This window comes from Salvia splendens, chromosome 5 (genome assembly GCF_004379255.2).
Source record: "Salvia splendens isolate huo1 chromosome 5, SspV2, whole genome shotgun sequence".
In the NCBI taxonomy this organism is placed as follows: Eukaryota; Viridiplantae; Streptophyta; class Magnoliopsida; order Lamiales; family Lamiaceae; genus Salvia; species Salvia splendens.
Window position 1 is genome coordinate 20,478,008 of NC_056036.1, and position 72,089 is coordinate 20,550,096.

Here is a 72,089-nt window from a genome sequence, read left to right on the forward strand (position 1 = left end):
TGATTGCCACAAGAGTAGCCACATGTTGGAGGGTTTGCATTGATTATAGGATGTTAAATGCAGCCACTAGAAAAGATCACTTTCCTTTGCCTTTTATTGATCAAATGCTTGATAGATTAGGGGGTTATGATTACTACTGTTTCTTAGATGGTTATTCTGGTTATAATCAAATTGCAATTGCCCCTGAGGATCAACATAAGTCTGCTATTACTAGCCCTTATGGGATATATGCTTATAGGAAGATGTCTTTTAGCTTATATAATGCTCCTGCTACTTTCCAAAGATGCATGATGGCAAATTTTCATAATTTGATTGAGAATGTGATGGAGGTCTTTATGGATGACTTTTCTGTTTTTGGGAAATCCTATGATCATTGTCTTGATAATTTGGCTAAGGTTTTGCAGAGATGTGTAGAAACTAACCTTGTACTTAATTGGGAAAAATGTCACTTTATGGTGAAAGAAGGTATAGTTCTAGGTCACAAAGTGTCTTTTGTAGGGATAGAAGTTGATAGAGCCAAGATTGCAGCCATTGAGAAATTGCCACCCCCATAAAACGAGAAGACCGTAGAAACTTTTTGGGACATGCAGGGTTCTATAGAAGATTTATCAAGGACTTTTTGAAAATCTCTAAGCCTCTTTGCAAATTACTTGAAAAAGATGTGATATTTTATTTACTTCTAATTGTTTACAGGCTTTTGAAGATTTGAAGAAGACTTTAGTGAGTGCTCACATTCTCATCACCCCTGATTGGAACCAACCATTTGAAATCATGTGTGATGCAAGTGACATTGTCATTGGTTCCGCATTGGGGCAGAAGAGAGATAAAATTTTTAGAGTCATTTATTATGCTTGTAGAACCTTAGATTCTGCACAAGCTAACTATACGACCATAGAAAGAGAGATGCTTGCTATAGTTTATTCTTTTGATAAATTTAGAGCTTTTCTTGTTGGGACTAAAACCATTGTTTACACTGATCATGCAACTATTAGGCACTTATTTGCAAAGAAGGACGCAAAACCAAGACTCATCCGGTGGATCCTACTACTCCAAGAATTTGATGTTGACATAAGAGATAGAAAAGGGTGTGAGAATGTAGTGGCGGATCACTTGTCTCGGTTGGAGCACCCGGTGGAAGGAGAAGATCTATCACGAGAAATTAATGAGGACTTCTCCGACGAGCATCTATTCTTCACTCAAGCCACTTTTCCATGGTATACCGACATTGTTAATTATTTAGCAGCCAAGGTACACCCTCCCGATCTTACTCCTTATCAAAGGAAGAAATTTTATAGAGATGTTAGATCTTATTTTTGGGATGAGCCTTACTTGTTTAAGAGATGTGTAGATACTATAATTAGGAGGTGTGTACCGTAAGAAGATTGGGTAGCCATAGTAGAAAGATGCCACTCCTCGCCAACTGGAGGACACTTTGGTGTGCAAAGGACCGCCATCAAAATCCTACAAAGTGGGTTCTATTGGTCAACCATCTACCGTGACTCCGCCAGTTTTATGCTCCAATGCAACGAATGCCAGTGCACGGGGGGAATATCAAAGAAGAAGGAGATTCCTATGAACACCATCATTGAGGTAGAATTATTTGATGTATGGGGATAGACTTTATGGGACCATTCCCAAAATCAGGGGAGTACTAATACATTTTACTTGTAGTTGAATATGTGTCTAGATGGGTGGAATCAATTCCTACCAAAACTAATGATTCTAAAGTTGTGACTGCTTTTGTGAGGAAAAATATTTTTAGTAGGTTTGGTACACCCCGCGCTCTCATAAGCGATGAAGGATCTCACTTCAACAATAGGTGGCTAGACAATGTATTGGAAAAATATGGAGTTAAGCACAAAGTCACCTTGCCATATCACCCCCAAGCAAATGGGCAGACCGAGCTTGCAAATAGGGAAATCAAGTCCGTCCTACAGAAAACTGTAAGCACTAATAGAAAGGATTGGGCACTCAGTTTGGATGATGCGTTGTGGGCATACCATACCGCATACAAATCACCTATAGGCATGTCTCCTTAACAATTAGTTTTTGGAAAATCATGTCATTTGCCTTTTGAGATGAAGTATAGCTCTTATTGGGCTATAAAGAAGTTGAATCAAGATTTCCAAAAGGCCGGGGATGAAAGGCGTCTCTTTCTCAATGAGATGGATGAATTTCGAATGGAAGCCTATGATAGCTCGTCTACTTACAAAGGCTTACCATGATAGGATGATTAGTCCACGAGAGCTCACCTTGGGGATGTAATTTTGTTGCATAATTCGAGACTCTATATTTTCCTAGGAAAGTTGAAGTCCAAATGGACCGGTCCGTACATGATCAAGAAAATCTATGATAGTGGGACGGTCGAGTTGCTAGCTCCGGATGTGACGTTTCAAGCCAATGGCCACCGTGTGAAGAAATACTATAGTTCGAACAAGGTGGTGGAAGATGAAGTAGCACTAGAAGAACCACACAAGGAGTAAAATGGGTAAAGTCAAGCTAATGACTATAAAAGAGCGTTTGTTGGGAGGCAACCCAGCCATTTATTTCAATTTTTGCTTAAGTTTTTTAGTACCTTTTTGGTTTAATTTTTGATTTTATGTTGTTAAAAATTTTCCGCAGGTTTCTGGACTTTCGCCAGCCACCGCTGCAGTGTCTGCAGCCACTCTCTGGAACGATTCTGATCCGTCGCATCGACCGCTGGAGGGCCCCCAGTGACCGCTGCCCAATTGCAGTTTCCAGCGTGATTTTTTAAATTTTTTGAATTTTTGCCCCGTCCAGCCACTACGCGAAATTTTTCAAGGTACATTTTCTTTTTAGTAGTTAACTCACGTCCCTACCGACTCTACAAACTTATTTTACACTTTGTTGTAAATAAGTTTAGGGGGATGAAGTGGTGGACCGTGAGTTTAGGTTTTTGTTTTTAGGGTTTTAGTTTAAGTTTTTGTTTGAAAAAAAAAACTCGAAGGTGAATCCATGTCATGAACTTAGCATGAAGAACTTAGAAACACGCATGCTTAGGGACACATTAGACCGAGTTTCCAATGATATTTAATTCCATCAATGTTTAAGTATGGCTTGCCGTCTTGATTTGATGGTTTGGTGAAAATGTGCATAATTAGTGAATTGCTTGTTCGCTTTGAATCATGCTTATACCTTGTGAGATTTGGCCTAAATTATTACTTGTGTGTTTTATTTGCATTCATGTATATGTTTCTAGAACTAGCTTTTAGTCTGCCTAAGTTTACATAGTGTTTAAGTTGATTTAGGAGGATGTTATGCCATCTTTTCGTAGCTACTTTTGTACCCAAAATTTTTTCGACCCTCTAAAAAATTTTCTCTTTGGAGCCAACTTTTTGAGCCTTTAAACCTATTCTTTGGAAGCCAAATAAATGGGGACAATTCCCTAGGTTAGTTAGCTTTTGATATCTTTTGTAAAAGAATTGGAGAGATAAGGAGGAAGGTATAAAAAGTAGTGTGTTTATTGTAGAAAAGTGTGAGTTGTGAAATAGAAAAATTCAAAATATGTGCTTGATCTAGAAAGGATGTTTATGAGAAGAAAAGAAAGGCTGTGAATAAAAGAAAAGAAAAATTAAAGGATTGGAAAAGTGAGTTGAAGGAGAAAAATAAACTATTAAAACTGTTTTGGGTTTTTAGAAAAGTGAAGTCATTTTTACTCTACTTGGGATATTTTTATTTTTGAGTCACTTTTTAGCCAAATACTTCTCACCTACCAAAGAGTCTACATTACAACAAAAAATAAAGACCTTTTAGACTTTTGATGCTTAATAACATCTAGTAGATGAGGGATTAGACTTTGAGCAAGACTATGGTAAACTTTGCATGATGCATGATTTGAGTGCTTATAAACTTTACCTTTATACACTTTGAGAATGAGAGAAAAAATCACTTCCCATCTTTGGAAGTGAAGGAAGCATATTTAACCGAAGATTCGTGTGTATTTTTATGCTGGGTCGAGCCCTCAGGTCCAGAGAATCCTAGAAGTCTCGGTCGTCGGACACACAAACCCCCCGCGCTTTCAAAAACCCTCAACCAGCTATACTATGGATTAGTATAGGGAAGCAGGGGTCGATCCCACGAAGATGAACGCGTAAGAAATCATTTAGGAGACTCTGGGCAAGTTGTTGGATGCTGCCACGCAATTTTAGGTTGAGGTTTAACTACTACTAGACCTAAGAACGAAAATCAGACATTGGACCTAGGAAACTGAAAGCATCATGCTGACGCCGAACATCCTTATAACCACTAGATCTTAAACTAATTTCCTAGACCCAGTAAAAAAACTTCCTAATATAGCTAGACAGAAAGCGAGTAAACAGTGGGGACCATTTTCCAGAAACAGAAAGTACGGAAGAAAAGCTGCAACTAACAAACTAAGTTAACTAACAATGACGTGCATCTCATTGCCTGAATCAAGCGTGAACATGAAGAAAACAGAGCACAAATCTAGATTCAAACAAAATGTAAAAGTTCGGACGTCGGAAAATTGCAATTAGCCGGAAATAGAACAGATCTACATATACTAGACGGAATGAAACGAAAACACGAAAACTAGGCATCAAACTTTAACTACTCTGTTTCAGATCCACGTGTCGGATGCTCAATCCACTCCGGATCCAAGCATTCCGAACCAAACAACCAACAAAATCAACTCCATAACTTCCGATTCAACAGATCTGCCCCGATCTACACAAGCTTCCAACAATTCTACTCAAACTCGATAAACCAACGTGAGAAACAAACATCCAGTTCAGCAACTACGTCAAACTCAAAACAATTTGCATCCATAATCGAAATCAACAGCAGTAAAGTAAATACGGAAACAGAAAATGCATAGATAACGAGAATTCAACAGAAAACAGGGCCGAGCTTCGAACAACGAAGCTCGGTGAAATTCACGATGACAAATTAAATGAAAGCAAATAATTGTATCTTCGCCCTACACAAGGACGGTGTTACCCAACATCAAACAGCAAATGAAATGACCCGCACCCCTACAAAATCCCAAACAGTCCCCCCAAATGTGTGGAAGTGAGTGAGCTAAGAGAGCCAAGAGCAAAGTGCCCAAAAAAGGTTGTCCTCCAGATTGTATGCTCTCTTCCTTATATAGGTGCGGGTTTGACCTTCTAGAAGCCTTCGCAGAAATCTCCATTCTGCCATTCAGCTTCGTGATCACCTCCATCTAGTCATTTTTCTCCACTATGCTCACTTGTTCGCGAAATTCCTTGGGTCATGCAATTGTCCTCTCTTCTTCTTGGACCTGGCGAACTTTCTACACACCTAGCTTAAAAAGTTGTGTTAGACCCCGTAAATGCACGAATTCAACCCTTTAATCAATGCATGAAATTAGCCTTATCAACTCTACAGACACACTAACAGATTAACAAGAAGAAAATAACACTTAAAGAAAACAACACACAAATGCATGAACTAGTTTCCATTTTTAGGCAGCCGTCCCCACAAGCTTAAGGTCTATCCGATTCGTCTACAGACTCCAAATCCTCCTTTTTTCTTCTTCTACCTAATCGGTCTGTCAGTTCGTCAAGATAGCCTATTGACTTCCCACTTGTTGGATTCACTTGATCACTCATTCCTCACCAGGGATGTTAGAATCGAATCACTCTTAAGTCAACGTTATACCACTGATGCGTCGGGTTATGAGAGTTTTTCCTTCCTAGATTCCTTTTTTTTTTCTTTCTGGGTCAGGGTACTATTGCTTCCTGCCCTTAGGAAATTTTCTTTTGCTACTCCTTTTCTTTATATATTTTCCCTGGACTACGTCCAGCTTATAGCTCCGATTTTTTTTATTTTACTCCTCCCCTGGACTTCGTCCAGCTTATACCTCCTCTTTTTTTTTTATATATTTTACTCCTCCCCTGGACTTCGTCCAGCTTATACCTCCATTTCCTGGACTTCGTCCAGCTTATACCTCCAGAACCAGGCTCTACTCCCTAAGCATCAAGTGGCCCCTTTCTTACAAGTTAGCTCTAGGTGTATAGGCTTATAACTCATATTTATAGTGGGGCTTCACAGCTAGGTTATTTAAGGCATCTTCTATCGTCCTTACTTCATTCATACCGATGTCAGTTTATTAAGGAAACATGCCTCAAAGTTGACATGCATCCTATCTTCAATAGCTCTAACTAAGGGAATCTTGCCTTATTATATTCACTAGCTCATGTGACACACATAAAGAAACTAAACCTAAAGACACCTAATCACATTAAAACACAACTGTACGACTCCCTCCCCCTCCCCCTCCCCCTCCCCCTCCCACTTCACTCAAGCTTGTCCCCAAGATATCCTAGTGAAGTGGGGAAACAGGGAACTACAAAACACACTACCACGAAACACATAACAACAAACATTCACAAACAAAACAAATGTCTCACACTTAGACCGAGCAACGGGCTAAGTGGGAGAAAGCACAACAGACATAAACCAAAACATGACTAAAAGAAACTCAAACTTCTCACACTTAGACCAAAAATTGGGCTAAGTGGGAGAAGACACATATAGGCGCAGACAAATATATACAACACGCGGCATGCTGGAAAAAACAAACACATAACACAAACAGAAAGCAAACAAACATAATAATAAAATTGAAAGAAGATAAAAGAAAACTAAAAGTAAAGTCACTTGGTCAAGGGGGGTTTCAATTCGGGGTTTGGCCCCCTCGGGAGCAAAACTGGGGTGGTACATAGGGTCGGGTCACTTTTACTTTCTTCCTGGCCGGCGACTCCGGCTTATCCTCCTCTTTCTCACTCGGTCTAGACACTGGCTTCTTAACTGTCACGGGTTTCGATGCAGACGGGCTATCAGGGGCTTGGAAACTGGTGGGGGCTGCTGGAGAGAAGAACTTCCCTGCCCTGGCGGCTTGGACACATTGCTGGGTCCAGCGGGTAATTTCTTCGGGGACTCGGGAAATTTCTCCTTCAGCCACTTCGTCATCATCATCATCAAGGTTACGGCCTCTGCCATTCGATCATTCTGGGTGGATGACCTCCCCGCCAGCTCTATAAAACTACCCCTAAGGGTCTTAATCTCGCCCCTGACATCTCCAAGCTCCTTCCACATCAATCCCACTTCCTTCTCATCTCGTCATACTCTACACTGGCCACCGTTTCGACAACATCCTGTTCTGGCTTCACCTGGGGTTCCATTCTGCCGGCCTCATAAAAGCAAACATCCTTCCCATGCATGTAGAGCAAGCCATTGTTGAAGAAGTAGTCCACACTGAAGATCTCGGGTGGCTCGCACATCACTACCTCCGGCGCAGATTTTGCTATCTTCATGATTGAGTTTCGCTGAAGGTAAGCACTGAGAAGGTGGCATGTGTACATGTGGCGGGAAGGATTTGCAGCCATCTGGTGACACGCCTGGGCCAACCAATAGCCTAAGTGTACTTTCACGCCCTTGGCCATGCACCATGTGAAATAAAGGTCTGTCGTGGTCAAGGCAGAATTGGCAGTTCCCATCAAATTATAGCTTATGAAAGTTTGAGCAAAACGCAGGATTCGGTTGTCGATATGGAAGGCCTTCGAGTAGCTGGTCTTAAACTTTCCCACTTTCGGATGTGTGATAAACTCCCAAGCAGACTACGATTTGAATCCTGGAGTGTACTTCGGTGGTCCCACCACGCGCTCATTCCAAATACCTTCGTCGTCTTCTGCGTGGGTAAACAAACGCAGTCGGAGGGACCAGTCCCTGATGCTCATTTCATGTTCCTCTGTAAAGAGTCGGAAAGTAATTGAGTCCTCATCCAAATCAGTGGTGGTCTTCAGTCGGAAGGTGGAGAAAAATTCCCGGGCCAATGCTGCTGGTACCTCAGTGTCACTGTGCTTTAACAGCCAATCAAACCGTATTGCGCCGATGAACTGACGAAACTCCTCGTCGGAGTTTATCTCCTCCAACTCCTCCCGAACATATCGTTTCCCGGACTTTGCTAGCTTTCCAGAACCACATCTCTCTTTGTACGTTGCCATTCTCTTGGGATCCTCGAACTTCCCCATTGCTTCCAGTAATCCCTTCGTTATCCAGACTTCAGCTGGCTCAAAATTCAGCACCTCCTCTGGTTCATCCAACGCTTCCTCTTCAGACTCGCTTCCTGGGCGAATGGAACTTGAGTAGGGGATAAGAGTGTTGCTTCAACAGATTTGCCCTCTATAGTCTGCGTGGACTTCTTGACCCGGGAAGTAGCAGCATGTTTGCCCTCCCTTTTACGCTCTGCCGCCAGGCGACGCTCTTCTATTTCGTCCTCATCCCTGCTAGACCCAGGGACTATCCCCGCTCGTTCGCCCTCCATTCCCGGGGCTAGACATTCCCCCTCCGTGGGTAGAGTCAGATCTTCAATCTCATCACTCAAGTTTTGTCGGGCCCTACGCCTGGCCGCTCTCTTGTCCACCGGTGAATATGCGTTCGCCGGATTCTCCTCCAGATCAACTATCAACTTTAGCCCGCTTTCCATGGGCTCTGAAACTTCATCAGTAATGGGGGCCTCCCCCCCTTCAGACAAAATAGGGGTCACCCCCCAGCAACTGTCTGATCATAAATTAAGGCTTCACTGCCCACGAGCCTTTCTGGGGTTTCCCCCTGAACAACTTTCTCAGAAATAACAGGGGTTTCCCCCTCGAAAACACCGACAGAGGTCTCCCCCACAGCAACTTCAACAGAAACAACAGGGGTTTCCTCCTCAATCACACCGTCAACAGAAACAGGGGTTTCCCCCTCACCCATACTCGCAGAAATAACAGGGGTTTCCCCCTCAACGACATGTGCTAACCTTTGATCACCAACCGTGTAACATCCCAAAATTTTTGCGACCTTTATTTAATATATGTCGATTGGAAATTTCATTTATGAAATTTAAATTGTTGCTACGTGATTGAGTTTGGTTATGTGGAATAATTCGTCATGGGGGAATTGGAATGAAGTGCTATTTATTTTTTTAAAATGTGGGGAAAATCAATTTAAATAAGATCATGCATCTTGTTATAGCCAAATAAAGTGGCTATTGTCGGCCCCCCAATTATTGGAAATTTTATTCTTTCTTGGATTTAATTAATTGTTTTGGGATATTCATCCAAGTTCAATCCAAATCAAATTATCCCTAGTTTGTACTACATGAAATTCGAACTCTAGCCTATTATTTTTGTGAGTTTCAAAAATCCCCTATTTTAATTAGGAGGATGGATTATTTTCTTTGAATTAATTGGTGCCTTGTTGACTCCCTTCTTTTATTTTAAATCCAATTAAATCATGCCACATTTTGTTTCCTCACCATAATTAAATGAAGATTTGAATTATTTCCTTGTGGCAATTAAAGCCAATTTTTGGCCCCTTTCTTATTGTAGATGAAATTATAACTGTTTCCTATGTTGTGGAACCCTTTTTATTCAAATAAATGCCAAATTAATACCTATGTCTAATTAATTGGGGATGTGAATATTTTCCTTCTATTGTGTCTCCATCCCACACGCCCCATATGCTTTTATTTTCCTTGTGGAAATTTATTTACTTGTTACCTATTTTATGGGAGTTTTTTTTCCTATAAAAAATTACCAAATTTAAATCCTATTCCCTTTTAATTGAGGATTTAAATATTATTCCTTCCATGCCTTCAAAATACACGCCCCCTCCCCTTTTATTTCCTACTTGGAGATTTAATTTATTTTGTTCCCTTATTTATGAAATACTCATTGTCTTGTTACCTAATTTGTGGATATATTTCTCTCCAAGTAATTACCAAATCAATTCTTTGCCAATTAAATTGCAATTTTTGAAATTCCACCCCTCAAAACACACGCCTACCTTGTATTTTAATTGTGGGAATTTATTTTATTCTCCCACAATTTAATTATTTTATTTGGGTGTGAATTAAACCTAATACATAAAATAAACTAAACCCTAACCCTAGCCACTATTTTTCACACGCCTCTCTCTCCCTCATTCTCTCCTCACACGCCTTCTCCCCCTCTCTTCATTCTCTCCAAAAATCCTCCATTCATCCTTGTTCTTGCTTCAATTGGAGTGGAAACTTCAAGATTCACCGAAGAACCGCCTCAATCTTTGTTTCTACCGTTTCTTTTGATCAAGAAAGGTATATTTGATTCACTTTTCCTCACTCTTCCCATTGAAACTTTGATTTGGATTCCTTCAAGCATATAGTGAGTGTAGAGATCGTAGATCTAAGAATTAATCGGGTGGAATGGATTGGTTGCATGAGAAAAGATGTGCGTATGCGTTTATGGTTGTATATGAATGAAATTGTGGATGAATTGTGGTAAATGCTATGTGAATTTATGAAAAACATGATTGTGAGATCTTTTGAAGCATGATTGTGTGCGGGAAGCATGAAAAATTGTGTTTGGATAAATGAGGAAGAAACCCTAATTTTCGAAATTGTGAAACCTGAAAACTGTGGTGTTCGGACAGTGGATTCCGACGTGTGTTTGACTCACCAAACGATCTTATTTTGGTGTGACTTTTTAACTGAGTAAACTTCAAGGTGTTTTCTGTGTTGTGTGTAAATTTCAGCCCCTCTTGACGAAAGATGAATGTTTAATAAATTTTTGAAGTTGACTGCGCAATTCTGCCAGAAACTTGTATTCTCGCCCAAAAAGTTTCGTTTTCTATTTGACCGACCAAATGGACTCTTTTTGATGTGAATTTCGAACTGGATGAAATTTGAAGTGTCTTATGTGTTTTGTGAAAATTTTAGCCTCATTGGACATCGGATGAATGTTTGACAAATTTTTCAATTGAACTGCGCAGTACTGCCAGAGTTTTTATGTTCCGACCAGAGAGTTGCACTTTTGTTTTGACTGGACAAATGACATGATTTTGGTGTGAAATTTTAACGGGATGAACTTGAATGTGTCTACTGTGTTGTGACCAAATTTTAGCTTAATATGAGGTCGGATGGAGTTTTGGTGATTTTTACAAACCAACTGCACCGTTCTGCCAGATTTGTTATTATGTTGAAATATCACTTGTTGCCAAGTTTGGGTGAATTATATGATGCATGTATGATTAAGGAATGTATCCTATTACGTGATTATGTGTGACACGTTGAGAAATATTATGGCATATTTTCCTTATGTTGACGAATGGTTGGGATGGGTAATTTAAGAGAACGATGAAAGGAACGATAGGACATGCATGATAATGTGAATTGATGGAAGGCTGATTTGTGTTGTGATGTTGGCAAGGGTTATTGTGTGTACGTGAGCACGAGGAACAAGGGTTGCCTTAAGTTGGATATTGAATTGTTTAAGCAAACGAGGTGAGCTTTCTTTTACAATTCTTTTATTTTCTGAAAATATGATGTGGTGTTATAAGGGTGGTTTAACTCGTTATGTCATGCCATGATGTTTTGTTTATGCGATTGTTGCCTGATGCCTAGTTCGTCCGAGCTTGCTCCGTTAGGCTATATGGCTGTGTTGTGAAACGAATTCGGGTCTGAGTAAGGCCGCAAACCCTATCAGGCTGTGTACACTGGTGGGATCGTGAGCCGTCCTTGCTAGTCGGCCGGTCTCGTGGGCGAATAGTGTGGCCACACTTTCGTCGCACATGGAATGATGATTGTGATTGATGGATTATTGAGAAAGTGGGGAGATTATTTGACTGGCCAGTCTATGAAATGTTTTTGTGTTCTCGATGATATTTCTTAACTACATGTAAAACTCGAGATCACTGGTATGAATGACATAACTATATAAAATGTTTTCGGCATGAGCCCATTGAGTACAACAAGTACTCAGCCCTGCATATGTTTTCCCTATGTGCAGGTTGAGCGGGTTGTTGCGATGGATGTTGAGTCGGCCTAGGGAATTTGGATGCGTTGTGTCTTCATACATAGGCGTCATCCTTGACTCTCTTTACAACCTTATTTCCGCTGCTATATTTTTGAACTATGCCTCAAGACTTTATTTTACTTCGTACTACTTTTGGCATGTCAAATACTTTTAGACGTTAATACAATGTTTACTTCATTACTCTAAAACGGTTTTTCGTAAACTAAAACCTTTGTTCTTTCGGAAATTAATTGGATTTTGATATTTATTTTTCCCCGCCGCATCCTTTGAAAAATCATTTATTATAAGTCTTTGCTAATTAATAATGAATTTATGACATTAATTTTCTTTAAACTAAAATATTATTCTTTTAAGCTAATGAAGTCTTTCTTATAAACTGTTATCCTTAAATGCTATTCTTAATGTTTGTCCCTTGGTCACGATCGCCTCCTTTGTAGTATCCCTAGTATGGGCGGTCGTGACAAACCGCCATCTGCTCCAACCCCGCAGCCAGATCCACCTCCTGTCCCTGTTCTTCGCCTAACGCGGAGTCTTTCTTCGGTGCGTTGGCGGACGGTTCGGCTACTGTATGTACAATAGCGGGCTGGGCCTTAGAAACTTCCAGAAATTGCGGTGGTGGTGGTGCGGTAGGTGCTGCTTTCTCCATCATCGTCGTGAACAGGGCGAAAGCTTTCATCGCCTCTTCTGCACCGCCGAATTTCTGCATTAATTCTGCCATGAACGTTGCCGCACTTGAATCGGCAGATGTGGTGGGGTTCCCTGCATTTGGTGCGTTCTCCATGATCTGAATCTAAAAATTACACAAAATTCTTGGGAGAAAAATTCCGATTAGGGTTAGAGAAAGGTGGGTATTGCGAGAGAGAATTTGGGGATTTTTTAGAGTGAGAGAGAGTTTAGTTTGGGAAATAAAGAATAAAGAAGGAAAAGAAGTAATTTAGGTAGGGATGGGAACGGTTTGCAGGCGGTTGCAGGCATGATGTATGCAACCGTACGCCTTCCCGTAAAGTGAAAATTTGAATTTCGAAACTTTACCACTTCCCTCCCAAACTAAAATCTCTCTGCCCCATGTAAACGCTACCTTCCCGCAATACCACACTTAGGCAAAAACAACAAAAATGAAACGCCAGACTCCTAGGTCAAGGATTCAAAGGTGACAAAACAATTTCCCTAAAGAAATCTGGCATTCCGAAAATATTTTTGGAAGATTAAATTTTTTTCTTTGTTTGGATTTTTCTTTACTTTTATAAAACAACAAAATATTTACACTTTCAATTTAGTACTCCCGAGATCCCCTGGTTCAGTATATAGATTAAAAATGCATTCCTATTTACCTGACCCAGGAATTCGTCGAGAGCACTCATCACTAGACCAATCAGGTGATAATAGAGAGTGCACGTAGTGGCACTTCCTCCACCACACACGACTCAGAATTATCCCTAAAAACCTTCACCCGATGACCATTAACAAGGAAAGGAGTAGAGTTCAAGGCACTTCCCTGGATTTCCACAGCTCCGTTTGCTCGAAGACCGACAACAGTGTACGGCCATATCCACTTGGACTTCAGGTTCCCAGGCATCAGCTTGAGCCGGGATTGGAAAAGGAGGACCTTCTGACCCACTTGTAGTTCCTTGACCCGGAGGTTCTTGTCATGCCAGAATCTTGTCTTCTCCTTGTACCACATTGCAGACTCATATGACTCCAGTCTTAGCTCCTCAGCTCTTGAAGTTGCAATTTCCGCTCTTCCTCGCAGGATTGGGGTCTCATGTTGATCTCCTTGACTGCCCAATATGCTCGTTGTTCTATTCCCACGGGCAAATGGCACATCTTTCCAAAGACGAACCTGTAGGGCGACATCCTAATAGGCGTTTTGTACGCTGTCCTGTAAGCCCATAATGCATCTCCAAGCCTCTTACTCCAATCCTTCCTTGACGGATTCACCGTCTTCTCCAGTATCGCCTTTATCTCCCTGTTGGAGATCTCTGCCTGCCCATTAGACTGAGGATGGTACGGGGTGGAAAGTCTGTGGTGGACTCGGTACTTCCTCATCAAAGCTTCTATGGCTCGGTTACGGAAATGCGTCCCTTGGTCAGATATAATCGCTCGGAGCACGTCGTATCTGTTAAAAATGTTAGCCCTAAGAAACTTAGCCACCTTCTTGGCTTCACAAGACGTGGTAGCCTTGGCTTCTATCCATTTTGAAACATAATCTACAGCCACAAGTATGTATGTATTCCCGTATGAAGATGGAAATGGACCCATGAAATCCATCCCCCAGACATCGAAGATCTCACAGACAATCACTGGGACTTGCGGCATTTCATCTCTTTTAGAAATTCCCCCTGTTTGTGGCATCTCTCACAGTTCTGACAGAATTCAAAAGCGTCCTTGTGTAACGTAGGCCAATAAAATCCACTGTCTAGGACTTTTCTCGCTGTCTTCCTCGATCCAAAATGACCTCCACACGCCAATGCATGGCAATGATTAAGCACGTCCCTCTGTTTCCATTCGGGGATACATCTCCTATTCACCTGGTCAGCTCCCATTCTCCACAAGTAAGGATCGTCCCATAAGTAATACTTGGCCTCGCTCTTGAGTTTCATCTTCTGGGCCCGGAAAATTTCTTGTGAACCAGACACCTCTCTTGTGACCAAATAATTTGCCAGGTCTGCGAACCATGGCTCAGTGTTCAGATGACATTTCCCTTTCTCAGAATCTCCTGGACCTGTTACCGTCATTATCATATCCCAATTGATAGGTCTAGGAAAGTTTCCTAAATGGTACAAATGCTCCTCCGGGAATGCATCAGGTATAGCTTCGTCCGTTTCCCCCTGAAAAATCCGACTCAGATGGTCAGCCACTTTATTCTCTGTCCCTTTTTTTGTCTCTGACTTCCCAATCGAATTCCTGCAAAAGCAACACCCAACGGATTAACCTTGGCTTGGATTCTTTCTTCGCCAGCAAGTACTTGATAGCTGCATGGTCGGTGAAAACTATCACGCTCGCATCACACATATATCTCAAACGGCTGACTCCAGTCGGGTGCCCTAATGATAGGGGCAGATACTAGCTTATCCTTCAATAGCTGAAAAGCTTTCTTACACTCTTCGTCGAAGATGAAATCAACATCATTATGCAAAAGATGGGTAAGTGGCTGAGCAATCTTTGCGAAGTCCTTTATGAATCTCCTATAAAACCCTGCATGCCCTAGGAATCCCCTGACTTCTTTCTGATTCGTAGGGTAAGGTAATTTTGAAATCACATCGACCTTTGCTTAGTCCACCTGTATGCCCTTCTCTGAGACTACATGCCCTAGGACAATTCCTTCGGGTACCATGAAGTGATATTTTTCGAAGTTAAGGACCAAATTCTTCTCCTGGCACCTCCTCAATACTACGTCTAGGCTAGCTAAACAGGAATCGAACAAGTCCCCATATACGGTGAAATAATCCATGAAAATCTCGATACAATCCTCTAGTAGATCTGAGAAGATACTCATCATGCAACGTTGAAAAGTGTCTGGCGCATTGCACAGTCCAAACGGCATTCTTCTGTAAGCATACGTGCCAAAAGGGCAAGTAAACGTAGTCTTCTCTTGATCCTCGGGGTCTACATAGATCTGAAAGTATCCACTATACCCGTCAAGAAAACAAAAATATTGCTTCCCAGCCAACCTCTCTAGCATCTGATCAATGAAGGGTAAAGGAAAATGATCTTTCTTGGTTGCTTCATTCAGTTTCTTGTAATCGATGCACATCCTCCATCCAGTGACAAGTCGGGTAGGCACCAATTCATTCTTATCATTCTTAACTACCTGAATTCCTGACTTTTTAGGTACCATGTGAACCGGGCTGACCCATTCACTATCTGGAATAGAGTAGATGATTCCCAGCGAAAGCAGCTTCAAAACTTCCTTCAAACTTCCTCTCTCATATTTGGATTCAGCTTGCGTTGCGGGTCTCTACAGGCCTTCGCACCTTCCTCCAGCCTGATGTGGTGCATGCAAAGATCTGGACTGATCCCGACTAGGTCTGAGAGAGTCCATCCTATTGCCTTCTTGTTCGTTCTGATTACCTCCAGTAGGTCTCTTTCTTGTTCCTCGGTCAAGTTATTGTTGACGATTACCGGGAAAGTCTCATTTTCTTCTAGATAGGCATACTTAAGTCCTGGTGGAAGCATTTTCAACTCCTTCTTGGGGGTACTTGTTTCCTGTGGCAAGGGATCTTTTTCCTTCACATCAGCTATCATTCCCTTTCCAGACCTGGAAGAATTTTGCATACTAGCTACATGAGCTAATCCCCTTGACCTGGCTGACTCTGGATTCGTATAAAATTCTGAAATAGCTTCGGCTAGCTCTTCATCTGATAATTCCCTTGTATTCATTGCCTCGCACCATCCAGCTACTTCTCTGTCAATAGAGTGACTTAATTCTGAATTATCAATTTGCTCCTGCATCAACTCAGTCTCAAGATATTCCTGGACCAGGGGGTTAATAACATCGATAGCATGCATATTCTCAACATCTAATGGTTTCTTCATTGCTTTATCTATGCTAAATGTATATTTTTCCCCATTATAATCCAGGCATATGGTTCCATCAAAAACATCAATTATGGTCTTGGCAGTACGGAGAAAATGTCTCCCTAAAAGTACTCCGCTAGACTCAGCAGATTCATTGTCACTCATTTTGATAACATAGAAATCGGCAGGATATAGAAAATCATGCACTTTGACGATAACATTTTCTAAGACTCCCTCTGGACAAATGCACGACCTATCTGCCAATTGGATTACCACCTTTGTATCTACCATCCCTACTCCTACCAGCTTCTTGTAAATGGAAAACGGTAAAACATTTATCGATGCTCCTAAATCACACATAGCATGCTCAATTCTGACATCACCGATTGAAATGGGTAAGGTGAACATACCTGGGTCAGTGCATTTCGAGGGCATCCTTCACTTCTGAATCACCGCGGAAACATTTTCTCCAATCAGAATCATCCCACTGGGCCTTGTCTTCCCAACTATAAACTCCTTGATGAATTTGCTGAAGACCGATAGTTTCAAAGATTGTAAGAATGGTAAGTTGATCTCCAACTTTCCAAAGATATCCATAAAATCCACTGGTTCATCCTTCTTCCTCTTTGCCTCTCCTCGGTGCGGGAACGGTTTCAATTGTTTCTCCGCACTTGTAGATCCTTCAGCTGAAAACTCACCCGTTTCTTTCCTCACTACCTCATTTTCCACTTCTGGCTCTGGGTCTAGGAAAAATGGTTCAGCCATACTCGGTAATGGTTTCCTCAAATCACCTTCCCGAAGGTCATCTCTTCTCTCGGAACTTCCTGCTCCAAAATTTTCAGACTCAGGAACTAGATCATTCCCTTCCTTGTCCTTCACTGGAGTTGTTTCATCATCCTTCCTCATCGCTGGACCTTCATATCCTCGCCCAGATCTCAAAGTGATTTGACTGATATTTGCCCTATCCGGCGACCTTACTGAGGCAGGAATCTTTCCTTCGTTTCCTCGTATCTCGCTCAAGGAAGTTGCGATCTGAGACAATTGCTTTGCCAACATATCCATTGCTGCCTTCTGCTCCAACTGAGCGTCCTAAAGCTTATGCACCATGTCATTGTTGGACTGCAAGTTGTTCTGCATATGCTGTTGAGAACTAACTAGATCATGCACCATGTCATCTAGATTCCTTGGTATCTTAGAACTAGACTGGCCGGAACTTGGTCCTGGACCCAGATGTGGTCCACTTCCTTGATTCTGGTGAAAGTTCCCCTGACCTCTTGAACTGTTGGTGTACTGATTTCCTGGCCTTGGTTTCCCTGGTAAATGGGTTGGGTATTCTGATAATTTCCGGGGTAGTTCCTTTGGTGTGGTGGTACATAAGAGTTCCCTTGGTGGTTTTGATTCATGTTTCCCCAATTAGAGTGATCTCCCTGGTTCCGGTTGTTCCAATTGTTCTGCCCCTCCTGACTTCTCTCAGACCAGTTAGTCTGCCTTTCTGGTTGATGCGTCAACTGGGCGTCAACTGGGCGTTCTGTTTTGATTCCTGTTTCCCTTGGGATGGTTTCTCCATGGTGCATCCCTCTGTCTCCCTGGATTCCAACTTCCATCTGGGTTCCAAGTCCCCATCGCATTAACTTGGGCCTGGTAATCTCCTTCTTGAGGACCATAATATTGCTGGGGTAAAATTTCTCCTGGCCCTGGAGGCTTTTCTTTTTCTTGTGAGCCTGGTGGATTAGTCTTCTCGATTGCATTCAAGAGTGCTTTCTCAAGCCTATCTATTCTCGCCTCGACCCTCTCGTCATCTAGCTCTCTCAGAGCGTTTGCCGTCCCTCTGCTCATAACATTCCTCGGACTGTCGTACACCTTCTTAGCCTCTATCAGCTTTCCCAAAATTTCTCTTACTTCACTTCCCTTTTTCTTTGTAAAATTTCCCCCGCTCGAGGAGTTCATCAAATCCTTTGACTCAGGGTTTGCTCCTTCATAGAACAGATAGTAAATCTCTGCCTCGATCATTCTATGATTTGGGCAGGCATCTAACAATCCTTTAAACCGCGACCAATACTGACTAAGAGACTCATCATACTCCTACTTACACTCCACGATTTCTTTCTTGAGAGCGTTGGTCTTGTTTGAAGGGAAAAAGTAATCTAGAAATTCCAACTTGAAATCCCTCCATGTTCGAATGGAATCCGGAGGTAGCCTCAGTAGCCATGTGTTAGCCTTTCCCTTCAGGGCGAATGGAATTGAACGTAGGCGGTAATCTTCCTCCGTCGCATCGTTAGGCCTTTTCTGAATACTGCACAGCTTGCTAAACTCATTTTGAAACTCGTATGGACACTCGTTCCTACGTCTAGAGAACGTCGGTAGAATGCCTAACACATTTGTCTTAATATCGATGGCCCTCTGACGTGGGTTCATAACTATAGTCTGGGCTGGCTCACCATCTAGATGGGCAATGAGCGAACCGATCTCCGAATCTGGATCGACTACGTGTGCCATGTCTCTGATCTCTGCCTCCTTTGTATCTATTTCTGTAGTTGACTTTGGATCCTCTTTTCCTGACGAACTCCAATTGTCGCCACTCTCCGAACCAAACTGAAATGGATCTCCCGTAGATAATCCCGATCTGGTGGTGACCGTAGATGCTGTGTCCCTGACCTTCCAAGTAAACTGATCGTTCCTCCACCCAGATAAGTTACCCCAGTGTCCAAACCGTGAGCCTCTGCTCATAAACTACAAATTAAGAGAAAGAAAAATAAATCAAAACTATATACGCCAAAATCTCTAAACACAATCATAAACTACACCATCCATCCCTGGCAACGGCGCCATTTGAAGCAAGCATATTTAACCGAAGATTCGTGTGTACTTTTATGCTAGGTCGAGCCCTCAGGTCCAGAGAATCCTCTAGATCATAAGGTCTAGGAACTCAGAGGATCCTGGAAGTCTCGGTCGTTGGACACACAAACCCCCCGCGCTTTCAAAAACCCTCAACCAGCTATACTATGGATTAGTATAGGGAAGCAGGGGTCGATCCCACGAAGATGGATGCGTAAGAAAGCATTTAGGAGACTCTGGGCAAGTTGTTGGCTGCTGCCACACAATTTTAGGTTGAGGTTTAACTACTACTAGACCTAAGAACGAAAATCAGACACTGGACCTAGGAAACTGAAAGCATCATGCTGACGCCGAACATCCTTATAACCACTAGATCTCAAACTAATTTCCTAGACCCAGTAAAGAACTTCCTAACATAGCTAGACAGAAAGCGAGTAAACAGTGGGGACCATTTTCCAGAAACAGAAAGTACGGAAGAAAAGCTGCAACTAACAAACTAAGAATTTAACTAACAATGACGTGCATCTCATTACCTGAATCAAGTGCGAACATGAAGAAAACAGAGCACAAATCCAGATTCAAACAAAATGTATAAGTTCGGACGTCGGAAACTTGCAATTAGCCGAAAATAGAACAGATCTACATATACTAGACGGAATGAAACGAAAACACGAAAACTAGGCATCAAACTTTAACTACTTTGTTTCAGATCCACGCGTCGGATGCTCAATCCTCTCCGGATCCAAGCATTCTGAACCAAACAACCAACAAAATCAACTCCATAACTTCCGATTCAACAGATCTGCCCCGATCTACACAAGCTTCCAACAATTCTACTCAAACTCAATAAACCAACGCGAGAAACAAACATCTAGTTCAGCAACTATGTCAAACTCAAAATAATTTGCATCCATAATCGAAATCAACAACAGTAAAGTAAATACGGAAACAAAAAATGCATAGATAATGAGAATTCAACAGAAAACCGGGCCGAGCTTCGAACAGCGAAGCTCGGTGAAATTCACGATGACAAATAAATCGAAAGTAAATAATTGTATCTTCGCCCTACACAAGGACGGTGTTACCCAACATCAAACAGCAAATGAAATGACCTGAACCCCTACAAATTCCCGAACAGTCCCCCCAAGTGTGTGGAAGTGAGTGAGCTAAGAGAGCCAAGAGCAAAGTGCCCAAAAAAGGTCCTCCTCCAGATTGTATGCTCTCTTCCTTATATAGGTGCAGGTTTGATCTTCTAGAAGCCTTCGCAGAAATCTTCATTCTGCCCTTCAGCTTCGTGATCACCTCTGTCTAGTCATTTTTCTCCACAATGCTCACTTATTCGCCAGATTCCTTAGGTCATGCAATTCTCCTCTCTTCTTCCTGGACCTGGCGAACTTTCTACACACCTAGCTTAAAAAGATGTGTTAGACCCCGTAAATGCACGAATTCAACCCTTTAATCAATGCATGAAATTAGCCATATCAGGAAGTTTGCCACATGTAAGTGCATGAATTCAAGGTGTTCCACAAGTTAGTAATGAAAGTGCACTAATAAGTCATGCTTGATTTGATTGCGTTAATACATGCGTGATCCTTTTATTCCATACTTTGAGGCAATTACGACGTTTAGTCCTTGTGCTTTCCGTGCGTTTATTTTGTGTTTTTATTGTTTTGTTCGAGGAAAAATAAAAATGTAAGTTTGGAGGAGTTGATACGCTCAGATTTTGCACTGTTTTAAGGCCTTTATTTGGTCCGTTTTTAATGTCAAAACCACAATTCATGGCTATATTTTGCATATTTTCTCTATTTTGGTATTTTGACGTGTTTTGTGAGATTTGTGCATATTTGAGCCTAAAAAGACAGCAAAAAGTTGAAGTTGGAAATCTGAAGCATTCAATATGCCCAGCGGTCCGTTGGGAACCAGTAGCGGTCCACTCCGGAGAAAGTTGTACTGAAACTACTGGGGAGTGCGCAGCGACCGCTCGAAGAGTTTCCGAAGCTACTGGAATATTCACAACGATCGATGCAATACAGTGTAGCGACCGCTATCCAAGAGGCAGAGGCTATAGATCATTGTGCAGCGACCGTTGGCCAAGGTGCAACGGCCCACTGCAAAAACACGGCGCACGAAATTGACCTACTCTCTCCCCAAGATTTACCAAACTTAGCCACTTTTTGCCTTATTTGATGGAGCTCTATTTTCCCTCTATAAATAGCCCCTCAAACCTCTTAATTAGCATCTTCTTTTTGCCTTATAATTTTAGAGCATAAAATTAAGAGAGTTCTTCATTGTGGAAGAGGTTGAAGAAGGAATCTAGAGAAGATCAAGGCTACAAGGATTCAACCTTTGGGTTTTATTGCTTTAGTTCTTATATTCATTTTGTTTTCCCTTCATTCTATGTTTTTAGCTTATTCAATTATGTGTAACTAAATTCATAGGATTCTAGGGATGTGTTAGTAATGACTTTGATTATACAATTATGTTTTGCTATTTAATATCCGTTTTGTTTTTACTTCGTTTCTTCCCTAATTCGTTCTATAATACTTCACGTTTGAGTGACACATTCGGTGATGATTTAATATAACTTGCTATATAATCGTGAGAGGAGGTTGGCGAGTTAGATCCACTTAGTAGACACTACAATTGACTTCCCTTAAAATGACACTGTTAATTGATAGTGAGGACTTTATAAGGGTCTTAGGAGCTTTTAGGAGTTACGGATCTAGGATTGACAACCCTAGTGTTAGTAATCTACGCTTGTACCGCATGGGCAAAACTTATGTGACTCGTTCTAAGTTCTTTAAATATCCCAATGGTTGGTTCGATTTAACCTAATACATCTCGAGAAAGAACCAACAAAGAAAACCCGAATCATAGCTTATAAATATGCTCGACTCGACAGAATAATAACTAATTAAATAATTCCATAACTAAATATCCAGAAAGAGAATAAATAATTAAATAATAACTATTTAAGTTAGTATACCTAATTTATGTTTTCATTTTTGAAACATTCTCAATTTTTTTATTTTTATTTATTCATCATATTTTCTATAATAAACTAGTATATTATACTAGTAAATACTCCATCCGTCCCATTTTAGGAGTCACATTTGAGTTCGACACGGATTTTAAGAAATGCAAAGAAAACTTGGTGAAAAATAATAGTGGAATGTGAGTCATACTTTTATATATTATTTTTATAATAAAATGTGAGTAAAAAATGTTAGTGGAATGTAAGGCCTATTACCCTTTATGAAATATTTTAATCGGGATTCTTAAAGTGTGATACCCAAAATGATAAATTGGGATTTCTAAAGTGGGATAGGTGGGAGTAATTTTTTAAGAAGTCCATTTTCAAGTTTGAACGAGTCTTTGTTCTCTTCTGAAAGCAATAGACCAAATATATACCACACAAATTTGGTTTGACCTTTTTTCTATCATAGGGATCTTGATAGAATACAAAACGGTTGGATGTTCTTTTCACTACAATCTATATACGAATATGCTTGTTATACGCGTTTAGCAATGATATGACACTGAATTTATATAACTAATGCTTTAAGAATAAATAAATCTCTACAGTTCTTTTATCACGAAAAAGTCAGCTATTCTAAAATTAAAGTTCATCATACATGACAGCATTAGGCCACCCGCAACGCGTTACGCGGGTGGCTCGAAGCCCGTTCCTCCGTGACGAGATGAGCGCGGGACGCGTTGCAGCGTCCCGTCGCGTCCCCATCCCGCCGAAACACCCGTCTCTCCGAGACGGCCCGCAAGACGTCTCGCCACGCGCGCGCGAGACGTGGCGCACTCCGGCGCCATGCGTGACCCACTCGCTGCCCCGCGAGTGGGTTTCGTCACGCTGACGCAATAAATCATTTTTTTTAAATTCGAATTTTAAAAAAATTAAAATTAAAATTCGAAAAACGGTAATATTACCGTTTTTCAACCGTTTTCCTATTTTTATTTTTTATTTTTTACTCTATAAATACTCCTATTTCATCCTCATTTCACACACAAACACACATTTATTCTTCTCAAATCATCTTTCTTTCAACTCCAATTTTCATCTCAAATCAACTATTTTATTCTTCCCCCAAACTTAATCGATCTAATGGATTTATATGAGCAAATGCGTCGAATAATGGAAGAATCACTTGAAAAAGATCGACGCCGGGAGGCGGAGGAAGCCGTGTCGCCCCAAAGACGCACCCGGACTTACATTCGTTGTAACTGGGAGGAAGCCGCCGCAAGGTTAGTCTGCGACTACTTCTGCGATAATCCGGTTTGGGGAGATACCTACTTCCGTCGACGTTTCTGCATGCGGAAACCGCTATTTCTCCACATCGCAAATACATTGGCAGCCCGGGAAGAGTTCTTCCAAGAAAGGTTCGACGCCGTCGACCGTCCCAGCTACACGACGCTGCAGAAATGTGCTGCAGCAATCCGTCAACTTGCGACTGGACAAACGGCGGATGTGTTCGACGAATACCTCCACATTGGAGAAAGCACTGGGAGAATGTGCTTGATCCAATTCTGCAAAGGCGTCCGGGCAGCCTTCACCGACGAATTTCTCCGGAGGCCAAGCACGACAGATTGTCAGTTTCTGCTCCACCTTCACGAAGAAGTGCACGGATTCCCCGGGATGCTTGGCAGCTTTCGATTGCATGCACTGACAATGGAAGAATTGCCCTATGGCGTGGAGGGGGTCGTATACTAGCGGCCACAAAGGCACCCACCCCACCGTTATACTCGAGGCCGTTGCCGACTACCGGCTATGGATTTGGCATGCGTACTTCGGGGTCCCCGGATCGAACAACGACATAAACGTGCTCCACTAATCCGACCTCTTCGCCGAAGTTTTGTTTGGTAAAGCGTCGGCCATCAACTTCATCGCTAACGGCCGGCGATATAAAATGGGATACTATCTTGCCGACGGCATCTACCCGAAGTGGCCAACCTTCGTGAAGACGTGCAACAGGCATGTGAACGGAAAGCAGGCTCTTTTTGCGCAGAAGCAGGAGGCTGCTCGCAAGGATGTTGAGAGGGTGTTCGGGGTTCTTCAAGCGCGCTTCAACATAATCAAAGCCCCGGCTCGTACGTGGTTCATGGAGAGTATGGTCGACATCATGTATACGTGCATAATCTTGCACAACATGATTGTCCAAGATGAAGGACCTGGGCGGTAAATTGGTTCAACCCTGACGCCCCCGGAAGCTCTACCGCAAGTAGTCCGCCTCGCAGTGGAGTGCATCTGTCTATACAAGAATGGTTGTCTATTCGGGCAAGGACACGTGACTCTACCGCCCACGCCCAACTCCAAGATGATCTAATGGAGCACATTTGGGCCACATTTGGGCAAAATTTGGCGGATGAAATTATTAAATTATGTATTTTTAATTTTTTTAGGATTTCACGAATTTTATGTTGTAATTTTATTTTATTTAATGAAGTGTGTTTTTATTAATTGAATTTGTTGGAAATAAAAATAAAAAATGAAATTGAATGAATAGTAATTGAAGAGACGGTTAATGGACGGATAAGAGATTGAGGGTTGCAGGTTATGTTCCTTAGTTAAGAGATGAAGTAAAAAAGTACAGTGGTGCCCATGAATAGTAATTTAAGAGACGGTTAAGGGACAGATAAGAGACAGCGTTGCAGATGGCCTAAATATCTAATATACGAGACAAATATCTTAGATATGATTTACTTGTACTTTATTATTTGTGACAAGTACCCCTCCCTATTTACACTTTTTTATTATACTATAAATTATAAATTTAGGATTGAATAAAATATGAGTAGTATTTTAAGTTTAACAAGAAAATACTTAATAAAGAACATATAAACTTTAATATTTTAATTAAATATTATAATTTTTACAGAAATAGTACAAGTAGTTTGGGACGAGCCGAAATAGAAACGTGCGAGTAGCATCAGACGAAGTAGTACTATACTACTCCCTCTGTCCGCTACTAGGAGTTCCATTTAAGTTCGACACGAATTTTAAGAAATATAAAGGAAAGTGAGTGAAAAAAGATACTTGGATGTAAGACTCATTTTTATATACTTTATTAGTTTCATAATAAAGTGTGAGTGGAATGCGTTAGTGGAATGTTAGCTCTATTTATCATTTATAATAAAATTGAACCGGAAATGGCGAACGGATTAAAATGGTAAACCGAAACTCCTATCGGCAAACTGAGGTGAGTATTTTATAATTATATTATGAGGTTATAGAGATTTTTTTGTCTTAAATAATACTCCATCCGTCTCAGGATAATAGTTCTATTTCACTTTTATGATAAATAAACCTCATATTCCACAAACTTATTATACTCATATTTTTTATTTATATGAATAAGATCCAAATTCCACTAACTTATTTAATTTATTTATTTTATATATTTCTTAAAATCAGTGGCATAACTAAATATAACTCCTATTGTCGGAAGAAGTGAGTATAGCATAGCTGTGTTCGCCCTACTAATACATGAGTTGTAACTTGTAAACGACGACGTAGAGGTCTAACGGTCAAAATAAACCACTTACACATATACAACTACCTATCCCCTTACGCAACTGTGCTTGACTAAAAGACACAGACCACTTAAAAAGTCACACGTACCTGACTTTTCAAGTTTAGCTTCCTACTATTGGTTAGTTACGTAACAGTGGTGTAGCTCTGTTATTATTACCCGATTTATCCGCCATCTTCTTCACTTGGTTGTTTTTTCTCTTTCCTCTCTCTAAAAAAATCTCTCTCTCTCTCTGGAATCGACATGTCACTCAGGCGCAAAATCAATCATCGTTCCTTCTCACTTTCGAAATCTTATAAAGAATCTAAATCAACAGATATCACATCCATCACTAGTAGTAGTAATCATGATGAAAAGGAGGAGCAAAGGGGAGAAAATCAGCTGATGCATCAGCAGCGAAACGGCGTCGTATCGCCTGGGGAATCGAAATCGGAATCGGGGCCGTGGGCGGGGATGCTTCCCGAGCTTCTGGCTGATATAATTCATAGAGTGGAATCGAGCGAGAATCAATGGCCACAGCGCCGAAACGTCGTCTCATGCGCCTGCGTCTGCAAGCGGTGGAGGTACGCCACCGCCGAGGCCGTCCAGACCTCCTCCCTCCGCCGCCTCGGCACAATTACCTTTCCGTCTTCTCTCAAAAAGGTCCATATTTGCAGTTTTCGTGTCTAATTATTATGCTATTCACCAATTTTATCTTAGATTGTGTTGGTGCGTTTGTCTCATAAATCGAGTGGACGATTAGGGTATTGTTGCAATAGAAACGGAGGAGTATCAATTAAGGTCCAGTTGTTTTGTCAAAGGAAATAATTATAGCTAAATTGAACTTCTGTATTTTCTCTAATGTTGGGGCATTTTTCATGGGGTATTATTGTGAAAATGATATTGGAGAATACAATAGCCTTGTTTTTAGTATTTGATATTTTTACTAATGAATGTGGCTAGAATTCATTTTCTGGAAATCTGATGTTATATTTGCAGCCAGGGCCTCGGGATGGTCCACTTCAATGCCTCATAAAACGCGACAAGAAGAATTCAACGTTTTACCTCTATCTTGCTCTCACACCATGTTAGTCGCCTGCTTCTCAACTTTGATGTTTTAAAGAGACTAACTGCCAAGTGATTATTATGATGAACCATGAAACACTTATTTTACATTTTGATTGGGAAATTGCCTTTCTCATTTTACATCTCTCAGCGAATTGTGTGTGCTTTGAGGGCTCAAGGAAAGTTTGGGGGTTGGCTAAAGATTTTTTTCTGTTCTAGTTAATCTCTAGAGTTGGTCAGAGAGGGACCATTATGAAATTTCTAAGTCAGCGTTGGTTGGTCAGCAATAATGCCACTCTCTCTACTTAATATTTAAGTGCATGTTGATGTAGTCAAACTTGAATATAGACTTCTTCTACTGCTGAGAGTGGTTCTGTATTAGCTTCTTGTTATCATTCTTTGATATCTCCTACTAGTTACCTTAAGTTTCATTTTATGAATTTCGAATGTGTTATTGTAAATCAAATTGTGTGTGGGCTTATTAAGTCACACAAATGCATAGCGTGCACCAAATAAGGTCTTGAAATTATGATACCAGAAGATATAAAGCACCTAGCTGTCCAACCTTGAGATCAGATAACAATTCTGAAATTCACTGGAAGATGATGAAAGAACTTAAAGATCTATTTTTGGGAGAAAGACAAACTTTTAAAAGAAATAGAAGTCCCTATACTGTTACCAAACTCAATTACTAGGTGATCTAGTACAATTAAGTTGATAAATGTGCTTGCGGAAGTCTCATGTCTTGTCACCTTTATTGTGCTGAAATTATGTTGTAGTTTTGCAGCCATTAACTTTTCTTCACAGTCTGTTCCTGATTCAACTAATTTCTTTTGCTATAGTAGAGTTAGAGGGTTTCTAGCTAAGCATATCTAACAGATCTAGATTGTTCATAAATATTAAGGTATTCATAGTTTAATACTACTACGTAGGTGGTAATCTTTGCTGAGTGTTAATAAATAGAGTGACATTATTTAACTTTTAACATGTTGAGTCTGATAAATAAATGGCCAAATTTAAGAATTTTTTGAGTAAAATTCAATTCAGGAAGAGTTTACTTGAGCCTTTATTTTTAATTATTTATTTAAGTAGATTTTGGAACCATAGTATTGAAAATGTGACCAAGCACCTTCTAACAGCTTATAACCTCATCTTTTTTCCTGGGGATTAATGATATAATCGTTGCCCTCATTATGGTAAATGTGGGTTTCAAGTGCATGAGATGAATAGATAAGGGATGGATCACTGTCACTTAATTATATGGATAGAGGTATAATTTGATTTTAAACTCTTTATAGGCTTGGATATGGCACTAAATATTTTTGATCTTTGTAGGCTTACAACTTAGTATGTAAATTTGACGTCTTATGCCCCATTTTAGCAGAAATCATGTCCACATCCCCTTAACTTCTGTGTCCACTTATTTCTCCAAACTCTTTTACAGTTAAAAGCTCATAGTTCTCTTTCTATTCCTGTGACAGCATTCACAGACCAAGGGAAGTTTCTATTGGCAGCACGGAGATACAAAAATGGGGCACGCACCGAATACATCATATCTTTAGATCCTGAGGATTTATCTCAAGGAAGTAAAGCCTATGTTGGAAAATTAAGGTTAGGATTTCCATCTGGTAATTCTGTGCCTCAAGACAACTTCTCACTTCTTGCTGGTCCCACATTACTTTATCAGTTCATAATTTGGGCTGCTCTTTAGGTGATATGAGTGCTAAACAGTAGTATAATGGATTTGCAACTAAAGGAGTTGGTTCTTCTTGAGTACTGTAAAATAACTTTATATGAAGGCACTTGTTCTGGCTTTTGCTAAGCTCTACCTAGACTCCATTCTACTTCCAAGCCACCCAACTCTTTACTTGTTCCAGTGTGAAATAACAATTTTGAGAGTTTTTGGTGATGCAGTGTCTTGTACAACTATTTTATTGGTGGAAGTATTGAATACCTATCTACTGGCAATTTGATATGATTTGCAAAAGTGCACGAAACTTTAATAGAATTCAACATTGGAAGGTCTTGTATGTTTCATGCTCATTTATCTGATCACCCTTCTGGATGAATAATGTTTCACAATCCTCTGTATCTTATTTCAATTACCCCATTTAATAAGAATTCCGCGTTTCTGGATGAGTATGTAATAACACAGATTCATCTCTGTGGCGCCAGGTCAGATTTTCTAGGCACCAATTTTACAGTATATGATAGCCAGCCACCACACAACGGAGCCAAACCATCAAACAGTAAATCTGGGCGCCGTGTGGCAAGCAAGCAAATAAGCCCGCAAGTCCCAGCTGGAAACTTCGAAGTGGGGCAGGTCTCGTATAAATTTAATCTCTTGAAGTCAAGAGGGCCTCGGAGGATGGTGTGCTCACTCACGTGTCCAGTGTCGGGTGAGCAGCAGTCATGTGACACCACCCATCAAGACCATTTGAAAATGAAGCAGCCCGAATGCTCCAGTCCAGGACACACAATTTTGAAAAACAAGGCGCCAAGATGGCACGAACACTTGGAATGCTGGTGCTTGAATTTCCATGGCAGAGTAACCGTGGCATCAGTGAAGAACTTCCAACTAGTTGCGACAGTCGATCAAAGTCAGCCCTGTGGGAGGGGTGATGAGGAAACAGTGCTGCTACAGTTTGGCAAGGTAGGAGGTGATACTTTCACAATGGACTATCGACGGCCTCTCTCAGCCTTCCAGGCTTTCGCAATCTGCCTGACCAGTTTTGGGACGAAACTAGCATGTGAGTAGCGTGATTTGTTTGCCTGGCTTTGCCATTTCCTGGAAGTGTATGTGCTAGTAATCGTCTGCTCATTGTGTAAATGTGCTGATTGTGTATGGCTTGTTAAGGTTGTTACTTCAGAATTTGGATTTATGATATCAGTACACGTTTCACCTTTTTAATACAGGATAGTAGTACTCTCATAAGTTTTAAGAAGTTGTTTGACTTTGTGAAGAAAAGTAAAGAGAGAAAAGTGAGTTGAATGTGATAAGTAATGGATCGTGAGTGTAAAAAATTAGTGGAATGTGTGGTCCGTATACTATAAGTAGAATAAAGTAAATGGTTCTATAAATGGTAAACAATTCAAAATGGTAAAATAGTTCTTTAAATGGTGGATAGAGGGAGTAGTTAGTAGTAGTATCAGCAGTTGCATATTTTACTGTGAATCAACCAAGGTATGATATCGTTTTACATTTTGCAATATTGATTGATATTCCCAATTGTGTAAACTGTTAACTAAAACATGTTAATAAAATTGATGTTGAAGAAAATTGATATATTTTGTGTTGTGTTGTAAACTGATTTATTATGTGTCGTGTACTAATATGCCCATTTATATTGTTAGCATAAAAATACGATAAAACTGTTACCAAAACATGTTAAATACTTTTAACAAATATTGATATTAAAAAGAATTAATACTATATGTTTTATGTAATGAATTGATATGTTTTGAATTATAGTAAAAATAATACGCTTAAATGCACTAGAAAATGTCAATTTCATTTTTCTAGTGCAAAAACTCAATAACGACAAATAATTTTGAATAATATTAAAGACAAACTGAAAATGCTCCAGCAACACATAAGATCTCTTTGATATCTAAAATATTATATTTTCCTGAATTTTGAAGTAAATCTTTATCTCTTCTTTACGTAAATATGATACTACTAGTATTTTTGTTTACCTTTTCGAGTTTATTGTGTAGGAATGCTTAAATATTGTCTTCGTTTCTAGATCATATAGTATATTTGTTTTAAACATTGCTAGCAGCAGGCGTTTCGTAATTCGTACATTCCTTCTGAAGTTTGTTGGTTGGCCAATTAAATTCCAGTTAGACTAACTAGTTAAAACCATAAACTCTAAACGGGATATAATCTAGATTTAGAATAACTTATTGAAATAGTATGAAAATTAATAACTAGCCACCAATTTAATTTAAATAAAATTGGTAATTTTTTTTTAAGAATAGATTGCATTTAAATTCTTAAACTGTCCATATATGAATTCAACCACAGCCAAGAAGCTATACCATAAGATAATTTGGAATTATCAACTATGTTATCAACTATTGTAGTGGGAGACTCGCATAAGAACCCGATAGATTCATTTTCTTAGAGCACCAGCATTGGGATCGCAAGGGCAGATCGATCGCCCCCCTATCGGCTCATATAGGTCACCATTGTGGGGAGGGAGCCCATCTCCACTCCCAACGCCTCCAACCCTGCACCGAGTGATCGCCCCAGCCGATGGCATATCGACTCTGCATTGGCCTGCGATGGGCTTCCATTGCGGGGCTCAGGCCCGATGATGGAGCCGATATCAACTTTTTTATTTATTTTTTAAAATTTAATTCAATTTTTAATCTATTGTACATACCCCATTCTCCATTAATTCACATTCATCCTTTCCAATCTCAATTTCAATTTTATTACTTCTCTCCACGGTGATATGAACTTCAACAACAAGGTGGCGGACATGAAGGGGAGAAAGAAGGAGACAATCGGGGAGGCGTCTGAAGCTGGGCGGACGATGAGTACCTACTTCATAGAGGAGTCAATTGCTCTTGCTCATTGTTGGACATAGATCTCTGAGGACCCGATTTTAGCCAACAAGTGCGAGGGAGGTTTCTAGGGGCGTATCAAGAAAAGATACGAACAAGTAAAGCCCGCAGGGGCCCCGACACACCAACCTGATGATCTACGCAAGCATTGGAAATGCCTGGTGTATGAGTGTGCTAAATTTCACGATTTCTACGATGGCAATGCAAGAAGGTTCAAGTACTGGGAAATATATCTGCAATTGAAGGATTGCCCCAAATTCATAGGGTAAATGGGTCGTGTCGGGGAGGACGAGCCGGAACCCGAGTGCTTCTGAGGTTGTGCTTCCGTTGTTTTTTTATTATGTTTTCTATCTTTATTTTTTTAGTGTATGATGTTTTATTTTATTTTTAATGAATTTGTTTTTTGTCGTATATTACGTTGTCTTTAATTTACACCAACAATTACAAGTGAGATATATAAAAATAATGATGATGTGGAAATGAGATGGGCTCTGAGATAGGATCTGGGATGAGCTCTCATTGCATGGAGATAGGCTTTGAGATGGGCCTGAAGACGTGGTAGGAAAAATTGGAGATAGACTCTGAGATGAGCTCCGGAGATAGGTCACCATTGCTAATGCTCTTAAGAGAGTCTTCTAACTCGGTGCATGGCATAGATAAATAAGATCCCTAATACTACGATACACAGATCATCTCTTCCTAGGAAGAGGTGAGGTGATGTTATTCGAGTTACTCCCTCTATTCGCGAATAGGAGTCCCGTTTTGCCATTTTAGTCCGTCCGCGAATAGAAGTCCTGGTTCATTATTATTATAAATGGTAAGAGACCCTCACATTCTACTAACTCATTCCACTCACATATCATTTAAAATTAATATATACAAGTGAGACCTATATTCCACTAACTTTCTTCCACCCACTTTTCTTAACATTTCTTAAAATCCGTGCCGGATAGAAATGAGACTCCTATTCGCGGACGGGGGGAGTATAATCCATGTATGACAAGGAGCTTATAAATACATAAAAAGTAAATAGGAGAATATATCGATTACGATGAGACCTTCTGCTAGTCGCCATGATTAAGTCAATCCATATACTCTTGTTAATAGTGTCCTATATAGATTAAGAAGTTTAAGAGATGAATAGAACCGTTGAGGAGACCATTTATATATAACAGCCAGATGGATACAAAGTCAAAAGGAACTAACACATGGTATGGAAATCTAAGAAGGTCATTTATGGACTCAAGCAAGCTTCAAGATCATGGAACTTTGTTTCGATCAGGCAGTCATGTTCTTTGGATTTGAATAGTGCCATGTTGAAAGTTTATGTATAAAATAGTTAATGGAAACAAGTAAGTTCGAGATGAAGAATACATGAGAAACTAGACACATCCTTGGGATCAAGGTTATCGAGATCGCAAAAAAATAATGTTGTGTTTATCTCTATAATTCTACATCGACGTAGTGCTGAAACGTTTTAGGCTTTTAGCATGGAAAATTTCAAAAAGAAAGTTTCTTACCCTTTGAGTATGAAATTACTTTATCTCTAGAGACGTGTCCTAAGAAGTTTTTAGATAAAGAGGAAATGAAACATGTGTGTTGTGGTAAGTCTTATGTACGTCGTCCGTCCCATAGAAATAGGCTAATTAGGAATAATTCAAGTTTTAATACATAACTATTAGAGCACTCACAACCGTGCTCTTGCCAACGAGCACGGTTGTGGGCCCGGCGCCACTATTCCTGCCTGCTCTTAGGCAAGAGCACAACACCCACAGCTGTGCTCTTCCGCAAGGACGAGCACAATTCATTTTAAATAAAAACATTTCCATAACATTAAAATTCATTAAAAAAAACCAAAATAATATTACAAATTATAAATAAAATAAAAAAGACATAATTAAAATCCTAAAAAATAAAAATTACATAATTAAAATCCTAAAAATTAAAAATTACATAATTAAAATACTAAAAATTAAAAAATACATAATTAAATTCGTAAAATTAAAAAAAACCCACTACGCGTTGCTGAATTTCGCCCACATGTGTTTGATTAGGTCTTCTTGTAGCTAAACGTGGGTTCGGGTATCGCACATTGTGTGCCTTGTTTCGATCCTCTCACCCATCGTCGTATGCACACCTCGGCGTGGGGGAGACCTCTGCTGGGGTTTGGTGCCCCTTGCACAGCGAAAGTCAAGCATTCACAAATAAATCATACATATGGATCTATTTGACCGATTATGGGATTAATTGATTCACATATTAAACATTGAATTGCATACAAGAACGCACAAAAATCATGCTTAAGGAATTAAAATCCTAATTCATGATATTCTACGGTTTAGGATTACCGATCTGATTCTCCAAAGAATCGACGATCGCTTGCGCCTTCTCCACGTGATGATCTTTGTACTCAACCACGAATCTTCTAATATGTATCCCGAACTCAGATAATGACCTTTGGGTGGGCAAAGCTTGTCAGAATCGAAAAGGACTTGATTAGAAAGGAGACAGAATATCAGTTTTGTCAAAAACGATTTTTTCGTCCACTCCCAAAGGGGAGCACGAAAATTAACTCTTAATTTTCATATAATCTCCTTTCTAATCTCCTTTTATATAGAGTTATGATGGGCCAGATTAGGGATCCATGGAGGTTGGACTTAGGCCAAACCTGTTGGACTTTTACTAATTAAATTGAGCCCCAATTTAATGCAAGTCCAATAGAATATTATTATCATCCACTATAGTATAATAATATTGACTGCCCGTCCAATCCCAAATTACGAGTAATCCGGGCTTTACCTCTTTAACTTATTATTTCCCGTATTTAAGATATAAATATTCATTAATTAATTTTAAGTCTGCTATTTGACTTTAATTAATTAATATTTTTTCCAAGAGTTGTCTAGTTCAAAATCTTTATTTATTATTCTGGAATAAATTCCAACCGGCCGGGTTTTTGAATAATAAAACCTTTTTCGATCACCTCTTAAGTATATTATCAAACTGGACTCACCCAGCACACGATTCATTGCAATAACAATACTAGCACCTCTAGACATTGATCACCACTACCCAAGATACCAGGATTCTTGGATTGCGAAAAATTCGCACCATTTGACAAATCAAAGTAGTGCATAATCAATATCATATGCTCAATGTTATGTCAACAATGATTAAGAAATAACAATCACCGAGACCTCGTCTTTCAGTAAATAGCAAGAAAGACTTATCTCAACTGTTAGATCCTTCAGTGCTATACCACACCAGTGTCGTTTATTTCCTAAGGTAAGGAAACATGCGGACTGGCACTGCAACCTTTCACGATAGGTAGCCAAAGCCTATCTGGGTTGTGAAATTCTATTTCTCTTCTACAAAGGACCGACTGCGTCACCTTCTGTAAACGTCGTTCACGACCAGTCTACTATGTTGAAGAATTAGACTTATTTGCTTCTTATACATTTAAATGTTTGAGATACATCTTATAAATGCACAAGCAAACATCAATGCAATAAAATTAATTCTTCTCGCCGAGTTAAAAGTGGATTGTAGAGTTTATTGTATACAAGCAATTCTATCCGTGCAACTTGCTTCAAATATGCTTTTCAGTATACCAATTTTAACAATCTCCCACTTATACTCAAAATCATGCTTTCGAGTATACCCACTGCCAAAACTCTCCCACTTATACTCTAAGCAGGTTTTGGGCCATGATACATCGAACTACCGTACTTTTCATCTCATGTGTGAAACATGTTGCCATATAGGCATTTTGTGAAAAATTCTGTCAGGTTGTTCTCTTATGATATCTTGGAAACCATAACGTCTTGCTGCGCACTTAATCCTTAATTAATTTCATACTTCCTCTCTATGTGATTGCTTAGCTTTATCAGATCGTGTTTCCCTCGAGTTAGACACATGGATAGAGTAATCATAACAAAATATAATACTCATAGGCATACTCGGATTCACAGTCAAAGCTATTAGGAAATTACTGAGATGAACAACTACCTTAGTAGTTTCCGATGAAACCACACTTGTAATTTTCATGATGGAGTCTATGATTTGATCAACACTCCTTCATGTCTCAGTATTCAACTCCTAAAGTGAACACATAGTCAGAGGATGACTCGATCACCGATCAATTATAAAATCGAGTCGATGTAACCTAAAGGACATATCATGGATGTCTGGTAAACTAGAGCATATCGTTTAGTCTTTTTCAAGTACTATAGTATATTCTTTACCCAATCCAATGTCCTTGGCCATAGTTAAAATGATATCATGCTTTTATGCCAACGACAAATCTAATATCTAACTTAATACACATCATAGCATATATGAGACTTCCAATTATAGAACTTGTCTCATTCTTCTTGATCTCATTCAATGTCGAAAAACACTTGACTAGAGACAAAATAATTCCGTCTAGAAAAATAAAAACCTTTTCTTGGAATTTTCAATGCTAAAGTGTCTAAGTATTCTGTAGATGTAGGATTTTTTAAGAAAACATACATTCTTTTTCTAGCAATCTAATGACACATATGCTTAGAATGCAACTAGATTATCTTAAATCCATCATCCTTAAACTGGATAGACGACCAGTTTTCTACGCTAGATAACCCTCTTAGTTGTTTATCAACTTTTATAGATGTCATCATCGTAGAGTACCATGAATACCAGATATAGTGCACTTTCAACTTTCTTGCCCTGTATTACATAACCATTAAGATGTTCCATGCAGATGATCTCCTCAAGACTTCTACTTAAAGAAAACTGTCTTGACAATCATAATACATACATCCTAATTTATGTAGGCTACAATAGACAATATACAAATCGACTTAGGCAAAAATGTCAGGCGAGAATATAATTCACTCTGGGTATAACCCTTTGCCATTATTCTAGCCTTTTGAGATCCATGCTTACACTTGCAGGTCCACTAGCTCCCACTGACTGAAATAGTCTATGAGTAGTATCGCAAGTCTTGCAAACATTCTTGTCTATTTAAGATTGTTATTCAGAATCTATCATCTTATCAAGAATGATTATCTGAATAAGTCATTGCGTCCTTGTAGTTACAGGGATTATGTTCAAGTTGATCTAAGACTGAGTCTTAAGACTCTTTTAGACCCATGAACTTATTATGTTAAACAAAGAACGCTCCCACTACGACACGACTCTTACAATCTTAGGTACAAACGTTGATTTTCTTAGTGCATAAGTTTCTAATGGTATGACTTCTTGGTTAAGATGGAAAATAGATATTCTCATTATCTTGAGAATTATCATGTTTGTTAGGCTTGTAGTTCTCCTCATAATCTTCATCAAAGAATCTAGTATTCGTGTATACAAACACATATCTTGTTGTGAAGATTATAGAACCTGTACCTTTTCTATCATTTGGGACAACCTTAGAACATACCTCAATACACAACTCCAATTACTTGGATACCTTTTCCAAAACATGTGTTGGAATAACTCCACACCTTAAGATGTGTTGGACTAAACTTGCCTCTAGTCCACAACTCGTGTGTTGTAGAAGGTACTGATGTTATGATAGTTTCTTTAAGGTATAACTCGTTGTTTCCAACGTATATCCCATCAATGATAAGGTGTTATTGAGTAAAACTGTTCACTTATCGAACTTGTCTTCGAGAGACTTCGATATCTTCTTATATGACTATCCCATTGTTTAGAAGAATGCTTGGAGTAGTCAACTAGGATTTAACTCCCACTACTGATCTTAACTCATTTTCTCGTCTCCTATGGTGTAAACCATTGAGACTTAGTAGTCTTTCTATGTTGCATAGTATTCTGAATCCCTTGAACCACCAAAGGATTCTAACTTATAGTGCATCAACCAGACTTACTTGACCTTCAAGCTATTTAACAAGTAAGCTGTTAAAATCTCGATAGTCACTTGAGTTAGACAAAATCAGTTTGAACAATTACTAAGTACTTTCTTGGCCTTATGATTAAGTACCGTAAATACTTTATCATTCATTGTTTAAGAAGTTGAACTGTGGTGTTAAACTCAATCTTTTTGCAATTATATTGTTTAGATACTATGATGTATAATTTGTTTTACTATGGTATTATGATAGATATTCGATCCACATTTCTCAATAATGCACGCATTATCAAATGACATCGAACATCATTTAATCATTAACAAGTTTAGAAACTGAAACTGAATTCTTTCCAAACTAAACTGTACCAATAAAATAAAGTCTTATACATCAAAACAAAACAATAAAGTGAGCATAAAAAATAGCTCCCACTGCAACAACTGCCCAACTGGATCTAGATCTCTCTTTTAGAAATTGCATTGTTATCTAAGTCATTGTCCTTCTGTAGAAGAGGTCAATCCAATTCACAATGCATCTTCTCTTTTGACTTTTCACCTGATTTTTCGTGCCTTTATAGCTTTCATTGATGACAATTCAGCTCTTCCCTCTTTCCATTGCTAGTCTTCTGTTCGATTGAACTAAGACATAGGAAAGATGCAGCCTTAATGAATTCGTCAACTATCATGTTATCTTCCTCCAAAAGTAATAAAGTGAATACAATGTTGAAGGTTTCCAACTTTTCAATAACAACCTTCTTGTACTCACTTCTTATTACATTTGGCGATGAACTGAGTATAGAAACTATTTGAGTAACTGAATCAGAAGATTCTTCAAAATATTCTAACTCTTTTGGATGTTTCAACAAAAATCTGGACAACGTCCTCATTGGATATCCCTCTTTCATCAATATAAACCAAGACATGTCTTACTACTTAAAAGAAAGTAGTTTGACCTTCTATCTCAAAGAACTTGCTAAGTGCACACATAAAATGCATTCTCAAACTTTCTTTGTAGAATTTTGTCGAGGAAATCGAGGACATGAATTGGTGAATACAAACTTTAAGTTTTCAGCAATGAGAATCTTATCCATTTTATATTTCCAGTCTACATAATTTTGTCCTTCAAGTTTGATTTCTTTAAGGTTCGCAGACATTATTAAGAATTTGGCTGAGAAGAAACAAAACTATTTATCACATACTATGCTTGATACATAATTGCAAACAACCACAAAACAATGTATGTATCTCGCAACTGTCAAAACCAAAATAAGTACGCCTCTAGGGAGGTCATACAAATTCGGATTCCAACAATTCCTGGTCACAATACCGATGGATAGTCCAGAGACCACTAAGGTGGCATGGCCGCCAAATATTGCCTAAGCATTTACCATAAATATTTGCATCTAGGAATTTCATTTCGGTTTTGATACTCCTTCTAGGGAAGGTCGTACGCCACTAACAAAATTCCATAGCTATCTTATAAAAATGCATAAACATACGAACTTGCAATTTCGTAGGATTATGGCTCCCACTAGGGTGGGTCGCGATAATATTAGAAACAAGCTTCTAGTTTAAGCCGCCTACTATAAAGAAGTCTAATCTTATGAACTTGCTATTTCGTAGGATTATCGCTCCCACTAAGGTGGGTTGCGATAATATTAGAAACTGCTTCATATATAGACCAATTTATGGAGACCATATACAACGCACTGTTGTAATTATCGCTTAGTCATTTTAAACATGGTTTTTGCATAATTATCACACAAGCAGATAAGGCAGATAATCCACTTAAAACAGATTAACACCAAATAAATAGATAAGTCCATTTACTTCATGGTAATTAATCACACAGGATAATTATTGAAATTATTTAATAAATTTAGGGAGATTTAATTAAATAATTAAGCCTTATCTTATCCAAAATGGGAATTTCGGATTTGATAAATTTTCTTGGATAATGACTATCCAAATTAATGTAGGATTTATCTAGATAGAGTTGAATCTGTCTAAATCCTTTTTGGGATTATTCTAGATTTTATAAGAATAAAATCAAATCCTTAAATTCAAGATAAGACTGATCTTGGATTATCATTATTAAAATCGTACTAGGATATTTCAGGATAGAAACAAATCTATCCAAATCCATAAGATAAAATCCAATCACTCTAAGATTTAAGAAAATCTTAAATTATTTAGAATAAGAAACTAGAATATATCATATCTATTAGTATTTATTTTAGATAAATTAACTTTATCGAAATCCAATTAGATTAGGATTATCTTGTATTATCTTTATCCAAATTTATCTAGGATATTTTCTAAATAGAAATAAATCTATTTATATCCATAAAATTAGGATAAACTAGAATTAATATTAATTAATTCAACTAGGATTTAACCAGATAGAACTAAATCTATCTTAAATCCAAAAGATAATTACAATACTGGATTAACAATTATCTAAATCTTCTAAGATATATTCTAGATAGATATAAATCTATCAATATCTATAAGATAGAGATACATTTAATTATCTAAATCTACTAGGATATTTTCTAAATAGAATTAATTCTATAAATATCCACAAGATAAAGATAAACATGGATTTTAATTATCCAAATCTACTAAGATATATTCTAGATATATATAGATCTATCAATATCTACAAGATATGGATAAACTTAATTAATATTTATCTTAGTCTATCTAGGATTTATCCACATAGAATTCAATCTATATAAATCCATAAGACAATAAAATTAATTATTACCAAATTTATGTAGGATTTATCTAGATATAATTAAATATATCTAAATCCATATAATATGGATAAAATCCAAACACAATTAACTATTTATCTAGTCTATCCGGGATTTATTCTCATAGAATTAAATCTATATAAATCCATAAGAAAAAATAAAATAATTTATTATTATCCTAATTTATCTAGGATTTATCTAGATAGAATTTAATCTATCCAAATCCATAAAATAAGGATAAAAAAATTTAATTAATCCATATTTAATTAAAAAATTAAATTTTAGATAATCCAATTAAATTGGTATATTCAAAACTTATTCCAAATTATATCTTGAATTATTTCCAAATTTAGTTACAAAGGTTTAGGAAAACCTAACAAAATTAGGAAATATCTCCAAAATTAGTTCCAGGGTTGAGGAAACCCTAACTAATTTGGAAATCTAAAGTCACGGGACAAAGACCCGCGCGAGTGTTGCTGCTGTCACAACAGCCTGCTCTCACCTCCGTCGTTGACCGTCTTTCGAGTCCAGGAACTGCCCACGAAGGGCTCCCACTCGCACAGCTGCTGTCAGCCTCAGCATCGTCTCTGGCGCTGCTGCTGCGTTGTCGTTGTTGTTGCGACGTCGTCGTCTCTGCAGCTGTCGGCGCTGATATCTTGCAGTTATCCCCGCAAATCTCGAACAGACCGCCATGATTTCGAATCGAATTGGTTGGGTATATCCCGCAATTCATGTAACAGCAAGGAAGAGGAAAACTCCAATTTCCAGTTTACGTACAATTAATGTACCGATTTGATTAACATAGTTAATTGAAAACAACCATATTTACGTAATCACAATTTGAAAAATAATGATTACAATATGTAAATCACGTCAAAAAAAATGAACAATTCAATTAACACCATGTAATCATTATAGATTGGGATTGGATTCCATCGACCAAATTGATATAAATTTGTTCGGCAGCCCTTCGTCGCTTCTATTGTTCTTTGTTCTTCGTATTTGAACATATATATAACCAATAAAACACGAACCTAACAAAGAAACTCATGTGTTCACGCAATTCAGATAACATGAAACTAATCCACATGATCAGAGCCAAAAACTGGCTCTGATACCAATTACTGGGGTTTGGTGCCCCTTGCACAACGGAAATCAAGCATTCACAAATAAATCATACATATGGATCTATTTAACCGATTATGGGATTAATTTATTCACATGTTAAACATTGAATTGCATACAAGAACACACAAAAATCATGCTTAAGGAATTAAAATCCTAATTCATGATATTCTACGGTTTAGGATTACCGATCTGATTCTCCAAAGAATTGACGATTGCTTGCGCCTTCTCCACGTGATGATCTTTGTACTCAACCACGAATCTTCTAATATGTATCCCGAACTCAGGTAATGACCTTTGGGTGGGCAAAGCTTGTCAGAATCGAAAAGGACTTGATTAGAAAGGAGACAGAATATCAATTTTGTAAAAAACCGATTTTTTCGTCCACTCCCAGAGGGGAGCACGAAAATTAACTCTTAATTATCATATAATCTCCTTTCTAATCTCCTTTTATATAGAGTAATGATGGGCAAGATTAGGGATCCATGGAGATTGGACTTGGGCCAAACCTGTTGGACTTTTACTAATTAAATTGAGCCCCAATTTAATACAAGTCCAATAGAATATTATTATCATCCACTATAGTATAATAATATTGACTGCCCGTCCAATCCCAAATTACGAGTAATCCGGGCTTTACCTCTTTAACTTATTATTTCATGTGTTTAAGATATAAATATCCATTAATTAATTTTAAGTCTGCTATTTGACTTTAATTAATTAATATCTTTTCCAAGAGTTGTCTAGTTCAAAATCTTTATTTATTATTCTGGAATAAATTCCAACCGGCCGGGTTTCTGAATAATAAAACCTTTTTCGATCACCTCTTGAGGATATTATCAAACTGGACTCACCCAGCACACGATTCATTGCAATAACAATACTAGCAGCTCTAGACATTGATCACCACTACCCAAGATACCAGGATTCTTGGATTGCGAAAAATCCGCACCATTTGATAAATCAAAGTAGTGCATAATCAATATCATATGCTCAATGTTATGTCAACAATGATTAAGAAATAACAATCACCGAGACCTCGTCTTTCAGTAAATAGCAAGAAAGACTTATCTCAACTGTTAGATCCTTCAGTGCTATACCACACCATTGTCGTTTATTTCCTAAGGTAAGGAAACATGCGGACTGACACTGCAACCTTTCACGATAGGTAGCCAAAGCCTATCTGGGTTGTGAAATTCTATTTCTCTTCTACAAAGGACCGACTGCGTCACCTTCTGTGAACGTCGTTCACGACCAGTCTACTATGTTGAAGAATTAGACTTATTTGCTTCTTATACATTTAAATGTTTGAGATACATCTTATAAATGCACAAGCAAACATCAATGCAATAAAATTAATTCTTCTCGCCTTGAGTTAAAAGTAGATTGTAGAGTTTATTGTATACAAGCAATTCTATCCGTGCAACTTGCTCGAAATATGCTTTTCAGCATACCAATCCTAACAACCTCGCACTTGAGCCTCCGGCTTCATCCTCGTCGTAGAAGGTAGCCGCCCTCGGTCCTTCGTCGGATATAATCATGTTGTGTAAGATAATACACGTGTACATGATGTCGGCGATATTGTTCAAGTACCACAGCCGAGCCGGGGCCTTCACAACCCCAAAGGCTCTTTCGACGTCTTTCCGCGCGGACTTTTGACTATGCACAAAAAGAACCCGTCTCGGGTCTTGCGGGTTGCTGAGCGTCTTCACGAAAGTCGACCACCTTGGGTAGATACCATCAGCGAGATAGTAACCCATGTGGTATGTATTTCCGTTAACGGTGAAGTCGATCGTCGGTGCTACATCATTCAACACATCATTGAAGAGGTGTGAAGAATATAGCACGTTCAAGTCGTTGTTGGATCCGGCAACGCCGAAATATGCATGCCAAATCCATAGGCGGTAGTCGGCGACCGCCTCAAGGATAAGTGTTGGGCCGCCGCCTTTGTGGCCGCTTAAGTGTTGCCTCCTCCAAGCAGTCGGACAATTCTTCCACCTCCAATGCATGCAGTCAATGCTGCCAAGCATTCCGGGAAAGCCATGGACTGATTCGTGAAGACGAAGCAACCGTTGGTAATCATCGGTGGTGGGTGCCCGAAAGAATTCATCACCGAAAGTTGTACGAACGCCCTCGCAAAATTTTTAAGACAAAGGATTCCAGTGGACTCGCCGACATGCAAATACTCATCGAAGAGGTCGGCCGTTTGCCCAGTAGCGAGTTGTCGGATGACACACGTGCACTTCTGCAACGGCGTGATACTTTGTTGGGCGGCTGCATCTGGACCTGTTTGGAAGAATTCAACACGGGCGGACAATGTGTTGACAATACGCATAAACAAGCGCTTTGACATGCGAAAACGACGCCTGAAGTAATCCGCCAGAAACCGCGGCGGGTCGGCAAAATAGTCGCCAACGAGCCTTTCGTGGGCTCCCTCCCGTCACGATGGATGTAGCGGCGAGTTGATCTAGTTGGTTGAGGAGGAGGGGCGGGGGTATTCGCTGCGACATATGCATCATAAGCGACACGATGTTGTTCGTAGTATTCTTGTTCTACGCGCTCCGCTTCCGCAATAAGATGGGTGAAATCCATTTGAGGTTTTGAGTGAGAGATGAAGGTGTAGATAAGTTGTATGAAAAATATGAATGAGAGATGAATGAGAGATGATTTGATGTGGAAAATGGAAGATGAATGTGTGTATTTATAGATGATTATGGGGAAAAAATAAAAAAAAAATAAAAAAAATATAGAAAAATGGGCAACAAAAGGCCATTTTTTGGGGATTGAGAAAATATTTTTTTTATTTTTAATTAGTTTTTATAATTAAAAACCGAATTTTTGAAAAAAAAATATTCATCGCAGCACGAGCAGCGCCGTGCCAGCGGCGCGAGCGCAGTGGCGGACGACGTCTTCCATGCCGCTGGCATGGACGGACAGACATCGTCCGTCCACTGTTGCAGATGCTCTTATAACCCACACTTCCACTATCACTGCGGTGTTCCGACGAAATTGATACTCTTTTTCTAGTAATTCCGTCCGTCTACTGTTGCAGATGCTCTTATAACCCACACTTCCACTATCACTGCGGTGTTCCGACGAAATTGATACTCTTTTTCTAGTAATTCCGTCCGTCCACTGTTGCAGATGCTCTTATAACCCACACTTCCACTATCACTGCGGTGTTCCGACGAAATTGATACTCTTTTTCTAGTAATTCCGTCTGTCCACTGTTGCAGATACTCTTATAACCCACACTTCCACTATCACTGCGGTGTTCCGATGAAATTGATACTTTTTTTATAAAATTACTAAGTGCCAAAATGAATTAAAATAAATTGTAAATGTAAATAAAATAAAGGTCATAAAGTTGTTTTTGAGAGGTCAGTTGAGTTGAGGCGATAAGGGGCGAGGAAGAAATCAAGCGACTACCGACGCACTTCGCAACTCTTTTGATGATGGGCTTTTCCACCATTAGCAGGCACGTTTCACCTCGCTCAATTCCTCATTTTCTGCGTTGAATCGACTTATGTATATAGTTTCCCCAATTTGTGCGATTCTCTTATTGTTTGTGTGCGCAGTTCTTGCTGCGGCGTGGGCTGGAGAAACTCGAGCTTGTTTACGCCCCTCAATTTCGCAATCTCCAATGGAGCTGCTTCATCTCAAAAGCAATCCCCCAAATTCATCTCAGCTCACGCTTCTGCTTCTTCATCTAGTACATTTCCTACCTAATTGCTCATGGATTGATGTTTAAAAATTTAGGATTGGGATATTTTTCTTCCTAATTATATATCGTGATTTTTTATATCGTTTTGTATGAAGCTTTAGCTTTTAGGTATTTACTATTATTGCATGATTAATGTGGGAAATGATCTTCAGAACTCTGAATAATTCTCTTGAAGCTCATCCTCTATATTATGAATGATTGGCTTTGCCCTACAATGAAGAATAGGGAATCCAAATTCATCACTTTTCTCGTCTAATTAGGTCTATAAATTTAATTATCTCTGGTCTGATACGTGAACAGAGTAGATGACAAGGAACTTTTATCATGGAGGTCTAAATGTATTCCTTTATGTCGGAAATCGCACTACCTATCGACATGTGGTAAATTCGACTATCTAAATATGTTCACTTTTGATTTTCTTAAAAATGGAAGCAGATCCTTTGTTGGTCAAGGCTGCAAGAGGGGAGCCGGTAAACCGTCCTCCTGCATGGATGATGCGTCAAGCAGGAAGGTACATGGCTGTTTATAGAAAGCTTGCAGAGAAATATCCATCCTTCAGAGAGAGATCAGAGACGACTGATCTCATTGTGCAAATTTCTTTGCAGCCATGGGAAGCTTTCCGTCCCGATGGAGTTATTATTTTCTCTGACATACTTACCCCACTACCTGCATTTGGTGTTCCTTTTGATATAGAGGATGTGAGAGGTCCGGTGATACAGTCTCCCATTCGTTCCGAAGAGGACTTGAAAGTGTTGCACCCTATCGATTTGGAGAAACTACAGTTTGTCGGTGATTCTCTTAAGATACTGCGGAAAGAGGTTGGTAATTGGTATGGAGCCACCAATCACTGTCTACGTAAGCTGTTTGACAGTTTCTAATATTTCTTTTAGGTAGGGGAACAAGCTGCAGTTTTGGGCTTTGTTGGAGCTCCTTGGACAATTGCTACATACATCGTTGAAGGTGGGACAACTCGAACGTATAAAACAATAAAGAGCATGTGTCATACGTCACCCACTTTGCTAAGGAGTCTTCTGTCACATCTTACAAAGGCAATAGCTGAATACGTCATCTACCAAGTAGAGTCTGGAGCTCATTGCATACAGATATTTGATTCGTGGGGTGGTCAATTGCCACCTCATATGTGGGAAATGTGGTCTAAGCCTTACATCGATGAGGTGACCGCACTTTTCTTGTTGCTTTTTAACAAAGGGATAAAGCTGTATTTTAGTTTGCAGGGCTTAAAATTTTCTATATCTGTTTCATGAATCTATTGGTTTTTGATGCACACCATTTAAGCTTTTATTGGTATTTGGTTATCTTTTTAAACGCATTTATGTGATAAATGTAGATAGTGAGAACAGTGAAGCAGAAATGCCCTCAAACCCCTCTTGTACTCTATATCAATGGAAATGGTGGATTTTTAGAACGGATGAAAGGAACTGGAGTTGATGTGATCGGGCTCGACTGGACAGTGGATATGGCTGATGGAAGGAAACGGTTGGGTAGTGACATTTCTATACAAGGAAATGTGGATCCTGCCTGTCTATTTTCTCCTCTTCCTGCCATAACCAATGAAATCAAAAGGTTCGTCATTGAACTTAACTGATTATGAATCCAACAGTTTCTTTTGTGCATCATTTGATTGCTAAATATGCATTCTAATTAGCCACGATTTAACTCTAACTAGTATTTAAAGCTTTATCAAGCTGTGTTCATGGTTTGCTGAAGCGGATAGGATTTGCCTGCCTTGTCAGGGTCATAAGCAGTGCAGGGACGAAAGGCCACATTCTGAACCTGGGCCATGGAGTTCTTGTTGGTACACCGGAGGATGCAGTGGCTCATTTCTTCGATGTTGCAAGAAGCTTTGATTATGATTCCAGAGTTCAAAACCGTGCAGCCGGGGAACCCAATTTGGTAGCTTGAGAGTCCAGTTTTGTTGTACAAATAGACTGTTCTTCCCAGGTATGAGCTAACTAATCAGTTTTTTTTCCAGCATAGTTTTTTGGTAATATTTATTCATCATTGTATCGAAGAACCATATGCACTTGCACATGATGAGCCCACTCTATTTGATTAAATTTCATAGTTTCAATTTCTTTGGTGCCTCAAGACGCATAACCATTTATTGAATGTAGATTACTTTTTGAATTGAAACTCAAGTAGTAGTTTGGTTATATATTATGGCATGCTTCGGTTAGGGACATTAGGGGCGAGCATTCGGTGTTTGTTTTGTTTTTTTGTCCGAACCGAGCTAATAAACCATTTTTTTGTTAAAACTGAAACCGAACTAAAAAACCGAACACTGAACTAAACCGAAAAAATTGAAATTGTATAAGATTTTAAAAACCTAAAATTGAAAAACCGAAATTGTCACAGTATTCCTGGTGTAAATTTTGACATGATAACAACATATAAAAAGATGTAGAACAAAAAAGCCACATTGTGTGAATATATTCATAGAGGGGTTCTTTTAACTTTTCAACAAATGTGCATATATTATCAATTAGTTTTCGGTATATATACTGGCAAGAATTCACATTAGATTGTAAGCACATGACTTCATGAAATATATAGTAGGACTAAACTATTCAACAATGCTGCTATGACAGTAAACTAATCTACTAATCAAAATTAGTGTTCTTAATATGAACATACAATTAGTGCTGGTGATGACGATGGGTGGTCGGGTGGAGCCGTGGAGGGGCGACAGTGGGAAGATGGAGTCGACGGCGTGGGTGGACGGCTGGAGGCGACGGGCCGACGTGGGTGGACTTCTAGAGGCGCCGGCGTGGATGGCTGGAGGGAAGTTGTTGATTGTTTATTCTTTTAGAGTTTTATTTTTAAGGATTTAGGGTTTGAACCTACAACCTCAAGGATTCATAAAAGTATATCGATACAATCATGGAAGTCGGGTCCGAGAAGCAAGTGAATTCAAGTCTGTCGAAGACGCGTGGATGGCCAGCAGCACGCTCAATGACAAGAAAGAAGCTCAAGAGCCTATCCGTGCCTGTCCGGAAGCTGTTGAACGAGGAAGAGATGAGGACGAAACTTGGCGAAAGAGGCTAGGGGCGCCACCTTGTCCGGGTGGCTGGTCACTCGACCTGGGTGAGCCATCAGCTGATGTCAGGAGCCGGTCCAGGAGCTGCAAGCGTACCGGGTGGCTCGACACCATGGCCACTCGGCCCGGGTCAAGAAGCTGGCCGGGCATGCATGAGTCCAGAGGATATAAGCGGACCAGGTCCCACCTGATCCGGGTAGCAAGTCGGCGAAGGTGCACTTGTAGTCCAGTAAAGGCAAGCAGACCGGGTGGCTTCCCTTCCAATCCCACTCGGTCCGGGTTGCTCGGCAGAAGTCCACATTTTTCCCAACTTATGCTATTCATTTTCTTATGGAAGAGTTTTTGTGGCTGTGCCTTTGGCGGAATCGTGGTTGTGTCATTCTATTGTTGACACTCTTAACTCTTATTCTTTATTATCTCCACTCAACTCAACTAATATCATTTTTTTAAAATTTTGTACTAAAAAAAAATCACATGTGGTGGAACGAAGAGATGTAACTCACCTTTAACTTATAACTACCACTACTTTAATCATCAAGCAAGTATATCAGTATGTGAGTCTACATTTTATTAACATTAAAAAAAACAACAATTTTATGGATGAAAAATTCCGTCGGAAATTCCTATTTTTCTGTAGGTAAGTGTTACAGGTGGAAATTTCCTGTGTTTTTCCACCAGTAATTTACATGTAGGTAATTTTTTAGTTTTGGACTATGGACATTCTGTCGGTAATGTGTTTCCGTCGATAATCCAGCTTTTTTTTGTAGTGTAAATCATTGTTACACTTAAAGTCTATTATAAAATTAATATATTCTTCGTTCCATTCAAAGTGATACATTTTTTTTAAGGATAACCTATTTTAAATTGTCCATTTCTCAAAATTGGACAACACAATGTACTTTATTCTCTCTATAAACTCGCAAAACAACACTTTATAAAATCACATGCTGGGTAAGCTACTTAAGAGTAAGATGGATGAAGTAGTATATAATACTCCCCCCGCCCCATAATAGATGGCATAGTTGAGTAATGACACAATTTTTGAAGAAGTTTGTTTTATGTGTTAAGTGAAGAGAGAAAATAGTATACTTATTAATCTAAGAAATAACTTTTTCAAAAAGGGAAATGTGTTATTTTTTGTAGGACACATTAAAAAGGAAGGATAATATGCCATCTATTATAGGACGCATGGAGTAGGAGATATATTTAACTAATTATTTTCATCATTTTTTTTCACATTTGTTAAAGCTCACGTCAAAGTCAAAGTCAAAGTGAGATTTTAAATTCTAACTAAGGGATCGTAGTGGCCCCGCCGCTCATCAATTTTGTAAAGCTCTCAAATATATTTTATTTTGAGTAATTTTATTTGATAGGTAAAATGATACAGTATCAACTTGTTTTGGACAAAGGTGAAATCGATCTGGTGTAGTAATATTACAAACTATACTAGTAGATGATAGCACTAATGGACACACATTTATTTGTATATGAAGTAATGTAGTTGGAAAGATAAAAATTGTAATAGTCTAATACAGAAAGCACAACACATGCTCTTCATGTATTCGTCAAATCGTGTTCTTAAATTATCCAACGAGATGAACAAGGGGTGGAGTATGATCAAATCTTTATATTTCACATCCTACGAGCATGAAAAAAAACCTAATTTGGAATGGAACGATGCCAACACATAATCACTCTATAACTGTCATGACCATATCTCCCTAGTCAAAGAAAGTATAGCTATATCACGACTAAATCTTACTGAAACTGTCTCAACTCATCATAAGATGCTTAAATCAAAGGAAACATTGTCTGAAATGTGTTGAGGCTACAAATCATACTGAATCAGAGTAGTTATAGGACAATTGTCTTTGCTAAAAGCAAGTTCTAAATTTGCGCAACGGAAGAGTGCCAAGACAAATGTAATATGTATGAAGACATACTACATCAGCTATCTTCCTACTTATTCAATCTTTTGTCCCAACACCTCCTCGGCTTTGACATCGATCAACCTGCACATTAAGGAAAACAATATGCATGGCTGAGTACTTGATGCATTCAGTGGACTCATGCCGAAAACATTTCACTTTTAGTTGTCAGCCAAACTGAGTGAACACGGGGTTTTTCTGAAATAAGTCCCGGTCACTAAAACTGTTATTTCTTTCTGAAAATAGACTGCAGTCATTTAACTTCTGATGATATATCATATCTAATCTGGTGAGCCGGGAATGTAGCCACATTCCAACGGTCACTGGACCGGCCAACGCTGGCGCTGGCTCACGGTCCCTGGTATACACTAGTCCGAGTAGGGTTTGCGGCCCTACTGGGACCCGAATTCGATTAAACTGGTTTGGCATAGCCAAACAGATAGGCAATCATAAATCAAAACTGGGCATGACAACTCATTCAAAATATTCATGATTTTTCACATAAATCACATTTCTGAAAGAAAAGAAGAGCCTACCTCAATTGCTTAAACTCTTGCAAAAGGGTGTTTTCCTGTCCTGAGATTACGCGTCGGGCGACGACGTTCCTTTACAAAATTCAATATACCTAAATTAGGCTTTAAAAATTATTCATCTTGCATGAATGCATGCCTAAGCGTGTGCTTATTATTTTATTTCCTTCATTTCTAAAATTTAGAAGGCTAAACTCATTAATTAAATCGGCGATTTAATTTATTCGAAATCTGGCCGAACTGTGCATGTACACTAATTTTTTCGAATTATCTTAAGTATTTGAAAAAAATACTTTCTGTGACTAGTAAAGTCCGCTTTAAAAAAACTTATCGAAAACTATTTCGATACGGCTAAATAGTTCATTTCTTCCGTGGCTTAGTGAATTAATCCCATTATACTCTTGAAAAAGATCTAGGATAATGGCTTCAACCAAGTTAATAGTCCAAAATAATTATCGGGCCCAGAATATTTCTTCCTTAATTAAAATCGGCCAAGCTCTCTTTTATTTAAATGGGCCCAAAGAGAAATGAATCAGGCCCAAATTTCTTATTCCTCCAATTGCATCAACCCCCATCTCCTTCTCTCTCCAAATTCCCAATTCCAAAACAGAAACGGGTGAACCCTAGCCTCCATCGCCACCCCTAGAGATGCCCACCGGTTTCGGTTCCGGCGGTTAACAGCCGAACCGGAACCGTGTCAATTTTTCGAACCGGAACCGTCGCATTTGGAACAGCAGTCCGGTTCCGGTTCAAGATTTTTCGAACCGGAACCGTCACCGAACCGCCGGTTAACCGGCGGTTCCACGGTTCCGGCGAGAAAACCAAGACGGCAGCGGGGGCAGCTTCAGCCGGTTTTGTCGGCCAAAACCGGCAGTTTTTGGACCGGAAACCGGCGGTTAACCGCGAAACTGGCGGTTTTCAGTTCCGGTGCGGAACACGAGGTAGACGGTTTGTTGACCGAACCGGCGGTTTTGGCGGTGAAATCGGCGGTTCCGACGGTTTTCCTCCAAAACCGCCGGTTTTCCGAAATTCAATTTTTTTTAGTTTTAATTTTGAATTCAAATTCATCCACTATCCCCTCATTTCATGTTTTTTTTATTTACGTTCCGACGACACTTGTAAAATTATATTACATTGTTGTATGTTGTATACTTGTATATGTATTGTAAATTGTAATATATCGTTGTCCGTTACAACTCAAATTCAATAAAATTGATATCATTTTCACCTTATTCGTCTTATTTCAATTTAAATTATCTGTTGTATTGTTCCAATTTATTGTATAAGTCCAAATTTCAAATTACATAGAAAAAAACCGAACCGTGAAACCGCCAGTTTTCGAACCGGAACCGTGTAAACCATCCGAAAACCGGCGGTTCCGAACCGGAACCGGAACCGTGAAATAGCCTCACGGTCCGTTTCCGGTTCCGAATTCCAATAAACCGGAACCGCCGGTTTTGGAACCGTGGGACACTAGCCACCCCTCTTCTCGTCACTCCCGACGGTCTCACGTCGTCCGCCGGGGAACCCACGCACGGAGTAACTTTCCTTCTCCACGGATCGGGATTCCCCTCAGCTCATTCTTACCATCTTTCTTCTTCGGCGACAACACCGCAGAGTTTCCTCATTCTCAAACGGAGTTGCCGTTACGGGAGGAGGCGTCGCCTCACCTCCGCGCCCTAGCGACTCACCGCCTCGCCAGCTGCTGCTCCGCTGTCTCCGTCTCCAGTCGCGCAACGAGCAGCTGCCACGTCGAGGCAGCGACGCTCCTGCCGGTACTGCTGCTAGCGGACTAACCCCGCGGCGTCGCTCAGTTTCCTTCTCCATCGCCAGACAGCCTCCACTAACTAAGCTAAGTCACCCTTTAACCCCTTCACTGTCTAGTTTGCCACTCAATCGTATCTGTGATCGGTGTTTGTTCTTAACTGAGGGCTTGTTATTATTCTATGGCTGTGGATTTTATTCTGCGATTCTGTCTCGGTTTTCATTTAGGCGCATATTTTAGAGCTTAAGTATTCTTGGCTTGGTTGCTATGCCTGCGTGTTAACTACTAAGGGTTGCTCCCTGATATGGTTCTAGTGAGATTTTGGTTGGGCACTGAAGCTAGCATGCTGTGTTCTTAAGTTCTGCGGTAGATTGCCTACTTATTCTCATGAAATCGTTCTATCATGCTTCTATTATGTGGGGAGAAAGGGAGAGTGTTACCTCTCCACTGGTTGTGGCTCTTGAGATCTCTATCTAGCTAGCTTCTCGGCTCCAACTCCCTCTCACTTGGCCCACTGTATGCGATTGTTTTTGTGATGGTGAGGGAGGGAGGGCTGAGGCCTATTTATGCTTGTGGCCTAACTGAAAGCCTGAAAAGGCTGGTGTACTTGGCTGAAAAAGGGTCTCTGGTTGTGTTGGCTGCCTTCTCTGCAGCTTTGCAGAGTGTATATTCTGACTCCTTTGGCTTCTTTCCCAACTGATTCTGGTGGTTCTTGGGGTGTACTCGTGAGCTTGTAGTGGCTGCTGCACTCTGCAGCCCCTTTAACTGAATTAGTACGAGAAAATCGCGTATATAGGCCACTTGGCCTTTAAAATAACGCAAATGTACCCATTTTGTTATCAATTCCATTTATGGGAAAAACGCCGATGAAGTTGGCGTGTTTATAAGTAAAAACGCCAGTGAGATTGGCGTGTCTATACGCAAAAACGCCAACATAGTTGGCGTTTTACAATGGCACCGTCTTTACTAAATAAAACGCCAAGGTCATTGGCGTGTTTAACGTAAAAAACGCCAACCTGATCGGCGTATTTACTAAAAGACGCCAACACCATTGGCGTCTTTGTTCAGAAACATATACTAGCAGCAGACAGTCGCGAAAAATTAACACCACAGACCCACTTCGCGATTTTCTCTAGCAGCGGCCAAATCCTTCGCAAATTCGTCCGTGTCTTTGTGATTTCGCCCTCCATTCATCAATCGGTGCTAGTTTTCCCCAAATTCGTCCAATTTATTCGGTTAGTATGCTTATCTTTTACATTATTAGAGTAATTGTTGGATACTTAGCTAGGGTTTGTAATGTGTTGCGATTTGAGTTGAAATATTGTGCATATGGATTATTTGTATGACGTTAGTGTTGATTATTATGTTGGATTGTTTGGGTTAAGTGAATTTGTGTATAAATTTGATTATAAACCAAAATCGTAGGGTTTGATAGCTTAAAAATTGGGCAAATTGATTTGGTTTATGTGGGTTTTGGTTAATGTCTTTTTTTAGTTTGAAATGTTAATTTTGTGTACATTGTTAGGTTGAAATTGAAATTGTTAGGTTGGTTAAACTAAAATTGGGTAAGTTGAATTGGTGGAAAATTGATGTATATTGTTTATTTGAACTGTTACTTTTGTGTAGGTGAATTGTGTTATGATGTTGAAGTTGTGTATTGTGAATTGTTTGATATAGGTGTTCCATTTTGTGATATTGTATTAAATTGTTTGTAATTATTGAATTTGTTTAGGTTTGTTTGTTGTTTAATTTGGAATATGAATGTTGTGTAGGTGATTTATGGCATCTTCTTCAACTTCTCGTCGTCGGCTCTTATGTGGTCCTGAGGACCCCTCCGTATTATATCTGCAGAGACAACACGTCTCTAATAACATATGGGCAGGAGTGCCATCGGAAGACGTACGGTGTAGAAGATACGAAGGAATCATATGGGATGTTCCCATAAATCCTCGTGTTTTGGCGGTTATAGATGAGATGGGGTTCGGCGGGATGTTGAGGTGTGGTCAACCGAAAGACATTGACCACCATCTTATCACCGCTTTGATTGAACGTTGGAGGCCAGAGACTCACACGTTTCACTTTCCAGTCGGTGAAGCGACTGTGAGCTTAGAGGACGTGGAGGTCTTATGGGGCCTCAAAACTGACGGTGAGCCTCTGACGGGTTACATCCCCACTAAGGATGTCAACTATTGGAAGGATGTTTGTTTAGATTTTCTTGGCTTTATTCCAGATGCAGTTGATCTAAAAGAATTGAACTGGAAGCAGACAAGCTTATCAAATCAACTGCGGATTGAGTTGAGTGATGACCACGAGCAATACATGTACAATCAACGTGCTCGTGTGTATTGTCTGCTGTTACTGGGTGGTCTACTGATCCCGAACGCTACCAGTAATAAAATTCCCTTCTTCTACCTTCAGTTTTTCATGGATATAGAACAATGTGCTAGCTATAGCTGGGGAGGTGCGACTCTTGCCTGCTTGTACCACAATCTATGTGAAGCTGCACTTGGTAAGAGGACCGATGTCGGGGGAGCTCTTACATTGTTACAGCTGTGGGCTTGGGAAAGAATCCCAATTATTAGACCGCAGATGCTGAACCCCGCGCCCGTAGACTACTTACCATGTGCAGTCGCGTAAGTTGTCCACTAATTACTCTTTTAAGCATAATTTTTATTGATTTTTGTGTTGTTCGCTCATAATTTAATTTTTGTAGATGGACTGGTCGGGCCTCTTATGTAAAAGCACCGGGGCATTGCATTGAAACTTTCAGAGATCAGTTCTCAACAATGCATGCCAATAAGGTAATTTACGTAAACTAAATTGTTGCTAGTGTGTTGTTTTGATTGAACTTGTTTTGACTAAATAAGTTTCATATTTAGTTTATTTGGAGGCCGTATGAATCGCGAAATCTGCCGGATGTTTGTGTTGCCGGTCGTCCTATATGGACGTCGATGACAACACTAATCTGCTGGAATATGGTTGAGCCACACATGCCACAGCGGGTGTTGCGACAATTTGGGATTGTCCAACCTTATATCCCGATTGTCGACCGGTTCCACGGATCTGATTGTACGAAACAGGATCGACGTGGCAAAGCAGGTCGGAACTGGGTTCAGTGGCACGCCAATCATATACAAGATTGGCATAATAGGCACGACACGGTGTATGTTGATTTGGAGTACTCAATGGTGCCTGTTGCTACTAATGAGTACATGGATTGGTTTCGCCGGATAACCGTGGTGTACCTAACAAAACCTGGGGTGCATTCTCATGAGGGCTTCCATGAAACGGCGGCCTCTCATCACTACGCGGTAGATTTCAATAACTTTTCTTTGTTTAATTTCATAAGATGAAATGTAATTAACACTGAAAATTGTAGGTGGAGACCCTTCACAAAATACGCCACTTTCTTAGGGAGCAAGACATGTCAGGACGGCCGGATTTATTCACCATTTCGAGAATGGTTGAAGATGGCCTCCAGATATGTGGGGAAGCTGAGACGATGGACCACCGTCCTTCACAGCGCTCTGAGCTGGACCTTGACATGCCCGTGCGGCAAAAAGCGAAGCGGCGTGGAAAGAAGAAAGTTGGTGGAGAGTCGTCATCATCAAGGATGGATACTCAGTTGGTTGATGATTCTGATGACGATTTTGTGGCTCCACCTCCACCAAGATCTGCCGTGCGGGGTCGTCACTCAGTCAGCCACACGGGTGGTACAGGAGAAGATTTCGGTCTCAGCGATCAACAATCTCTACCTCGGTCTTCTGCGAGAGACGACATTGATTTAGAGAATGCCGTCGTTGAAGATACTCCTCCGTCTAGAATCCCTAAGACCAGCATCGGGAAGGGAATCCGTAGTCTGTTTATGCGTAAAAGGCGAGACGAGTGAACGTTGCCCGAACTTTTTATATTGGTGTTTTTACATTGATTTGAACGCTTTATATAAGTAATTTGATATATTGTATTGATATTGGTGTTTTTTCATTCATTTGGCGTATGTATATTAGTAATTTGATAAATCCGCTTTTTATACGTGTGCATGTTGATAATTTGAACTCGTATAAGCTGGATTGGTACATTTTTTTGAAACACGCCACTCACGATGGCATTTTTAACTTGAAACATTTTTCCAATCTTTTGCCACGCCAAGGCTGAGTTTCTGAACAAACACGCCAAGCTTACTAGGCGTTTTTTAAAACACGCCAACTTCGATGGCGTTTTTCCTATAAAACGCCATATTCAGTGGCGTTTTTTTAAACACGCCACTCAAGATGGCGTGTCTAAGTCCGAATTTTTTTTTGCAATTTTCTGCCACACCGAGGTTGAGGTTCTGAACAAACACGCCAAGCTTACTAGGCGTTTTTTAAAACACGCCAACGACGATGGCATTTTTTCGATAAAACGCCATATTCAGTGGCGTTTTTTTAAACACGCCACTCAAGATGGCGTGTCTAAGTCTGAAAATTTTTTTGCAATTTTCTGCCACACCGAGGTTGAGGTTCTGAACAAACACGCCAATCGGCGTTGGCGTCTTTAAAACACGCCAACAAAATAGGCGTTTCTAGATAAAAACGCCAACTTAGATGGCGTTTTTAACACAAACCCGCCAACTTAGATGGCGTTTTTAGGAAAAACGCCATCTTGAGTGGCGTTTTTAATAAACTAAATTTTACGTTTTGCATATTCTATGACTCGCCAAAATATTAGTAAAACAGAACAATTTTCTATTCAATAAATAACTACGACGCCGCCAAAATATAAGTAAAACAGAACAAACAGAACAATGTTCAATTCAGCTAAATAGTTGTTACACATTCAATTGTCTCGCCTTCTCCGGGTAAAGAAGCTACGGATACCCTTCCCGATTCTGGCGGTGGAGAGTTTAGACGGAGGAGTATCTTGCACAACGACATTCTCTAAATCCACCCCGAAATAATCGTCTCGCACAGAAGACCTAGGTGGAGAATGTGGGATATCACTGAGACCGATGTCTTCGCCTGTACCACCAGTGTGGCTGACAGAATGCCGACCTCGAACTACAGATCTTGGTGGAGGTGGAGGCATAACATCATGATCGGCATCATCAGTGTGGCTGATAGAATGACGACCTCGAACTGCAGATCTTGATGGAGGTGGAGGCATAAAATCGTCAGCGGCATCATCTACCAACTGAGTATCCATCCTTGAAGAAGCATTCGGGCAGTTGCGTCTGTCGTGCCCTGGTTGACGGCAATGTTTACATCGGCGTCGGGCGCGTGGCTGGTCAGCTTCACGGACATCCATCTGATTAGGAATCCTAGTAGTACGATATCGACCTCGACTTTTAGGCATTAACTGGGCTCGTGAACATTGCAAAGTCCATTCAGGCACAGCCCAATAATCTTGGTGTCTGATTGGATTGAACACCGTAGAATACTGGTGTACCCAAACACTTGTGCGGTATACGTTATCAACAAGCGACAGCATGGGCTCGTTTCTAAACCGCGCAACTGCCGCTGCATGTGAACATGGAAGCCTCCACATCTGCCACTTTTGACATTTGCAGTTCGACTCCAAGTACTTTACCTTCCACTTATTACCGCCCTTTTCCACCAATTCGACGCTTTGTTCGAACCACGTAAAGCCCTGCAATTGTGTTTGGGACTCTCACATTATGTAATTGACCTTTTACATCATTTTTGCACACCTTTGCATGGGCCCACGGGGTAAGTGGTGTGGCACACTGTGTTGATGCAATTGACCGCTCATTAAACCATTTTATTGTCCTCCAAAATATCAGATCAATGCAAGCTTTAATTGGGAGTTGTCTTGCGCCTCTCAACACATTGTTGTAAGATTCAACCATATTAGTGGTCATCTCACCCCATCTTTTGTGTTTGTCATACGCCAAACTCCATTTTTCTAACTCCACGGCATCAAGGTACTGCACAGCCTCGTTGTTGATGGTTCGAAGTAAACGACGTCTGATCTTAAACTTGCGTTTCTTTGTAGCAATACCAATTTTCCAAACAAGTTTTTTTACCATGATGCCTTTGTGATTCTGCAAAACATTTTTTCTAACATGTACCAAGCAAAATCTGTGATGCCCCACATTGGGTTCTTCTTTCCATATGGGAGAATTCATTGCATCTATGATTCCCACATGCCTATCAGATATTACACATATTTCATGCTTGGCTACGTGAATTCTAATACGTTCCATAAACCAATTCCAACTTTGTATGGTTTCCTCATTAACAATGGCATATGCAATAGGCAAACATTTCTTATTAGCATCAAATCCAACGGCAATAAGAATTTTACCTCGATATCGTCCACGTAGATGAGTTCCATCAACGGTTAAAACTGGTTTGCATAGTTGAAAAGCCTCCACAGCTGGACCAAAAGCCCAAAATACGTACTTGAAAACCTTGTTCATACCGTTGCTTAATCTTTCATCATGTAACCATTCGACAATTGTGCCAGGATTTTGTCTTTGCAACTCATTCAAATAACCTGGTAAAACTTTGAAATTCCACGCCCACGAACCATACACAAGCTCAATAGCTGTCCTCCGAGCATACCATGCTTTCTTGTAACTAACTTTCACATGAAATCTATTTTCAATATCCGCCACAATTGCTTTTACCTTGTAGCAAGGATCGTTTTCTGTCTGATGTCGAACACTCAACGCTATCATACCCAACGAAAGATTAGCGTGCCCATTATAATTACGATCCCCCATGCAAGTATGAGCAGTGCTAAACACTCTAATTTGTCAGTGTTCATCATGCTTCCTCAATGTTGCTCGGCACTCCCACAAACATGGCGGTAAGGACTTATCTTTCGGATTTCCTTGTGGCCACTTACAAACTGCATGCCATCTCTTTCCTTTACTTTCAACAACTGTATATTGTCGGATTTTTTCCAAATGCCAAAAAGTCACAGCTGACTTCAATTCCAATTTGGTTTTAAATTTAGTATGCAAACCGACATTGCTCGGATCTTTTTCACTCCAATAATGCACATTGAGATCATCAGACTCAAAGTTTTTTGGATCAAAACTATCATATGGACCTGGTAAGGTGCGAAAATAGTTCATACCAGGCTGTGGGAACTGTGGAACTACTCTTTCTCGTACTGCTCTTCCTCCAATTGATGTTTCGCCAACCACTGTTTCTCCAACCGGAATGGATGTTCTTGGAGCAACAAATTGGTCCTCATCCGACGAAGCACCATCTGAATCTGTACTATCCGGATCGAAATCTTCATAATCATAAGGTGATTGTGGATCAAGAAAGTCGGCTTTATCAAGACCAATTATGTCCTCAACCACAGCTGGGTTGTCACTGTCCCCTAAATGCACGCCTCCAATATCAAAATCTTGTGTTGTATCGAAGCATGGTTCTTGGCCTCTCGTAGACGTACCAACATCAAAATCCTGTGTTGCAGCTAAATATGGTTCTCGGCCTCTCGTAGACGTACCAACATCATTACTCATGAGATGATGACTATGTTCTTGAGTAATTGACGAATACTCAACATACAATTTAATTTGACCTCCTGTAGTCATACTCTCACTAAACATTAGTGGCATGTATACTTCTTCTAGTAAAATACATATATACGTGATTGAAGATCCATAGAATATATGACGTTTCCATACTATTTGAAGTTTGTTTTCAAATCTGTTTATCCCCATTTTTTCACAAATTGTTTCCACAAGCTTATCGTAGGAAATACTTTCATCCAACATAATCAATCCTTTTGCAAAAGGAGGATCATATGAAATAACTGTTCCGGGAATTATATTTCCACCCCAATATAAATGGACACACCACGTCATACTATCTGCATTAATGTCAAACACAAATATTGGTCAAAAATATTTCTTTACAGTACACTACAATATATACTATCATAACAACCTATCAAATATGGGTAAAAAATTAGATATACTACAACATATAATACCATAACAATTGATCAAAATATTTCTATTAATTACAATACAATTTATAATACTATAACAATCCATCAAATAATTATATAAATTACACTACAATATATACTATCATAATAATCCATCAAATATTGATATTGGTAGACTAATGTTTGGAAGAATGAGTTAAAAATTAGTTATACTAACCGATTGCGAGTACTAATATTTGGAAGAAATGAGCCAAAATAGAAATTTACACGCTTCAATCCACCACCGGGTTAACCCGACCAAGGCAAGCGTTTTCGCGTTTTTCAGCTTTGGGAAGTTTTTCGCGTTTTGGGGAGGGAGGAAATGTGATTAGGGTCTGCGATTTTGGGGGAGATCTGAGATATATGGTTCAACCGAAAAACGCCGATCAGGTTGGCGTTTTTTACGTTAAACACGCCAATGACCTTGGCGTTTTATTTAGTAAAGACGCCATCAAGATTGGCGTGTTCAAATTTAAGTATTTTGGTTAAAAATACGAGCAAGATACGGTGCCATTGTAAAACGCCAACTATGTTGGCGTTTTTGCGTATAGACACGCCAATCTCACTGGCGTTTTTACTTATAAACACGCCAACTTCATCGGCGTTTTTCCCATAAATGGAATTGATAACAAAATGGGTACATTTGCGTTATTTTAAAGGCAAAATCGCCTATAAACGCGTTTTTCTCAATTAGTACTTGTGAACACTTGATACCTTGCTTAGGGCTGACAATTTTTTAAGCCACATGATAACACAACACAGACCGGCACGAAATTAACACGACACGAACACACACGTTCAGAATTTGGGTCCTTATAGGGTCGACCCAATAAGAACACGAAGATGATGGGTTGGGTCTGGTCGTGTTTGGGTCGGGTTTGGGTTATACGTTTAAGAAAAAAAATTTATTTTTTATTAATTAAAAAATTATTAAACTTTAATTTTTAATTATTTTTGTTGATTAAAAATATTATACTTTAATTTTAATTAATTAAAAAATATTATACTTTAATTTTAATTAATTAAAAATACTATACTTTAATTTTATTAATTAAAAAATATTAATTAATTTTTTTAAATTATTTAATTTTATTATATAGATTTAATATTACTATACTTTAATTTTATTATTTTGATTAAGAAAATAATTATTTTAATTTGATAATTTTTTATTTTATCGTGTAATATCATGTTTAAATAGTATAATAACATCATGTTTTAGTCGTTATTGTGTCGTGTCAAGCTAACTTACTATCATTAATAAAGAGTTGACTTTTTGTCTGGGTACACGATAACACGCACGAACCCGACACGAACCCGTTGGGTTGGGACACGATAAGAACCCGATGATTTCGGGTTGGGTTGGGTTGGGACACGATTAGGTTGGGTCGATAATGGGTTGACACGATAACGACCCAACCCGCATGATTTGACCGCCCTAACCTTGCTAATTTATAGGTCTTGTCTTCTGTGGCAGGTGCACCACTGAATTGTAGGGGTTTGAGACTCCCATCCTCGGCAACTGGTGGCTGTGAGCTGGAGGTACGGGCTGTCCCTCCTGGTCTTACCAGATCCTGCAGCTATTGGATGAGTGTGCCGGCTGGCTTGCTTCTTTTAGCCGGACACTTCCCTTTTTTTTGGAAAGGTACTGTCCCTTTACCCTTTCCATACCCATTGTTAGCTTTCATATTATTTCATGACATTTAACCCCCCCCCCCCCCTCCGTGTGTTTCTGGCAGGAGCTGAGGCTGGCCACCGAGCTGCCCTCTCTCGTGGTCTCGCCCTCTCGGGCTCGTCTGAAATTCTGGGCCGAGACGGCCTATTGATGAAGGCTGACATAGTCGCTAGGGTCGCGAGTTGTATAGTATAGTTTACACTTTCTTTACCGTATGAACAGAAAGCTTGACGATGGTTGATGTATAGTTCTTTCTAGTCTTTGTAAGTCATTAGCTTTGAATTTCTGAAATTTGTATTTATACTCTTATTCAAGAAATAAAAATACTCATTCATTCCTTATATAAAATTCTAGTATTTATTTCGAAGTTCTCGAGAAATTTAAGTCTCGGCTATTACAATAACAGAACTTTTATTAGTACAGTTTTATTTATATATGATGTTATGTAGATGAGGTGTGGAGTAGGCCAAAAAGAAGATAATATATTGAAGTATGGGCATCAGATATAAGAACTGGAAATGTAATATATTTCAACAAGTGTCTCTAGCCTATATTTAAATTTAGAGAGTGAAAGAGAGTTGCTATGAAATTTTCCAGCTATCCAAAATGAAGTCTGATTAATAAAACCATCATTGCTGTTACAAAAGTTTCAAAGAATCTATGAAAAAGCAAGTGGGGTCACCTTTATGTTTCTTTTCAAAAATATTTGATTTTGGAAATGTTTATTTTTTCCTTTTTTGAATTTGCGAAGCAAGCGAGTGATTTATATCCTTAGTCCATCACCAAAAAGTTGCATGCCTTCAAAAACATCATCATTATGTTACATTTAACGGACGTAAATACTAAGTTAGATGGTGAATTTATTGCAGCTTCATCTTCCAAGGCAATAAGTTTATTGAACAAAAGGCTAGCAATGAAAAGAGAAAAGAAGTTGTATAATCTTCCTCGCCTATCAAAACCAAGAAGGATAAAAAGAATAGTGAAAACTAACGAACTAGTAAGTGCTTCAAGTGAGGCAATAAAGGACATTGGAAGCCAGATTGCTTTCCTTAGAAGAAGGGCAATGGCCGAGATTTGTCCAAAGCTTATGTAGTAGAATCATCATGTTTACAATTGTATCTACACATTCATGGATAGTGGGTACAGGAGTCACTGATCAGATTCGTTTTGATTCTGCTTTAATGCAAATGACGAGGCAACTTCATGATATCCACATCCAGTTGGGCGACGCCACGAGAGTGGAGGTCTTTGCTATGAGAGTTGGTATATTGGAAAATAACGTTTGAAGCTGAATAGTTGCTTGTATACAATAAGCTCCGAACTCACTTTTACCCGTTATGAAAACATGTAATTTTTTCATATTGTGTCTATTTATTAATTTAAGATACTATGTTTTACAAGTATTTAATGTCAAAAAAAATCAAATATAAGTCTTCTGCATTGGAAACTTGAGTAGTGGACATGTTTATCACTGTAAGGAAGCGAATCAGTCGGTACCTTGCAAAAGTAAAACGATATTTCGCAATCTAGATATGCTTTTGCTACCTATCGGTAATAAAGGTTCATTGACAATCCGAAAGTTCCCTGCTTAAGGAGACTAACGACACTGATACGATATAACATTGAATTAATCTAACAGTGAGATAAATCTTTCCTGACTTTTTACTGAAAGACGAGGTCTCAGTGATTATTATTTTTTTATCTTTATATATGACATTGAGAATACAATATTAATTATGCACTACTTTGATTTATCAAAATGTGCGAATTTTTTTCGTAATCCGAGAATCCTAATATGCTCCATCATCCCGTAAAAATAGATTCTCTTTCCATTTCACTCGCCCCATATAAATAACATAGTTTTATTTTTGGTAACTCATTTCTATCTAATGAGGTGAGCCGCATTCTCCACTAACAATACTTCAATTACTTTTTCTTTCTACATATCTCTAAATTTACTAATTGTGCATTAAAACCGGTCGTCTCAAAGTTTTCGTTTTTATGGAACGGAGGGAGTATTGAATAGTGGTGATTAATGTCTAGCAGTGCGATGATAGCTATTGCACTTAATCGTGTCCCGAGAAAATTCATTTTGCTTATATTCTCAAGAAGTGTTCAGAAAAGATTTTACTATTATTTAGTAAACTCGGCCGATTGAAATTCATTCTATGAATAATAAATAAAATGTTCTTTAATAAGACCACTCTTGATAAAAATATGTTCATTAATTAAAGATCAATAACTACTGAAATCTCGTGCCGATAAAGAAATGAGTCATTTTAGACAGGATGGAGGGAGTAGTATTTTTAGGATTTTGGATGACTTTATTGTGTGAATCAATGAGTTCCTCTCGTGTGTCTCTACCACCCTGTTTCCTTTTACGTGCACTGGGTTCTGTCCTGCCAAGTTGATTAGCATGCTTGCGAGGAGCAGGTTTGTCCGTTGGTCTCTTTTAGTATTTCCTCAAGCAAAAGCAAAACCAATACGGTGGTCAATTCCTTTTTGTTAGAGCATCTCCAGTGGTCGGAGGACAAGCAATAGCCCAGTCATAGCCCAGCCATGCCACATCAGCAACACTAAATTCCTCCTGCCACATCAGCTGGACAAGCAACTGGACAAGCAATAGCCCAGTCATAACCATGCCACATCATCAGCACTAAAAACAAATAATTAAACAATCATACAAAATACGGAATTAAATTTACGACACATATACGGGAAAATTCTCTAATAATATTAAATTTTTAAAAATACATTAATTAAAAAAAGTAAAAAAAAATTACATTACTTAAAAAAATCCTAATCCACGCACGGGCCCACCCCTTCCGGCGCCGCCTCACTCCTCGTCGTCGTCGCCGCTATCCGGGACCCCCAAATCTGCGGCATCTGAGCCCGCGTCAGAGCCCCCCACCTGTGTCGCGCCGGGATTCAAATCCTGTCGCATACTCACGAGCACGGCGTGAAAAAAACTCTTCTCCTCGGGGTCAGTTGCATTCTTCCATTGATCTATGACCTTGATCATCTGAGCCCGCGCTTGTTGACGCGCCAAGAAGACGAGGTCGGCTGTCGAGCTGCCAATAGGGGGGATGCCGACTGGACCTCCTGGGACCTCTGGCAAGGGCGTTGCGCCCGTCTTTGACCAACCGGGCGAGTGCGGTATCGGAGGTTGAAGAAGATCCTAAGTTACAAATTACTAAGCGGTATCGGAGGCTATGTCTAATGCTCATACGACTGGCGAATGAAGCTTCTATTCATCAATCAACTTTCTCCTTGGTGCACGATTCAATTTCTGATCTACAAAAAAAAGTACTGGAAATGCGTTTAGCTGAAGACGTCCAAGACAACAGTAACAATGCAAACATCTCTTCAACGGTCCCTACTACAAAGGTACCAAGAGGATTCAAGAAAAGAATTAGTGTAAGAGGTTCAAAACGGTTGGAAAGTTGGGTGGAACTTCAGCCAAAACGAAAAAAAGCAAATCATAAGACCAAGGTACGTAGAGTCATTATACTTTTGCATATGTGGAAAATATGTTTTAATTGTTTGCATATTTTTTTATAATTGTAGGATGTTGGAGCACAAAATGCATTGCCTACTTCTAGTTCAGCACTTTCGACATCTCATGCGTGCCCGGAAAGGACTCCAAATCATTTAAGCTTCACAGAAATGTTAATGGTGCGATTCTTTATGCCATAATATTTATTTTGGTGTGATTAGTTACGATTTATCCTTTTCTTTTTTCATGTAGGCACCATTTAATCAAACCATGTTTTCTGCTGATCGAGCATATTTCAGTGGAGATGCATCTAATGCTAACAATCGAGGTCGAGATTATTGAAATTATTAGTCTTTTTGATTAAATAGACATTCCATGCGTGTCTCTATTGTATTTTTTGATTTAGGAACATGATCTCTATTGTATATTTTATTTAGGAACATGATGAAATATTGACATATGTTTGTTATCTGATGTTAGTTTGTGTATTTTGTTTTTGTATGAGTACCAAATTTTAATTTCCTAAATTTAGTCTATTTCTCCACAAATTGGCAGGTGCTTTCTAAATTAATGTACTACTACTTTATTTTATACACTAACAATTAATAAATGAATTAAGTAAAAAAGTATACAACGAAATTACTAATTATTTCCATAGATATATTGTTTATAGATTTTATACAGTTTGAAGATTTGATATGATACCTATAGATTATAGGTAAGAAAAGAAAATTTTTGAGAGATTTAGTATGATATGCACAAGGGAATGGAACCGTACTAGTTTAGGAATAAAATTAAACGCATACCCGATTTTGCAGGAGTTAGTTTTTATTCATCTTGTTTATTATAATAGTAATAAATTGATAAGAATGAGGGGAAGGAAAATTGAGTGAAACAATTTGTTTTTAATTAAGCTAAAAATGAGGGGAAGGAAAAATGAGTGAAAGGACGTAGTTTCACAACACAGCAGCTGGTGCTGTGTTTGATGGCACCGTAGGGCAGGGGCGGAGCCAGGAATTGTCCTTAGAAGGGGCAAAATTATAGTACATGAGAAAAATTAGAGTTATTGAGAGGAGCATTTATAAAGAAATATGAATAAAGTTGCCAATTTATCAAAGAAATATAGTACATGTAAAAGTTTGAGAGGGGGCAAATGCCCCACATGGAGACCATGTGGCTCCGCCCCTGCCGTAGGGGATCTCTGTCCGAAGGCGATGGGTGCTCAACTTATTTACAAAATCACAGGCGTACATGAATTGCAATATAATGTTTGAAAACATTACCTTCTGAATCGCATCTTGGTCAGCCATGGGTTCTCGGCGTTCGATTGTTGATATTGCCCAATCGCAGCTTTTGATGTAGTTAGAGTTAGCTACATTTTGGAAATAAGAATCGCTGAATGTGTCGGGTTTTGTTTTACAAGTCCGGGTCGCATAGATTGCAAACATGGGTAGATATCTATGTCTAACATCGAAAACAATCAAACAAACGAGCCCACAACATATGACAATAATATTCAACAAATCCATTGACCAACCAAATCATGCAATTTTGAGCTCAAATTTTGCAGATATCTTACTAATATATCGATGAACATATGGTTAAAATATCAGATCCAACCCATATCTCTAACTATTGAAATACATAAAAATATAGTAGTAAAATAGAATTTAGCCAAACACTTAAAAAGACAAGAAATTATAGCTCTAGATACCAAATGAAGTGAACCTTGAATCCATGGTTTTGACTTCCCCATAACTTGTAGTTCCAACAAAGTTAAAAGAAAATGAACAAAAGTAAGGATTAAAAAGAAGATGAAGGAGGGTGTTTGAGTTGGGAATTCCAGTTGGGACCTTTTAAACCTCTTTCAATGGAAATGAATACAACCCAATAATAACTTTCACCAAATAATCTACATAAATTGGCTCCATCTAGCAATACTTAATCAAGAAAGAAGACATGTTTTTACACTATTTGAAAGGTCACTTAAATGCAACCAAAAATTAAAGTGTAATTAATAAATTCTCACAGTGGAGAGATAAACTCTTAAAAAAGTGTAAATGTTTAAACAATCATAAAAAATCCGATCTAAAGCGGAATATATATTGAGTCTTTACACTAAGGGTTAGTAGGGTCGTTTGGTTTTGCAAGATTGTATCTCGAGATTAAATATATAGTGCGTTTGGTTCAAAAGATTCTATCTCAAAACTCAATCCTAGATGGATAATAATGAGATAATTTGTCATGGTCAACCCCCTCCAATTAAAATAATCTCACAACTTAATCCTAGATTCTTAGAATACCCATTCGGGTAATGTTCTCTGCATCCACCGGTATGTTAACCGACTGGGTAATACCCCCTGACTCTCTCAACCTCCCACCCGGCCAGGTGGTTTGTCGGTGTGGTGCCACTCAGCAGGGTAACACTTCTTACTCGCATCACCGCTATCTTCAGCTCGATCTCATATTTTGTTCCTTGTCTTCAGGCCCAATATGGTCCATAGATTTGGCATTTCCATCGGCATTGGGCGACAAGATTCATATCATCCATATTTAAAGTTATGATTTAAGCATAATGCGCCCATACATATACTAATGTACTACTTAAACATTATAAGAGCATCCACAATAGAACGGACTAGCCCTAGGACTAGCCAAAAACACCTTCTGCCACGTCATTAGGACTAGCCACTGTACTGCCACATCACTAGGACATCCCACTGCACAATAGTGGACTAGCACTAGGACATCCCAACAAACAAAATCACAAATTCACACAAATACGAAATTAAAATTTCGACACGAATACGGGAAAAATGCAACCATTTGATATAAATTAAAAAAACATACATAATTTTTAAAAAAATTACGTAGTTCACGGAAAAAAAACCACATCCTCCATGCATCGACACCCGCGACCCCCCTCTCACTCCTCGTCACCGCCTTGGCCAGACCCGGCGGCATCGGAGTCCCCAGAGGCTCCCCTTGTGCCGAGGAGTGGGAGCCCCAAATCGCGCCGCATACTGTCGATGACCCCCTTGAGCATCTCCATGTGTAAGGGGTCAGTCGTTGTACTCCACTTTTGTATGACGTCTATCATGCTCTGCTGCTGCTGCTGCATGCGCGCGAGGTGGGCGAGCTCGGGACTCGGCTGGACACTAGGAGCTGCTGATTGGACCTCCTAGGACCCGCCGGTGCCTCCCCTAGACATCCGATGTGTCGTCTTTTGCCCAATCGGGCTACGGCGGGAAAACGAGGGAGGGGTCGGAGCCTCTTCGTCATCGTCGAGGAGGTCGTGGAAACCGGCGCTGCTGCTGTACTCGCCGACGATGTTCACCCTATGCCGCTTCGGCCAGCCAGCTTCAACACCGACACGAAACTTGGAGGAATCCATCAACACCAAATAGGCATCCTAGTATTTAAACTTGGCGTACTTCCCTTTCTCGGGGAACTGCTGCATCAACAATGTCTTCACATCCTCCACGGTTTGGCCGATGGTCATCATGCGGTTGTTGTTTTTGTAGATGCCGGTAAATTGGGAGACCGCGGCTCTGATTCGGTCTCATTGCTTCTGGTACTCATCAGGCGTGTATGTCTTCCCATCAGGGAAAAACACCTTGTAGGCGTCGGCGATGCGAGACAACATGTTGTGGATTCTCTGATTGTTCGACATAAGGGAATCATCGCAAACACTGATCCAAGCCTTGGACTCAAACACTGATCCAAATCATCTGGGGCATCATCCCGCTAACCCCCGTCATCCCCGCACTCAAGCCCGCCATTTGGGGCATCATCCCCATCATCCCGGTCCAGGGGTACATATTGTAGTACCCGGGCATCATCCCCGCCATTTAGGGCACCATCCATCCCACCACTCACGAGGAACGTCGGGGTTTGCGATTCGTTCGTGGCTAGAGAGTCGTTGTCGTGCTCCATTTATCCTGAATAGAAATGAGAGTAGAGAGAGAAACTTGTTAGTACAAGTGGTGCAAATGAAAATAAACTGCAACTAGCCGTATATATAGAGTTTTGAAAAAAAAATCAAAAACTTGCTAGTCCGTCGGGAGCCCACAATAGCGGACTAGCGCCATATCCGACGGATGAGAGGTCGTCCGTCGCGCTTGTCCGTCAACCGCTAGCCGGTCGCAATAGTGGACTAGCGCGTGGACTAGCGGCTAGTCTGCGCGCTAGTCCATTATTGTGGATGCTTTAAGCTATCTGATTCAAAAGGGATGGTTCGGAGCGAATAATACGGAATTCGTCACAACTAATTCATTATAAGAAAATTAATGTCATGTTTCAAAAAATTAAATACCGTACTTACGGTTAGGTCCTATAGTTAAGAGAGTAAATTACTTTCCCAAACTCCCGTGTGGATATCATTTCTAATTCACTCTATTTTCTTTATGTTGGAAGAAATCAAGGAAGATACACAAAAATTTGGGAATCAATTAGAATGATCTCAAATTAATTGTAAATTATTCTTTCCTGATTTGTAGCAAGGGTAAATCATACCATATGTAATTAATCCTCAGCCTATTTAGGCGTGTATTCTCATCACTATGATACACACTTGAATAAATATATGAAACAAATATTCAACACTTACATATTATAAGTACTAGATTAAAAGTAATCTCTTTCTATTTCCTAATAAATATCTTAAATTAAAATTCTATATTATTCTACAGTATTAAACTAAAGTTAATTTTATTAATATTCTAACACAATCTTACTTTGCATATGTTTACATGAAAAAATTTGCATGGTCATTGTGTAATATGGTCCAATTAAGTGTCGAATATCATAATTTGAAATTTGTAAGAAAGATGCAGTTTGCAGATATTTCGGAGGGAGTACATGCTTATAAAAGAACATATGAGCTCATTCTGTACTGATCATCTTTCATCATCAATAATATCAGAGACATACCTTTCCTTTTTCTCTTCTTATATTAATCTTTATAAATTTATACAGATGTTTCTGATTCCTAATATTTTACATGGTAGTATCAGTTGATTGAAAACTTCCACATTTGTTGATTTTTTTTCTTCACGATCTTCTCTTTAGCTTTCATCCATGGCAGCATGGCATGACGCAACAATCGTGAGTATGGTGTTGACAACCGCGATTATTAAATGAGTCCTTATTTTCTCCATCCGAGTGATAATCTCGGTGTTCAGCTTGTCTCCCAGCAACTAATTTGGTTCCAAACATCAATTGGAGCCGTTCCACCACCGCTCTCTTGGCGAAGAACAAACTGGTGTTTATTGATGGTTCTCTTGCTTGTCCTGAGCCCAACCAATAATATGTTTTACTTTTACCCCTCATGGATTCACTATAACAGTACGATGGTTTCCTGGCTTCGGAACTCAGTATCAACTCAAATTTGTTCCAGCACAATGATTTTGGATGATGCCATTTCAATTTGGATTGATCTTCAAGATTGGTTTTCACGATATTCAACTAGGGGTGAGCGAAAAAACTGAAAATTGAATATCCGAACCGAACCAAACTGAAATTTTGAAATTCTTTTGGTTTTTTTTATTTTTCAGATTCAGTTCGATTTTAAAAATACAACTTTCAATTTTTCGGTTTAGTTCGGGCGAAAAAAAAAAGCAAATAACCGAATTATATTAAATATAATATTATATATATATATAGGGGTGTGATCCGTTGCTAACTTTTCTTAAATTGCTAGCTTGCTAACTCATCAACATAGTTTATTAAAAATGTCAACACGATGATACTAAAATGTTAATATAAACTTAAGTTGATATTTTAATACACTATGTTGACATTAATATTTAAATGTCAACACAGTTTATTAAAATGTCAACACAAATATGTGTTGACATTTTAATGTGATCGTGTTGACATTTTTAATACACTATGTTAATGAATTAGCAAGTTCACAATTTAAGAAAAGTTAGCATTATAATGCACCCCTATAGAGTTTTAATCTATAAAAAGAAGGCCCTAAGTACAAAAATACAACCCATATATAGACAGTTAGATCTGTAAATGAATGGCCACGATTTGGAGTGTAAACTGTTTCTTTTGTGGCATAATAAGAACGATTTAAGTCATGTGAAGGGTAATTTAAGAATAGCAAAAGTATTGAACCTTCTTTCCGTTTTTTAAGTGCGGATTTAATGGGGGTAATTACTCCACACGCTAACTTCCTCACCACGGTTCGGGAACCGGCGGTTCACGGTTCGGAACCGCCGGTTCCGGTTCGAAAAAAAATGGAACCGGAACCGAACCGGCCAAGGATCGGCGGTTCCGGTTCCGGAACCGTGAACCGCCGGTTCACGTGAACCGCGGAACCGCCTAGGTTTGCCCGGTTCCGGGCCGGTTCATCCGGTTCGGCGGTTTTTTATTTTTTTTTGCATTTTAAATTTATAATTCAAGTAAAATATGTAGATATATTTGCATAAATAAAATTAGAATAAAGCGATGTTCAAATGCAATTTTATTGATACAAATTACAACTTTAAAATTACAAATTACAACTTTAAAATTACAAATTACAAATTTAAAATTGCAAACTACAAACAACTTTAAAATTACAAATTACAACTTAAAATTTACAAATTACAACTTAAAATTACAAATTACAACTTATTACTTAACATTACAAATTACAACTTTAAAATTACAAATTACAACAATTACAAATCGAAAAATTTAAATACAAGTTACTTACAACAATTACAAGTTACAACAATTACAAATCGAAAAATTTAAATACAAGTTACAACAATTACAAATCGAAAAATTTAAATACAAGTTACAACAATTACAAATCGAAAAATTTAAATACAAGTTACAACAATTACAAGTTACAACAATTACAAATCGAAAAATTTAAATACAA

The 72,089-nt window shown here is 39.2% G+C and overlaps 3 protein-coding genes across 4 annotated transcripts; all 3 read left to right on the top strand.

Moving 5' to 3' along the window:
* The first annotated feature begins 25,905 nt into the window (after positions 1–25,905).
* Positions 25,906–29,690, top strand: LOC121802560 (tubby-like F-box protein 7). The gene is made up of 4 exons (XM_042202247.1): positions 25,906–26,377; positions 26,714–26,801; positions 28,261–28,390; positions 28,955–29,690. Exons 1-4 carry the CDS (start codon positions 25,979–25,981, stop codon positions 29,535–29,537), a joined length of 1,200 nt encoding a protein of 399 aa, XP_042058181.1. The 5' UTR covers positions 25,906–25,978; the 3' UTR covers positions 29,538–29,690.
* A 14,762-nt stretch (positions 29,691–44,452) lies between these two features.
* Positions 44,453–46,916, top strand: LOC121802758 (uroporphyrinogen decarboxylase 1, chloroplastic-like). Of its 2 annotated transcripts, none has more exons than XM_042202451.1 (6): positions 44,453–44,561; positions 44,662–44,795; positions 45,240–45,625; positions 45,698–45,982; positions 46,156–46,391; positions 46,562–46,916. In XM_042202451.1, the coding sequence occupies exons 1-6, from the start codon at positions 44,536–44,538 to the stop codon at positions 46,728–46,730; spliced, it is 1,236 nt and encodes a 411-aa protein (XP_042058385.1). In that variant the 5' UTR covers positions 44,453–44,535; the 3' UTR covers positions 46,731–46,916. The 2 variants fall into 2 exon arrangements, with proteins under 2 accessions (XP_042058385.1, XP_042058386.1); XM_042202452.1 differs by having other exon boundaries at positions 45,243–45,625.
* Positions 46,917–55,288: 8,372 nt separating this feature from the next.
* Positions 55,289–56,107, top strand: LOC121802472. The gene is made up of 2 exons (XM_042202150.1): positions 55,289–55,399; positions 55,468–56,107. Exons 1-2 carry the CDS (start codon positions 55,301–55,303, stop codon positions 55,975–55,977), a joined length of 609 nt encoding a protein of 202 aa, XP_042058084.1. The 5' UTR covers positions 55,289–55,300; the 3' UTR covers positions 55,978–56,107.
* Positions 56,108–72,089: the final 15,982 nt, after the last annotated feature.

Bases quoted from the DNA above. Each gene is read 5' to 3' on its own strand.
- LOC121802560 (XM_042202247.1), top strand. From the start codon at position 25,979: ATGTCACTCAGGCGCAAAATCAATCATCGTTCCTTCTCACTTTCGAAA. The intron at 26,378-26,713 runs GTCCATATTTGC...TTATATTTGCAG, and splicing joins TTCCGTCTTCTCTCAAAAAG to CCAGGGCCTCGGGATGGTCC. The intron at 28,391-28,954 runs GTTAGGATTTCC...CTGTGGCGCCAG, and splicing joins GCCTATGTTGGAAAATTAAG to GTCAGATTTTCTAGGCACCA.
- LOC121802758 (XM_042202451.1), top strand. From the start codon at position 44,536: ATGATGGGCTTTTCCACCATTAGCAG. The intron at 44,562-44,661 runs GCACGTTTCACC...TTGTGTGCGCAG, and splicing joins GGCTTTTCCACCATTAGCAG to TTCTTGCTGCGGCGTGGGCT. The intron at 44,796-45,239 runs GTACATTTCCTA...TAAAAATGGAAG, and splicing joins CGCTTCTGCTTCTTCATCTA to CAGATCCTTTGTTGGTCAAG.
- LOC121802472 (XM_042202150.1), top strand. From the start codon at position 55,301: ATGGATTGGTTTCGCCGGATAACCGTGGTGTACCTAACAAAACCTGGG. The intron at 55,400-55,467 runs GTAGATTTCAAT...TGAAAATTGTAG, and splicing joins CGGCCTCTCATCACTACGCG to GTGGAGACCCTTCACAAAAT.